The 65,377-nt window shown below is 34.6% G+C and overlaps 2 protein-coding genes across 2 annotated transcripts; one reads left to right on the top strand and one right to left on the bottom strand.

The window, feature by feature from the left end:
• Positions 1-21,475: 21,475 nt before the first annotated feature.
• Positions 21,476-27,142, bottom strand: LOC148271119 (NADH dehydrogenase [ubiquinone] 1 alpha subcomplex assembly factor 2-like). The gene is made up of 3 exons (XM_088241812.1): positions 27,003-27,142; positions 22,639-22,792; positions 21,476-21,816 (listed from the first exon to the last, which is right to left on the bottom strand). Exons 1-3 carry the CDS (start codon positions 27,094-27,096, stop codon positions 21,627-21,629), a joined length of 438 nt encoding a protein of 145 aa, XP_088097938.1. The 5' UTR covers positions 27,097-27,142; the 3' UTR covers positions 21,476-21,626.
• A 166-nt stretch (positions 27,143-27,308) lies between these two features.
• Positions 27,309-35,455, top strand: LOC148271118 (peroxynitrite isomerase THAP4-like). Its single transcript, XM_088241811.1, has 4 exons — positions 27,309-27,449; positions 28,403-28,541; positions 33,327-33,479; positions 35,197-35,455. Exons 2-4 carry the CDS (start codon positions 28,403-28,405, stop codon positions 35,394-35,396), a joined length of 492 nt encoding a protein of 163 aa, XP_088097937.1. The 5' UTR covers positions 27,309-27,449; the 3' UTR covers positions 35,397-35,455.
• The last annotated feature ends 29,922 nt before the right edge of the window (positions 35,456-65,377 follow it).

Here is a 65,377-nt window from a genome sequence, read left to right as displayed (position 1 = left end):
TATAGACATTTTGGAAAAAAACAATCAATGACGTCATACTCGTTGACGTCATTAATTGTTCGCCTTCTGCATTATTTAAACTAGATTTGAATCTTTTATATCTCCCTTTTTTCTAAACAATTTAAATAATAATTTACTTATTTAACTTTTTGTACATGATGTTAATTGTACATTGGCGGGCTTATTTCGAAATGGCGATTTCTTCCAACCAACCAATAAAAAAATAAAAAAAAATTTATAATTCAAGTTAAGACATTCAATAGAAAAAAAGCTTAAGATATTTAAAAATATAAATATATGTGTCTGTATATAAATTACCATAAATCAACACCATTGCTCAGTGGAAAAAGGAATAAAGAGGAAATGAGGAGAGATTGAGGAAGAGAAAGGAGATGTTTCTTCAGACGTGATTTAAACAGAGATACTGTAGTTACATCTTTGATGGTGGATGGGAGATGATTCCATAGTCGAGCGGCATGGACACTATATGAATTAGAAAAGAAAGAGGAATTGTAGATGGGTATTAAGAGGGTGATTTGAGAATTGGAACGAAGAGGTAAACCATGAACTGATAAGCGTTGAAATTTTTCACGCAGGTATATAGGTGCGTTAGGACTACGAAGTACATTGAACAGAAGTAAGAGGGAGTGATAGTCTCTCCGCTGTCTAATTTTGAGCAATTTCAGTTGCCTACGATAATCAGAAATGTGGTCATATTTCCTACCTTATGCATGTATTCTGAAGTCGTTCAAGTTTATCGAGTCGCTCACAGCTTAAATCAGTCATGTAAATATCAGCTTAATCTAGAATGGGAAGTAGTGATGCTTGCACCAGAGTGCATTTAGTATTAATGGGAGTGAGTGTAGACTGAAAACTATTTTGCGGCTTAATTCGCTAGTACCGATGGTCGTGTGATTTTTATTAGTAATGTATTGGGCTAATAAAAAAGAACCACGAGAATTGTTCATAAAAATATTAATCGAATAGGAACGTTTTCTGAAGCGTGTAACACGGGTTTTAAATTGTTAGATCATCGTTAATTTGAAAAGAGGAAACGCTGAGAGAAGGACAGAGGGGATTATACAATATACAATGGCGTATAATTAAATGGACACGTTACGTGTGCGTAAAATATGGCATTTCAATTCGCGGGCACACTTGATTTTTCCATTTCACATCAACCGTTCATTTTCGCCATATACAGGGTGTTCTTTAAACCCTGTCACATCCGAAACCACGACGATCAGTGTGGACAAAAAGACATATTAGCATATTAAAAAAAATATTAAGATGAAAGATAATTTTGAAAATAAAATATTTAAAAAAACAAATGGTTGCTTACTTCTGCAGGGGAGAAGTGAGGGGAGCGCGGCGCAGTGCCAAACTCCCCCCTTCCCCCTATTCGTTTCACCCCTGCAGAAGTAAGCAACCGTTTGATTTTTTCGATATTTTATTTCTTTAAAATTTTATTTGTTCTAAAAAAATATTTTAATGTGCCAATGTGTCTTCTTGCTCATACTGATCATCGTGGTTTCGGATGTGACAGGGTCTAATGAAGACCCTGTATACTTGTTTCACCATTCTTTGGTCGTCCTTGTCTCACGTTACCGTTCAAATCCAAAGCAGACAGAACCGAAGGGCATGTATGAATGTGGAAGAAGCTAGGAATGTATGCCAGGATGGACGTGTGTGGCGGTCCATTCTCTCTGCCTACCCCTACGGGGGAATGGCGTGATGGTAGTAGTAGTAGCTATGGTAGGCGGCCTCCGTGGCGTAGTGGTCAAGACGCTTGACTCACACACAAAAGGTTCCGGGTTCTATTCCCGGTGAGAACACAAAAAAATTAAATGTGATTTTTCTCAAGCCTGGGTGTTCTGTGATGTAATTCACCACTGTAATTGGGCCTCCTGGCCTGTTGTGGTGCAAAAATAAATAAATACTTAATATACAGGTTGTTCTTTAAACCCTGTCACATCAGAAACCACGATGATCAGTATGAGCAAGAAGACATATTGGCACATTAAAATATTTTTTTAGAACGAATATTTTTTTTATTTTAAATAATTATATATATATATATATAAAAACCAATGGTTGATTACTTCTGCAGGGGTGAAACGAGGGGGAAGGGGGGAGTCTGATACTGCGCCGCGCTCCCCTCACTTCTCCCCTGCAGAAGTAAGCAACCATTTGTTTTTTTTAATATTTTATTTTTTAAATTTTTCTTTGTTCTAAATATTTTTTTAAATATGCTTATATGTCTTCTTGCCTATACTGATCATCGTGGTTTTGGATGTGAAAGGGTTTAAAGAACACTATGCATATATTTTTTAAAATATGATATTGCCATCGATATACTTTTTAATTATAATGTACGAGTAAATTACGCGCTAGCAAGGTGTTCTCTACTCCCTGGAGAGCGTTCAGAATCGAACCGCTGGTCTCGAAATTTCGAATGGAAGCGGCGCCCTAGTGGGCAGTCGGCGCCGGAACTTATCCACAGAAATTAATCAACTCTTAAAAGATTGTGGTAAATAATATCTTTGCGCGCGGTGATGTAACGCAGTGTAACCACTAGTAAAAGACGGAATATTCTAAAGTTCGAAAATTTTAAGGAAATAAAAACATGAAGACATGCTGTTTATTTATTCGTTTTCCATAATTTATGCGAATAAAAATATAATTTACCCCTGTTATAGCAAAAAAAAAAAAAACTAAAAATCTATAATAAATTCTTTATGCCAATGTCAAACTCGGCTCTTCTCACCAACAGGGGAGCACTTTATTCACGAATGCGAATTTAAAATTTTAAAAATGTAAGGAAAGAATCTGATTGTGATACATAAAAAGCGAATGCTGTTTGTAAACATTCAAAAACATTTTTTTATTTTAAACACAAAAAATCAACATCCTTCATTTTTTTTTATTGTGCATTCTCGTCGAATGCACCCCTGGTAGGTTGATAAAAAAAAAAAACGATTTATGCTTTTTTTTTTTTTTGCAGATTCGATTAAAACACGCGCGGCGCAAAAATGACAAATACGCCGATCATGTTACGCGCGTGCGTCCCCCATCACTGTCATTAACCGACTGAATAGACTAAAGACTGAATCTGTTTAGGACAACACCCGCAGCAGAACAACGTCTGTCTTCCTTGTTATGAGTTATATCTTCGTGCTCTCTCTTATACAGATGCGTTGCTGAATTAGCGGACATTCATTCTTCGCGTAGCAAGGATAAATATTTTTGTTATCAACATTTAGCATAGTTATACAAATCTGATGTGAAAATGTCCATTTGAAGATTACAAAAAATACGAATTCATAATTTTTTTAAATAAGAGATATATATTCAGTCTTGTGTCCTATGTCGACTGGTGTGACATCAAAGCCACACAAGAGTTAAGGTCTAAAACGGCTCGAGAAATCAGCACTCCCATTTCTGAACGTACATCGTAACATTATCTATGAGATATGATTTCGTGTGCATCAAGTGTTCAGATTGTATGAGATAACGCGAGTATCAATATTATTATAAGTTTAATAGATAAATAAAGATAAACCGCAGTGAGTCCTGCTAACAGATAAAAGCGAAGAACCGTTTGCACTTGTAGAATCTTATCTTGATAAACAAGTGAAAATAATCGAATAAATAACCCCCCTCGCCGCTAACTCCGTAGCTCCGCAAACACATAAAACTGCGACAGTTGTCGGCAAAAGTGACGACATAACTTTGTAGTAACGTCTGTCTAAGGAGTAATTTTTATATTGACACACGAAAAATCATTCGTATCTGGCATGTTAATTATTTTTTTCAATACAATGCTTGACATGTAAATCAACATAAGTAATTGTTTACCATATTGATGTGCCATATATATGTTTTTTTAAATATTTTTTATGTTTCTGATCCTATATTTGTGGTGATATACTCATGTGTCTGTGTCATATCGTCCCATCTCAACACAGGCCTTTTAGTCCCATGGAGTTGGGACTTATTGTCTCAAATAATGTTCAATAACCTTATGTATGTAAATAAATAAATAAATTGCCTACCGTGGGTACCAATATGTTCCCGGCCCCGGATTAACAACTCGGCTGATCGTGAGTGCATGTGCATTTACATTCTCATCACGATCGCGAGTAAGATATTTGCGATCAATAACTATTTGTGCCAAGTGCCCCTTTTCCTGACCACAAGTTAGAATCTGATCCTGACTGCCGCAACAGAAGTTCAGACAGTAAAGCTAGGGTTTCCTAGGACAGCGGTGCCCGTATTTTAACGGCCGTAGTGAACAGTGACTCGGTTGACAACCGTCGTAACGGTGACTAGAAAGTGGTTTCCTATAAAAATGGTGTTGATAACATCGTTAAAAAATAAAACCACTCTCTAGTCACCGTTACGACGGCTGTCCACCGCATTACCGTTCACTACGGCCGTTAAGATACCGGCACCGCTGTCCTAGGAAACCCTAGCTTTACGGTGCTAGAACCCAGAATAAGGTGGGTAATTGCATTCATTGTATTAAGGGTTCCGTGGTAGAGCAAATAAAGGATAACGCATTCCGCGAACCGGCATTTCGAGCATTCATCTGCCAACAAGCAAGTGGCGCGATCTGCTTCTATTTCACGCACAGACCTGTATTTGTCATCCGTCCGGACACCGTTCAAAGTAGTTTCATTACAATCGGGGTCCCCGTAACTTGATATACGAAACTACAAAGGCTTCGTTAAGCTCACCGCGATCGGGTGAATGAATTGATTTTTTAACTGCTGTGAGTTTAACAAAATAATATTTTTTACAAAAAAAATTAAATAAGCGGTTTATCCTTAGACGTTTAAATCAAAGTTCTACCAGTGGCGAGCCGTGATTTATTTTATAGGTAATCTATTAAAAATGTTCATTAATTTGTACTACATATAAGAGCGTCCATGCGCTTTGTAGCTGCACGGTGATTGGTTATCTAGCTTTCATATACCAACTTAAAAATACCTACATTTTATAAATGGGGTCTAGAATTCCAATCGTCTATGCGCTTAGTAGCTGCAAGACGTGTTGTAATCTTACTCCTTTTTATTATTCATATTGTTTTTATTTTTTTTTTAGTATCATTAATACACTAAATTTATTTGTCAATTTTTAAAATGTGTAAATGGGGGCTAAATTTCTAACTGTCTATGCGCTCTGTAGCTGCAAGACGTCCTGTAATCTAGCTCCTATCTGTTATAATTTTTATTGATCTTAATTGAAAACGAGGAACTAGAATCCCAACCGTCCATGCGCTCTGTAGCTGCAAGACGTACTGGGATATTTATTAATTGTACAGCGCCCTTGAGGTGATTTTCACAAAAATGGCGCTATATAAATTATCCAACTATATATATATTACATAACATGTAAGTAATGTTATTATAAAAAACTACTTTTTCTGTGGTTCTGTGGAAATCAACTAAAACAACAATTATTACTAACCACGCGATATACGTAGCTTTTATCAACACTATTTTATTAGAATACTAAACTTGTACAAAAGTTTATTAACACATACCACAATGACATTCAACAGATATTTTCATTATGATCTGTCATTGACAGTATTGTCAAGACTTGAGCACTGGCCGATTTCTTTTAAAATGAATAATGCCTAAAACGGCCACTGCGAACGCCACCTGTCCTATGTGATACATAATATGTCAACGGTATCCCATCAAAGAAAAATAGTCCTTCGGAACTAAATTTGGAAATACTAGTTTCCAAATGGAGAATCTTCTAAAAATATTTATAATCTGCAAGTTTGTTTTAGTACTAAAAAAGCCGACTTGGGTTAAAGACGAAAAATACAGTGTACTTTTTTGTATGGAAGAATAAGCTGAGGTAATCGGCTAGTTTTATCGTTCAGTGAGAATGGACTGGGCGCACTTCATAGATATTTTTTTGTAGAAAGATATAAACGGTGATTTATAATAAATATCAATTACTTTATATATTTTCCCATAAACATGGTTACTATAAATTATTTTAATTTAAAGTCAAATATAATGGTAAGCTGTGCATAATCGCTTACTTTGACGATTCGCCCCTGAGTTCTACAGCCTACAATTTTAATACAATTTCAATGAAATAATTTTCACAAAAACAACTGTCTTAAGAGGAAACGCGGTCTGATTTTTCTTTACACAAACGTATTCTCGTATTTTCTCCCAGGATTATGGCACTAAACAATGATTTTTATTACACACTTCAGATAGATTGAGTTTTTCTACTGACATTTCTTGGTGGAACTGCATTTTAATTATGGTAATAAAAGTACGTGGGCGGCCTCCGTGGTGTAGTGGTCAAGACGCTTGACTCACGCACGGAAGGTTCCGGGTTCGATTCCCGGTGAGAACACAAAAATTAAAAATGTGATTTTTCGTAAGCCTGGTTGTTCTGTAGTGTAATTCACCACTGTAATTGGGCCTCCTGGCCTGTTGTGGTGCAAAAAAAATAAATTAAATGATATATACTTTTATTCTACTTTCATTTATAATGCAAGATGCAAAATTAGCAGTCCACAATGGAGTCCCGGCCCCGACCCTCATGTATGGGAGCGAAGTATGGGCTTGGAAAAACAGGAACGAAAGTAGGCCGAATGCTGTCGAAATGCGATAGCTCAGGCGAATGTGCGGTAAAACTATGTACGACACATGCACAAATGTTGAGATGCGTGAGGCTGAAACGCGCACTATCGACAAAATCGAGAAAGGAGCTCCGCGTCGGTTTGGACATGTGGAGCGAATGGATTGCGAAAGAACGACTACAAATATTTGCGATGCGAATGTTGATGGATGCAGAAATAGAGGAAGAATCCAACAAATACTCGAACATGGACATGTTAAAATTCGGAATAATCGGCGCGCGTTCATGAGAAAAAGTAGAGGAAGCGAGATCTGTATTTATTTATTTATTTATTTATTTATTAACGGACATTGTCCATGTATACAATTTATAAGGTTTAAATATTACAAATAAAAGAGTAGTTTAAAACATTTAAAGAAAAAAGAAAGAAGCATTGACAAACATAAGGGACATCGAGACAAGATCTGGACTATTTATTTAGTGCTCGTTTAAATCGTTGTAAACTTAAACCAAAAAAGTCCAGATCCTGTCTTGAGTTAACAATACGACAAAGGCGGGTCATTGGAGAATTTAGGCCATAGTTTGTTCTATGCTGATCGATGAACAGTACTTCATTGTTTCTCAATCTACGAGTCGGAATATTGAATTTTACTTGTCCCAGTAATGATGGAACATCGATTATACCATTTAGTATGCCGAACATATATATGGAGTCAATATTAGTTCTACGTTTTTGTAGACTAGAAATATTTAACATTGACTCTATTTCGGCATAAGAATAATTATCTCTCTCTAGTCCAAGCATCCACGCTATTTTTCGAAGCAAGCGATGTTGGACTGATTCAATGTGATTTATGCGATTGACATAGAATGGAGACCAGACCACTGAGGCATATTCAAGAAGAGGGCGAACAGTTGAGCAATAAAGAGTTTTGATTGTACGGACATTAGTAAAATCAGAGGATATTCTGTTAATGAAGCCAAGTAATTTCAGTGATTTATTTACTGTATTATCTATATGCTCGTTGTATGTCAGTTTATAGTCCAAAACAACTCCTAAATCTCTGATGGACTTGACTACATCAATTTTGGAGTTTTCTAATAGGTACTCGAAGGAAATTGGTTGTTTTGTTCTATGAAATGACATTATTTTGCATTTTTTAATATTTAGTTCTAATTTATTGACTTTACACCATCGGTTAAAAGAGTTAATGTCTGATTGAAGAAGAAAGCAGTCTTGTAAAGTTTGAATTATTTTGAGAATTTTGTTGTCGTCCGCGAAGAGCCAAAAACGAGAGTAAGAGAATGATTTAGCAACATCATTAATAAACAAATTGAAAAGCAGGGGTGCCAAATGAGCACCCTGAGGTACACCCGATGTAACATCAATACTGGTTGATAAATAGTTATTTATCCGAACATTTTGTGTCCTACTAGTTAGATACGATTTAATAAATGATAGTAATGGATCTCTGTATGCAAAGATAGAGTGATGTGGCGTTCTATCCTCTCTGCCTACCCTTACGGGGAAACGGCGTGATGGTGTGTTTGCTTGTCCATTTGTAATTTTTACCGGTGACCGACATCGTCAGACTGGCGATGGTGTATAGTGGGATTTTAATGTTAGTATAATTAGTGTCCTGACGAAACCAGTGTACATAGTATAGTCGGTATACATAATATGTACATTTATTAACATTTAATACAGTTCTACTCTTTCACAACACGGACTATCTCTTCGTTCTAGTAACGAGAGAAACCTTTTAATACCCTGTCATCGCTCTAATTGTCTTGCCTCCTCTTTCACAGTAGTAGCCGCTCGATTGAGGAATAATCTACCCACTAATGTTAGAGACGCCCCTTCTTCAAATAGGTGCGAAGGTTTTCACGGTCACTGTTATCAATATTATGTATCTTTTTTGGGTGATACCGTGTATGTTGGAATTGATCTGACGTTTCGGCTACCATTGCAGGAGCCATCTTCAGGGAAAACTGTGTGTTTTATAGAGAAATGTATGTGTTTATGTACTAGTAATTTGTACCGTGTCACAGTCAGCAGTAGGCACATTTCTAGTTTTGTAGGAAAGAATAATTATGTTTATGTACTAGTAATTTGTACCGTGTCGCAGTCGGCAGTAGGCACATTTCTATTCGTTTTTGTCATATGTAGTGCTGGGAACCATGTTGAATTTAATTAAATATAAAAAATAAACACATACATTTCTCTATAAAACACACAGTTTTCCCTGAAGATGGCTCCTGCAATGGTAGCCGAAACGTCGGATCAAATCCAACATACACGGTATCACGCCCCTTCTTTATTTACATTTAAGTCAAGATTGAAATGTCACTATCTAAATATTTAAATTGTTCCTTTATCCTTCTTCTGTCCTTCCCATCCTCTCTCCTCTCTTCATAGTATAGTGTTATTTTTTTATGTATATATATTTGTTTTTGTTAATCTTTGCTTTTAATTTTTGTATAAAATTGTAAGATTCAATATGTCCATGTATTTATAATTTTCTCAAACTGCACGGTTTGGGTAGGTAGAAAGAAATTGCCTTAAGGCAATATGCCCGCCCTTATATGTATATATATTGTATATGTATATAAAGTGTCAAAATAAATAAATAAGTTCAGTGTGAAATATAATCGCGTGTTTTCTATTCGATGGCTTCTCTCAGGTAAAAATCCCGAATAAGGAAATCAAGTGGAGATTAGTCGCCGTCGTTTTGTAGCGGTTGGCGCGCTCGCCTACCATTTTTGAGATCCCGGGCTCGATTCCCGGCAGGGTGCACGTGAAACATTGATTTTGAAGGTCGTTCAAACGGCAATAATTTCGAACCCTCGCGATATATGATTCCGGAATTTTTATCGTCAGTTGTCGATAAATTTCTTATCGTCTCTTAGTGATGGAGACATTGATGCGGCGTTAATTTAGAATGATAAGAGAACCATTATTAATTAAACTTATTTGTTTTAATTATCGAAAAACGTGTCTCGGAAGAGATAATTAATCACACTTTGCAAAGAAACGCAAACAGAACAAATTCCAATACAATAGAGTTCTCAGAGGAGATGGAAAACCTCTTTTAATAGGGACAGAACTGTGGGCATTTAGATTGCCTAAGTTAATTGATGACGATTAACCGTTCTTAAGATAAAGGAAAAACAAACAAACAAACCATCACGCCGTTTCCCCCGTAGGGGTGTAGGCAGAGAGGATAGAATGCCATATCACTCAATCTTTGCATACATACCTCGCTTCCTCTACATTCATACATCTTCTCATGCACGCACGCCGATTATTCCTACTTTTGACATGTCCATCTTCAAGTATTTGATGGACTCGATCGCGCCATGTCTTTCTCGGTCTTCCTCGTTTTCTGCATCCATCAACATTTGCATCGTAGATCCTTTTAGCCGTTCTTTCGCTGTCCATTCGCTCTACGTGTCCAAACCAACGCAGCGCCCCTTTCTTGATTTTGTCGATAATGCGTGTCTCGGCCTTACACACTTCACGGATCTCGACATTTGTGCACCTATCATTTTTTTATTTATTTACAATTTTAAAAAACCCGTTAGGGTTACATTAGAAATTTAATATTGTCTAGTCATTTTATGTCTCGTCTAGTCTAGTTAGTTCAGTCATCATGTGCTTTTTTAGATTGATTTTTAATTTGTCTCCAGTAAAAGTTTTCAAGTAGTAAGGTAAGTCGTTGTAGTGTTTGAGTTATACATCGTTTTACCACACATTCGCCTGAGGGATCGCATTTCGACAGCATTCAACGTAATTTCATCATCATTTTTCCAATTCCATACTTCGCTCCCATGCATTAGAGTTGGCACTGGAACTCCGTTGTGAACTGCTAGTTTAGCCTCCTGCGATAAATATATCAAAATGGTTCAAAGTGAATAAATTAAAATTAAATAACAATGTTTGATTATGTCCAAATGCTTGCAGACTGGCTGGATTTCCTCCCTAGGGAGTTGTTCGTATTTAAATGTGATTTGGTTCAGCCGGATTTGGTGATTTGGTTCAGCCGGATGAATCTCACCCACGTGATAAAGGTTTCAGCTCTTTTACTTCACAAAAGTCAACAGATGGAAGAGTTGAGTAAATGTGGATGTTCAAACATGGGCAGAATGGTGAATGTTACACAGTGTGTAAAGTGGCCACTTAAACCAGCCAATGACAGGTCATAAGCCCTGTAAATGCCTAGACTTCCATATTTCCTTCTCGAAAACTTTTTCCCTCTCTGTTGAAATAAATTTAAGTAAAATTAAATATCTCAAAAACAAAATATATGGACAAAAACGCGAAAAAATATACCCCAGGGATAAAATATTAATATTGATAATTTAAAAATAAATTCTGTGGATGAAATAAAGTATCTCAGAGTTTACTTGGATAGATATTTCAATTTCTAAACACATTCTCGATATGTAACAAAAATAAAATCATTAATGGGAAGTTTACGAAATTTAATAGACATGAAGAGTAGTTTTCTTATTTATAAAACAATTATATGTCCACACATAAATTACTTTTCTTCATTCTTTTGTTATGTAATGAAGGAGAAATTAAAAATATACAAATTCTTCAAAATAAGGCGATGAGTATTATACTCAAAAGAAATATCTATTCTAATGTAGAAAAAATGCACAAAGAAGCTGTCTCGCTCGCGGTAAAGCGGCAAATTAAATATTATGTGGCTATTTTTATGCGTAAAATAATTAAGGGTATGAATAAAATAAAAACAATAATAAAATTTTCATCAGAGATTTAGGAGTTGTTTTGGACTATAAACTGACATACAACGAGCAAATAGATAATACAGTAAATAAATCACTGAAATTACTTGGCTTCATTAACAGAATATCCTCTGATTTTACTAATGTCCGTACAATCAAAACTCTTTATTGCTCGACTGTTCGCCCTCTTCTAGAATATGCCTCCTAGAATAGTGGTCTGGTCTCCATTCTATGTCAATCGCATAAATCACATTGAATCAGTCCAACATCGCTTGCTTCGAAAAATAGCGTGGATGCTCGCACTAGAGAGAGATAATTATTCTTACGCTGAAATAGAGTCAATGTTAAATATTTCTAGTCTACAAAAACGTAGAACTAATATTGACTCCATATATATGTTCGGCATACTAAATGGTATAATCGATGTTCCATCGTTACTGGGACAAGTCAAATTCAATATTCCGACTCGTAGATTGAGAAACAACGAAGTACTGTTCATCGACCAGCATAGAACAAACTATGACCTAAATTCTCCAATGACCCGCCTTTGTCGTATTGTTAACTCGAGACAAGATCTGGACTTTTTTGGTTTAAGTTTACAAGGATTTAAACGAGCACTAAATAAATAGTCCAGATCTTGTCTCGATGTCCCTTATGTTTGTCAATGCTTCTTTCTTTTTTATTTAATGTTTTAAACTATTATTTTATTGTAATATTTAAACCTTATAAATTGTATACATGGACAATGTCCGTTAATAAATAAATAAATAAATTTAACCAACAATGTCATACATATGAAACAAGGGGTAAAAAAAGATAAGATTAGCAATGAGGAGAAAAAAAGAATCTCAAAACTCATTGTACAAGGGATTGAAGCTGTACAATGAGTAACCTGAAGAAATAAGAGATATAAAAGATCGAAATAATATTTCAAATTAATTTGTAAAAATATGTTATTGAGAAATTTTTATAAAAAAATTGTAATGTTTTTGAAAGTTTATATTAGTTCTTAAGATGTTATGAATTAACTTAATAAAGCATGTATAAATAAATAAAGATTTTTTTATATTTTTCATTATTATTGCAAAACAAAACAACCGATTTTGTTAAAGTACCTAATTGAAAACTCAAAAATTGATGTGGTCAAGTCCATCGGAGATTTAGGAGTTGTTTTGGACTATAAACTGTCATACAACGAGCATATAGATAATACAGTAAATAAATCACTGAAATTACTCGGCTTCATTAACAGAATATCCTCTGATTTTACTATTTAGAGTGACGGCGGACTTTAAAAATATTAATACCATCAAAACTCTTCATTGCTCACTAGTTCGACCCCATCTAGAATACGCTTCTCCTATTTGGTCTCCATTCTACAGGACTCATATTGACGACATCGAGTCTGTCCAACACCGTTTTCTAAGAAAAGTGGCATGGTTGCTCGGATTACAAAGGGGTAATTATTCTTATTTTGAAATAGAGCAATCTCCTAATCTGTCGACGTAGAACTGAGATCTTATATGCATTTTCAAATAATAATAAATAATATTTAAACCCTATAGATTGAATACATGGACAATGTCCGTTATTAAAAAAAAATAATTGCGATGATAACTAGGTTAATTAGATTGATTCCGTTTTTATTTAACTATGTTAAAACACTAATTTAAGACATGATTCATTATTCTTACTGTAAAATGTTTCCCTCGGTACGGGACAACACACACGCACATTATTCTGTATAAAAAAATATATACAAAATTGTAAAAGTATAAATAAATCAATTTCTAAGAGTCGTAAGTAAATAACTTTATGTATAAGTCAGTGCACAACTCTGCTCCGGAATATCTAAGGGAACTATGCATTCCAGATGAACTAGCTGACAGGCGTCTCACGCTTAGATCAGCTACGTCTACTGCGAGAGGAAAAGTTATTATACCTCTACGCAAGCAGCGCACTAAATTTAGTGAACGCGCATTTGCGGTCGCAGGCCCTATGGCATGGAATGCTCTCCCAGCAGAGGTGCGAGGCTGTGAAAGTGCAGTGATGTTTCGGAAAAAACTTAAAACCCACTTGTTCTCTAAATCATTTGAATAAATCCGTAGCACGTGACAACAAAATAAATTGTTTTAATTAAATTACAAATTTAAAAGCTTCAATTAAATTAATTTAACAATATAATCACTATGTAAAGCGCCCCTGAGGTATTTTATTACGAAAATGGCGCTATATAAGTTATCCATAATAATAACTTGTGTCGGAAAAATGGAAATCAAATTGTGGTAGAGTGGGATTTGAACCTCGGACCATTGGCTCGTCAGTCCACAGTCCTAAGTTAAAATTAATGAATTTCAAAGTAAGAATGCTGTTGCAATCAAAATAATTAAATAAAAGCTGCATAACTATTACGATTTTTTACTAAAAACATTAAATTTGTTAAAACTTAACGATAGAAGGAAAATTATAGACCTTTTAAATTTATTCAAAATTGTAAATTCAATATGGGATTGCCCTGAACTGTTGTTATCTCTCATCAACTTCAGGGTGCCTGGAAGAATGACTAGACAGATGCCACCGTTTTGTAGCAACAATTCACGGACAGTGTATACTTGTAATGCCGTATTAAATAGACATCATGAACTCGGCAATAGTTATTCCCATATATCTGATATATTTAGTGTAGGCTATTGTCCCTATAGAACAAACCTTTTGAACTTTTTCAAAGATGGTGAATGGTAATTATATTTATTTATTCATGCATTTCATATACAGTTTTTTGTTCACTTTGCCTGGCTGTGTGAAACAGTACTTTTACTGTAGAATGTTTTATTATTTAAACTTTCTACTGAATATGCTGTATAATTTTTAGGTTATTTTTTTAAATATAAATCTTGATAATTTTTGGTTTGATTTTTTTTTTTTATAAATCTTGTTTTTAAAAGTCATGTTTTTGAAAAAAGAGGAAAAAAATATTAAGCCAAATATGTTAATATTATAAATGTTTGTAAAAGGCAGATTTGCCGTTTATGTTAATAAAATAAAATAAAATAAAAATAAAAATAACTAGCAGAATGTTTAATAACTGTCGCTCAATCAGATACTATGAGACTTTACAATTTCACATACACATTTCTTCAAATTGCCCTCAAAAATCCTTATTTTAATCAGAATTTTAACAATGGCAAATTATCAAAAAGTGTATTTTATTATTCAACAATATTTTGAGTTTGTCCAAAATTTTTAAAGACAAGGCCTGGATTCAATTCCGTAGGGAGCTGTTTATAATAACATATAACAACAGAGATGAAGAACATTTTAGAGAAGGTAATATATAAGGCTTATGACCTGTCTTCTTTATTTTTTTTACAGTATGCATAAGACGTAAAACAGAGTATTTTTAATGTACAGAATACTGATTTTTAAAATCTTGACGTGTTATATTGTTGTATTAAATGTTTTTAAAAATCTCTTTTGGATTAGAGCGAAAAAAAACAATAACTTAAGAAAATGTCATATATTTACGAGTATTTATTTTTAAACAAGCGTTTTTTATTAAATTTTATTTTTTATTTTATTTTATTTTATTTTATTTAGAAAACATACAGTCATACAAAATAAGTACTAAGAACAACAATTTTTTAACATAAAAAGACCAATTAAGTGTTCATAAATTAAAAAGATATAAACATTAAATGTGACAAAAAAATAAAAAAGAATTTTAAGTGAGAAAAGGATAATTGTTGACATTTGCGTTTTCCATGGAGGTAATAAATAAAAATACCGAATGTACACTCCGAGCCATCCACGCACACACATGAACGCACATATAAAACATACACAAACATATACATTACATGTGGCACATATACATAGCATAAACCACTCAAGATGCACATTCAGCAACTATCCCAAATAATCGACCCCATGAAGAAATTTTCTGTACAAATGCAACGTGCAGTTAAAAATGTCTACATCAATACTGAGTCCGTTATAATTTCTACAGGTACGTCTAATGAATGAATTCGAGGTATAATTGTTTTTACAAGTTGGTACATAAAAAAGGGAATTTAATCTAGTATAGCGAAGAGGACAACGGAAACCAATATTTTGTAAAAGTATGTTTTATGTTTTTTATAATAATAATTAATTGAGTGTAATTAACATGCACAGTACAAATTATATCGGAAAAAATATGCATATACACTTATTGATCAATATTTTTATTAGTAAATTAATATCACATTTTCCTAACCATTGTATTTTTTTTTTCACAAACACAACCCTCTAATCCAACACCAAATTAAAAAGAAGACATCACATATGATTAAAATTTAATTGTAGATTTTAAATGCGCTAGTGTGAGTTTTCTGAACGCGCCAGCTTAAATTAAACCACCAGTATCTATCTCATTTAGGATTTTAACCTGAGCAGCCACCGAGTCAAAAACACTCGCTCTGGGTCTATTTTACACACATAACTGTATTCTTTATTGGCATGGACGGCCCGAAGCCAGTATTAACGCCCAAGTAAGAGGGATTCTCGCTTACATTTTTATTTCTGACTTAGCGAACAATTTTGTGACTCATTTTCACAGAATTAAGTTTTATTGTAACCTTATTTTGGGTTTTACGCAGATAATTAATAATTAAATGAGAAAAATATATTTACAGTACGTAGATTCAATTTCGTTAGTCATTCCCGGGTTACATTGGAATTCAATATAACATTGGACAAAAACCTGACTCATATATAACTGATTACTTTCTAAGAGAATAAAAAAAGCTTTATCAAAACATTTTTATTTATTTGTTTGGTACCACCGCTCGAGCCCAAGAGTATGTTTGGGGTAATGGACACAAATTCATGTTTTTTTTTAATGCTTTGGATCAGAAGAGTATTTTATATCAAAAAAATATAGTTCAATGTCACCCGGAGAGATATTTTAGTAAAAAATCAAGAAATTCGTATCCAAATATGTATCAATATAACATTGGACCACCCATAAAAACGTTATGTTGTATCATGTAATTTTATAAATTTTGTGGTCAAATTTAGTTATATGGAGCATTCATAACACCAAATAATTCATAAATTTGCAGCTGGCTCAATCCAATAAAAAAAATATTATAAAAAACTTGTTGAAGTGGTCCAATGTTACCCGAAATGACTGTTATGTTTTTTTATGTGTCTTTTAATGGAAACCGTTGCCATGAGTATTCAAACATTCGGCCCAGTCAAGGGTCAAAAGATAAAGATATTTTTAGTGTCCAACAACGCCCATTCATCAACTTTATTAACAGCGATGCAATAGCCGGCCGCATATTTAACTCGATAATAAATTGACCACATCCGATTGCTCTACACGCGAAAATCACCGATAACGGAGCGAATGGAACTCAAAATCCGCCAATAAAACTCGACACAGCGATGCATCGGAGAGCCACTGAAGAAAACAACGATTCTGTCATGTCTAAAAATGGGATTTTAGGATTTAAAATAATCAGCCCGCGATTGACAGACACACCCCTGTCACGGTTGAGCACGGGAAAACACTCGTAAACACTGCTTTACTGATACAAAAAACTAATTTTAATGCAATACAGGCGCGCTGGGGCGCAAATCACAAGATAATTATTGACAAAACTCACCGATATTAAAATCCAAAATTCGTTTTTCACTGCACTTTAGTCGCGGTCTCGCGATATCTCCAGCAAATGGCGTCGTACTTTGCCGAAATCACACAGCACTTCACAAAACGCGGCGGCACTTGTTTATTTCAATAATTGCAGGTTTTCGGACTCGTTCGAATCAATTCACCGCCCGTTCGACAATCGATGTGGGACCTGTTATAAAGCGTCTAAGATGGATCCTTCCACATCCGCTGTCGTGTGTGCGTGCGCAGCTCTGCGGAACGCACACGCGCGAATCCGACCCGACAAAAGTTTAAACGCACAAAATCGCCAAAAATATACAATGACATGCGAAAAAAAAACATTAAAAATCATTCATTTATATTGTTTAATAAAAAAAAATAGCTAAACCGTAACATGAACGCTGTTTTGATGGAATAAACATTAAAATACTCCGCACGTGTATGGCGCTTTTCACGCATATCCCAAAACGCGAAAAATGGTCGTATTCAAAATAAATTACCACTTCACTTTCGTTGACCGAAATTCTGTTATATTTACACTTTCTTTTTTGATTATTCTGATTGCGTTGGATCTTTCTGTGATTGATCGGTATTTTTTTATGGATAAATGTAGTTGGAGGCGTACAATTTTGAAATAGATATTAGATATTATATACTTGAAATTTTGGAACGGGGCCCGAAATACAACTAGCGGTGAAAATTGTAAGCACTCTGTAGGTGTTGCCACCATATCATTTACATTTCCGCTAAAACTTACACAAAATCCGTCGAATTCCCGTCAAAACTTACTTCGATTTTCGCGAGATGTTCCGCTGATGATTTGATTTTTTTTAATGAAAAAAAACAACAACACGATACTAAAATGTTGTGTTAAATTTTCATTTGCACTCTTAAAAATCATCATTCCCATTCCCCATCTAATGGTGCATAGGGCTCTGTATTAGTATGCAAAACGCAACGTATCTTGATTTTTTTGCTTCATGAAGGTAAGATAAGATGATCAGTCTTACGTTTCTGGTGCCAGTCCAGGGACTATGAAATTTAGTGTAAAAACATATTTTTAAATAAATCTTTCATGTCTACCGTGCCGGAAATCAAACCCGAGACCTCTTGCATGGTAGATTAGGGAGGTTTATTTGATTTTTTAATAAAATACTTAAACTCATTAAAATAGCATTATATAAACTCAATTAGTTAACCCAAAAAAATTCTGATAATGATCCTTAAGATAAAAATAATTTTGTTTAATTTACGTTCATATAATTTTGAATTATCTATACTTACCTCTGTTTTGTATAAATACATTGAACTCCTTAATAAAGATACCAGTCTCGAAGATGTCGCGAAAGCGATGAAACCGGTTACTGGATATTCCAAATTTGTGGATTAAAGTATCACTCATCTTTTATTAACAATACGACAAAGGCGGGTCGTTGGAGAATTTAGGCCATAGTTTGTTCTATGCTGATCGATGAACAGTACTTCATTGTTTCTTAATCTACGAGTCGGAATATTGAATTTTACTTGTCCCAGTAATGATGAAACATCGATTATATCATTTAGTATGCCGAACACATATATGGAGTCAATATTAGTTCTACGTTTTTGTAGACTAGAAATATTTAACATTGACTCTATTTCAGCATAAGAATAATTATCTCTCTCTAGTCCAAGCGTCCACGCTATTTTTCGAAGCAAGCGATGTTGGACTGATTCAATGTGATTTATGCGATTGGCATAGAATGGAGACCAGACCACGGAGGCATATTCTAGAAGAGGGCGAACAGTTGAGCAATAAAGCAATAAAGCCAAGTAATTTCAGTGATTTATTGACTGTATTATCTATATGCTCGTTGTATGTCAGTTTATAGTCCAAAACAACTCCTAAATCTCTGATGGACTTGACTACATCAATTTTGGAGTTTTCTATATGGTACTCGAAGGAAATTGGTTGTTTTGCTCTATGAAATGACATTATTTGGCATTTTTTAATATTTAGATCTAATTTATTGACTTTACACCATCGGTTAAAAGAGTTAATGTCTGATTGAAGAAGAAAGGAGTCTTGTAAAGTTTGAATTATTTTGAGAATTTTGTTGTCGTCCGCGAAGAGCCAAAAACGAGAGTAAGAGAATGATTTAGCAACATCATCAATAAACAAATTGAAAAGCAGGGGTGCCAAATGAGCACCCTGAGGTACACCCGATGTAACATCAATACTGGTTGATAAATAGTTATTTATCCGAACATTTTGTGACTTACCAGTTAGATACGATTTAATAAATGAGAGTAATGGATCTCTTATTCCCAAGGCATGTAATTTATACATGAGAATCTACTTTGTCAAATGCCTTAGAAAAATCTGTATAAAGAACGTTAATCTGCTGACCATTTTCGAGTGCTTTGACAATAACCTGGGTATAATCTACCAGGTTAGAGGTGGTTGATCTGGCAGATCTAAATCCATGCTGTTCATCGATCAGTATATTCTTAAACATGGGCGTGATTTTGCTAGCAATAATAGCTTCAAACATTTTAGGGATACAAGATAATTTTGAAATAGGCCTATAATTGCTAACATCAGATTTATCGCCTGATTTAAAAATAGGCCTTATATAACTTATCTGCCTTAAAACATGTTGTACCTAGTTAGGTAGACTAGACATAATCCAGAGAAATCTATTACCTAAGCATGTACGTAGCAGATATAGAAATTGTAATTTTTTGTTAATTAACCATTATTATTATATTATTATATATTATATTATTATTATTAAAAAGCTTTCTCGTAATCAAGATATATGACATCTGTAGGATGACATTTGTTCCACTCTCCAGTTCAAGTATATAATGCCTAAATTAGTTGATCAGTTAACAAAATAAGGTTATTGCAGCAGCTAGATAAAGGCACTGCTCTCTCTAAGTCGACGTCTCTGGTTACATGATAGTCTTGTTACATCATGGCGGCTAGATAACGGCACCGCTTTCTCATGAAACCATAACTTAACACAGATCTTCAAATGGTCGTTGATATGCAGCGATCGGAGTTCTGATGCAGTGCTCGATGCACTGTTGGATCCAGATAAGAGTGATGTTGAAGACGAATTAAAAAATTAAAAAAATATCATTATTGAAATAATTTATTTACATCCTAGGATTAAGTACCTACAACATAATATTATATCCAAGATACAGATGTCCAAGTTCATTGGTGGATGGTCTTCGTGATAGGGAAATATCACAAACTACGAATACCAATAAAAATATATAATTAATATATTACAATAGAGATGAAAAACATTTCAGAGAAGGTAATATAGAAGTCTAGGCATCTATAGAGCTTATGACCTGTCATTGGCTGATTTAAGTGGCCACTTTATACACTTGTAACATTCACCATTCTGCCCATATTTGAACATCTATATCCCTTCACTTTATGTAAAAGCTTTGTTACTATACGCACGTAAACATTATTCTCTACCTTCCGTTACGAATACAAGAGTTACTGGATACTCCACCCTGATGCTGCAAAAAAATAAATACAACCTTCGGTCAAAGAGGATTGGCCTACTACTCGGTTAAAGTGTACAATCTACTTCCATTATCCATAAGGGCAATTAGTGAGTTCTCACAATATAAAATTGCTATTAAGAAATGGATAGTGGAAGTGGGTTGCGCGCGGATCGATGAGTGGATCAAGCCAAATAGGTAGAATGTGTGTACTGTGTATGAAATTTGTTCTATTGGTCTGTATAAATTGGTTATGTTTTTTATGATTATTTTAGTTTTTTATTGTTTATTATGTTAAAGATAATTAGGTTAATTGGATTAATTACGTTTTTTTATTGTCATTATTATGTTAACATAGTTAAATAGCTAATCTCAGGCATGTTTCACATTTTGTAAAATGTTTCTCTCGGCACGGGACACCCCAGTGAGGGAAAATTATTCTGTATAAATAAATAAATTATTTCATCTGTTGATGTTTGTGAAGTTAAAGAGCTGGTGAAATAATTCAATTACACGAATCTCACCCGCATAAATAAAGGTTTCAGCCCTTTAACTACACATATTCACTGAAGTCTAAATATATATGAATTTACTGTGTACTAGAACGAGCCACAGTTGATTAATTTGTGATCCACTGTACCCGACCTAGAGTAAACGAAAATACGATAATTGAGCTACAGTAATACTTAATTTCAGTTTTTGTATTTAGACCATTACAAAATTACAGCCCTCCAAAAAAGGGTGATTCACGTCAGCACCCTGCCTCATACGTATTTTTATTATTATATCTGCAGTTTGTGAAAAAATCCCCACTCGAGGGCCATAATCCTGGAAAGAAACACGGAATACGTTTGTATAAAGAAAAGTCAGACTGCATTTCCTCGTAATAACTCCCTAGGGAGAAAAGCCTGTCTACAAATATCTACGCACACTCAAAACCCATCATTCATTATTTACTTTATTATTTACAACAAAACAACAAGAAATTTAACAATAATAAATAAATAATATTAGTAATTTTATTAATTAAAACTAATTTGAAATCTTTCTCTTCAGACAGTCAGCGGCCGTCCCATACGTTTTTCTTTTACTTGTCCTTTTGCTCGTAGTCTGTGTACTTGGGGTAAGAGTAGAGGCCCTTGTCGTCCGTCTTCAGCTGAACTCCTCGCTCGAGCCTTTCGCTGGAGGCCTTGGCCTCCAGCAGCGCCGAGTTCTGCTGTTTCAGCTTTATGATAGCCAGGTTGTGCTCGATCTCTTCCAGCGCTGGCGGCTCCGACCTGGAACGCAGAAACAGTTCAGGTAGATAGGAGAAAACAAACTCAAACATAGTCGTAGTGGTTTAGCCGGACAATCGAATTTCTCTCATAGTTAAAAGCAAAACATTTAATGGGCATGAAATAAAAAGGGTGTTAAATATATGCCAGTAAAGACAAAGCGGTTTGCTTTCGAGCCTGCCTTTGGAATACCGGGGGCAAAATAGCCAATAAACACCTTTATTCATATTTCATGCCAAAGTGCGCCATATTATTTGAAGGTTGGAAGATAAAATGTTGTGTACGATCTCAATCGCCGACTGGGGACACTCAGGGTTATATTCTCTAAACAAAATGTAGAATCAACATTACAATAAATTATTTTATCATGGGGGTGAGATTCATCCGGCTGAACCAATTCACATACTGGGCAACGCCTGAAAACAAAAAATGTTTTCCCTCTCTGTTGCAACAAATTTAAATATGAATAACTACTTTGGGCGGAAATCCAGCCAGTCTGCAAGCATTTGGACATACTCAAAACATTGTAGAAATAAAAATGCTCAGTTTCATATTGACGATTTAGCCTGTTTACCGTCTGTTGGATGTTAACTTAAGTTGGGTCTGTTTTTTCCAAATTGAAAAATAAGCACCAAAACCTCAACAAATTGGTAAAGGGTATACGTCGTTCGAAATAAAATTTTCTGCTCTAAAAGATCTTATTTTTGCTTTTATGTTGGATATATTATTTTATTTGATTACAAGCCTTCAAAATGGAATGTCAAGGAGACGAAAGTGAGCATTTTATTTTTATTTCTTTATAGCATTTCGCTCAAAATCTTTTACCTTCGGAACCTCAGCCATGATTCCCATTCAGCCGGCATCTCCTGGTCGAAACCCGCTTCTCCGGACGTAGGAGTGAACCATCGAGACGGCTTCCTCTTCCCGACTGAAGGATCGGCGGGGATCTCGAAATATCTGTTCCCCAAATAGTCTTCGCCTGTAAATAAAACAAGATCGGATAAATCCATCGACCGAACATTACGTAACGGCAAAATAGGGACCGTCGACGTATTAATACATCAATGCCTGCCCGTCTTAAATCCACACGATTACGAAACCAAAAACAAGAAAAGGCGGACTGATCCCAAATAAACGACCTCGGTTAGAGGAGATAGCGACAAATGTTGAAGGAGCCCGAGGCCCATAACAGGCTGTAGAACCACCGATGATGATGAAAAGCTAACGCAATATCTTGTAGACCGAATAATTATCTTTCGAATGACGAATAGCCTTTACCATTTTGTTTTACTTTTGTGTTCATTTATAAATTTTGAGAAAAACAGACACAATATAAACAAAATTAACAAAAATATATAAATAAATCCAGTGGCGGCTTTCCCTTATGTCCTTTGGATCAATGATCCCCCAAAATTTGCCAACAATTAAAATAATTGACTTAAAATACATTCTAAAGAACGACAACAAACCATCACGCCGGTTTCCGTAGGCAAAAGTTAAGCACTATAAATCTTTTCAACGAAAGAAAATACGGTTTTAAAAAAACATCAAAATTGCGATAGACAAGAGAAAAAATTTTAGTTACAATTTTTTTATCGTTTTATTTATTAGTTTTTATTATTTTATTATTAATAATACACATATTTATTTATTTATTTACGATTCCATGAACCTTTTACATAATTACAAAAAACCGGTGAAAAAATACAACAAAAAAAAGCATAATATTAAAAAAAGTACAACAACAACAACAAACCATCACGCCGTTTCCCCGTAAGGATAGGCAGAGAGGATAGAATGCCATATCACTCAATTTTTGCATACAGACCTCGCTTCCTCTACATTCATACATCCTCTCATGCACGCACGCTGATTATTCCTACTTTTGACTTTTTGATTTGATGGACTTGATCGTGCCATGTCTTTCTCGGTCTTCCTCGTTTTCTGCATCCATCAACATTCGCATCGTAGATCCTTTTAGCCGTTCTTTCGCTCCACATGTCCAAACCAACGCAGCACCCCTTTCTTGATTCTGTCGATAATGCATGCCTCAGCCTTGCACAGTTCACGGATCTCGACATTTGTGCACCTATCATACATCGTTTTACCACACATCCGCCTGAGGGATCGCATTTCGACAGCATTTAACCTACTTTCATCATCATTTTTCCAATTGCATAATTCGCTCCCATACATTAGAGTTGGCTCTAGAACTCCATTGTGAACTGCTAGTTTAGCCTCCTGCGATAAACAATCTTCATGTTTTTATAGATGTTATCTAGAATACTATTAAGCACATGCGCTGTCAAATATTTATGTTACCGTCCCAAAGCTGATGTTTTATCTCGAGATTTTCTCATCAGAAAGTAAGAGATGAGCGTACATGAACATCGGAACATTTCGCTCAAAATTAGTTGGATCGCGGGCATTGTCCCGGTAGAGATAACAATATTTATTTATTTATTAAGGAAATCATACAGTCTTTGTATAAATACAAGGTACAAATGAACAATTAAAAAAGGTAAGACCAATTACAGATTTCACACTAATTTATTATGAATGCAGGAGGAGAGGGGAAAAAAATTCTAAAAAAGTAAAAATATAAATATTAAATAAAAAGTACATAAAAGGGAGAAGACATTGTATGGCTCCAAGTCTACTTCCCCTCCTCTCTCTCTGCTTCCATGAACATTTATATTTATTAGTAAAAATTCACAACTAACAATAATTAATTAGATGTACATATGAATAAGTATAAATTAAGAATTGAAATTAAAAGGTAAAATTAAAATCAAAAGTAAAAGTTAAAATTAAAGTTGAAAATTAAAATTAAAATTTAATTAAATATAAAACAAGGAAGATAAGAATACTATTTTATTTTATTTATTTTTGCACCACAACAGGCCAGAAGGCCCAATTACAGTGGTGAATTACATCACAGAACACCCAGGCTTGAGAAAATACACATTTTATTTTTTTTTGTGTTCTCACCGGGAATCGAACCCGGAACCTTTCATGTGTGAGTCAAGCGTCTTGACCACTACACCACGGAGGCCGCCAAATAATAATATAACATTGGCATTGGTCTAGACTGGAAGAGATACAATGATTAATTAATGAATTTCTATGTATTTTACATACCTGTACTTAAAAAGGACGAATTCTTAATGGAAACGATTAACACAAGTTTATATTTTCTGGTCCCTTTTTACAAGATTGAAATGTGCATTGTGAATTAATATTATTATAATATATTTTATTTATTTATTTATTCATATTTTTTCGCTTACAAACTATAATTAATAATAAAAATAATGTGACCTCACTGGGGTTTCCCGTGCCGAGGACACTTAACAATTTAGTTTTTTTTTATTACATTTGAGAATAAACAAAGAAGACTCACTTAAAAAATAAACATAATTAACAAATATTCAGACAGTTTTAAAAACAAGGTATTTATATATATCTATATTATTTATATTAAAAAACACACAATGAAAACAACAAAAACCTAACATAAGCCATACAGTTGTGGAGCAGTTGATTCAGCATTGGTATGGGCGAATGAGACAATCCATTTTACTTCTACCTAGCTCCACTATCCATTTTTTTATAGCCTTTTTAAACATTTTCTCATTACTAATTGCTTTAATAGATAGTGGAAGTAGGTTATAGATTTTAATTGAATAATACTCAAAATCCCTTTGTCTGAAAGTGGTATTAGTTTGTATTTGTTTAAGTTGTTTATGTGTTGAGGATCTAGTGATTATATTATTTGTATGTGATGTATTGTGGGGGTTATGTCTTTCATTTGAGTAAGAGTAGTTTTTGAATATTATTATATATTGTTTGTTTGTTTATATATTGTTATTATATTTCCTGTTTCGTATGCACTAAACTCAAATTGACTATTAAAATTTAAATCCTGTAAGTTTTTAGTAATTTGCTGTGTTTTAAACGTTTAATTTACTAGTAATTTTTATTTGTGGAATTACGAAGACGACAGTTGAGTGAAAGATGTTTTTTGACACTGAATTTGAATTAAGTTAAGTGAAGTTTTAAGTATACAGTTGTAAAGCTTCCTTGAGGTGATTTTTCACTGAAATTGCGCTATATAAATCAGCCAAATAATATTATTATAAATACATAGAATTAAGAATAGTCCAGAAGGAGAGTAGAATCATATTTGAATACATCAGACTGTGTCCAAAAATTCCCCCACTATGCCCACTTTCACTGCGTGCATTCGTCATGTCACCGCGTAATGTTGCACGGTGGGAAAAAATAAAATCATAACACAAATGTAAGGTAATTTTTCTATTAATATGTATTTCATTGATATGTAATTATGCTTTATTTTTTTAATACTCCGTTTTATTATTATGTTTATTGTTAAAAAACAAAAAATAAAAAATAAAAAAAATATAAAAAAAGGTAAAAAAAAGCAATCTGTTAATTTATCTAAAATTTTATTGTGCACGCGGAAATATTAATTTACACAACAGAGTAGAAAAGTAAAGGGTCATTTAATAAGAGTAATTGAATTAATGAGCTTTGAACTAAAAATATTTAAAAAATATATTTTACATAAAACGGATATTTTTATATAATATTAAATAATATTTGTTGTTTTAAAGATAATGACGGTCAAATGTCCACGATAGAGTCCGACATCCAATTTTCATTAGATGAGCAAAGCAGGGTAAAAAAAATTAGTACCCTGGCAAAACTAACGAAATTTCAATTTTGGTTCTTCGACAATCTGACAGATGGAAAAATAATTCACTTTTTAAGTAATGCATTTGCTACTTATACATTCATTTGCTAATTACACATGAAATGTGATGCATCCTGTTTCTTTAAGATCCTAGCAGTATTTCTACACTTTAAAAGGACACAGCACGGCGGCATAGTTTAATTCGAAAGAATTGCGTACTGAGCGACGTCTACAAAGAAACTAATGGGTCAAAACGTAAACATACTCATTTATGAGTAGTTTAGTCGCCTTCTGTTTGATGTGCGTATGCGGTTTCTGGACTATTCTAAATTATATGTATAAATATACAAAAACAGTGGCAAACACAGAAATAAAATTAAAGAAACACATCAAAAACCCATAACTTCAGCATACAAGACAAAATATCAAAAGATAATATCCAAAATAAAAGTATTATAATTGAAAAACATACCGACAAGTTTCCCATTCGGCTTCGTTACGCCTTTAAAAGAATTAATAAAGTTCGTAAAGACATTTCTCCACAAATGCGGCGTCCTTTTCGCCATACTACTCAGTCAAATACTGGAATAAAACAATAGTGAATTCTTTTACAAAAGGCTCTGCGTATTTTATATTTTCGTAGAGAATTGTAAAAATTTCAAAATCCTAACCTAACTTACAAATAAAACGTCAAAATGAATCATAGACAAAGTACAAATCGATTCGTTAAGCAGAGACATAATATTTATTGTTTGTGTTCGTAAATATTTGATAACTGGTTATGTATATCAAAACTTATTGTCGCGAATTGCAGAGGTTATCAAAGATTTTAAACGACTGTGCAACTTTTCTATTGTAAAAGTGTCGTTTTATGATAAATCGGAATATTGTGATTGTGACAGCTATAAAATAATCAAAGGTATTTCACACAGATTTTTATTGACCCAACGATGTTTTGAGAAAGTCCAAATGTCTGCAGACAGACTAGATTTCATTCACTAAATTATTCATCATCATCATTTCCCTTTCCGCACCTAATGTTGCATACGGCACTGCATTGGTTCACCAATCGCAGCGTATCTTGATCATTTTTGTTACATGAAGGTAAAATGATCAGTCTTACGCTTCAGGTACCAGTCCAGGGACTATGAAATATTCTGGTGTGAAAACACCATTTTAATCCATATTTCATATCAACCATTTCGGGAATCGATATTGCTAGGATCTTAAAGAAACAGGATGCATCACATTTCATGTGTAATTATCAAATGAATGTGTATGTAACAAATGCATTACTTAAAAATTGAATTATTTTTCCATCTGTCAGATTTTCGAAGAACCAAAATGAACATTTCGTTAGTGTTGCCCAGGGTAGTATTTTTTTTACCCTACTTTGCTCATCTAATGAGAGAACTAATGAAAATTGGATCTCGGATTAAACAACTCTATCGTGGACATTTCACCGTGACCCTTTACTTATCTACTCTGTGTTTGCAATCAATATTTCCGCGTGCACAATAAAATTTTAGAGAAATTAACAGATTGCTCTTTTTTTTACCTTACATTTGTGTTATAATTATATTTCTTCCCATCATGCAACATTACGCGGCGGCATCACGAATGCGCGCGGCGAAAGTAAGGTATAGTGGGGGAATTATTGGACACAGTCCGATATATTCAAATATGATTCTACGCTACTTCTGGACTATTCTTAATTCTATGTATGTACATATACAGGGTGTTCATCAAACCCTGTCTCATACGAAACCACGATGATCCTGGACACGCTCGAGTGAATCAGAAAGTGTACACAATAATGGGGCGACCAGACCGGAGAAATACATTCTATTATATTTTTTTACCATTTAATAGATGTCTTCGAATTCATTGCATCCGATGCTAACTCCCATATCTTGGATCGAAGGCACTTGGAAAACTGATAATGGAAATGGTTCCTATCCGACTATCGACCCATTTAGCTATGGGGAAACTTTGACTTTTGAATGCGCAGGTAATTTTTTTGACTAATTTTCAATATTTTTTATTTGCACCACAACAGGCCAGGGCCCAATGAGGAAATTCAGCGGTCTTTTTATTTGTTAATAGACTATTCAACTAAGCCAAAAAGATTTTTTAAACATTTTTATGTATTGTGTTATCAGCGCTATGATTTTTTAAAGTTTTGTATTTCTGAAATTACTCCGCGTGTGACGTCTCAAGTTCTCTCTGCTTCTTCTCGGTCAGTTTTGCCAATCGGTCCATCGACGGTAAGTAAACCGGGTGGTTGCGCGAGTGGTTGGTGGGATTGAGTGGTTTGTAGCTAGATGGACCGCCAGTGGATGATGGTCCACCTATCCTACCCATCCTGTGATCTCCCAACTTTCAATGTTTGTTTATTCTTCTCCTCTCTATGGCCATGGGTAGCTACGGTTCCTGTGAGAACAATTTTCCAGATCCATAGCCACCAACATTAACAATCACTTTTTTCTCTTTTGATAATTTGTATTATCAGCAACCGCATGTTAATTTTTTATCTGCTCTCACCCGCTCGTCTTTTAATCATCTGCCCGCATCCGCACACTTTTACATTTTCTGACCGCTGCGCCGCCACATTCATCTATATATTTCCCGAATAACTGTAGTGAAAGTGCAGTGTTCATCGAAAAAGGGAAACACTATCCAGAAGCCAGGACTTGGAGATTTATTATCCGGATTCCTGTCCCTGATCCCCTTTTCTTACTTCCCGAAGGTAGGATTTTTGTCTGCTATAGTTTGTTTGGCCGCATACCGTTCTTGTCTGCATCTGACATCATCGCGCAAACACATCTTTTCTCACCCCGCAAAAATTAACACAGATCAACGATTCCAGCTGCAAAAAGACGATTTTGCTTAAGTTTGATTGGTTTTGGTCTACTGGTTTTGTTGATCTTCGCAAAAACAATGATCATGGACAGCGGTGGTTTTGCTTTTAACCCCCTCAATTACAGAGGTGAATTACCGCACAGAACATCCCTCATCGGGAATCGAACCCGGAACCTTCCGTGCATGAGTTATGTGCCTTAGCCATTACACCACGGAGGCCGCGTTGTTGGAATAAAACAGCGGACGCCACATCATATCTCAATAATCTGTTACATGAAGGTAATGTGATCAGTCTTACTCTTCAGGCGCCAACCCAGTGACAATGAAATATTGCAGTGTAAAATATTTAGTTTATTCAGCTCAGTGGTTTTAAAAAAAAACAAGATTATCTAACAAAGACTAATTTAAAAAATAAAAAAAATGATGTATCAAATTAGCGGCACTATGATTTTTCAAAGTTTTATTTATTTATTTATACTTTTACATTGTTTGTATTCTTTTTTATACAGAATAATGTTCCCGTTCCGTGCCGAGGGAAACATTTAAGAAAATGTGAAACATGCCTAAGATTAGCTATTTAACAAAGTTAACATAACAATAACAATAAAAAAAACATAATTAATCTAATTTACCTAATTATCATTAACATAATAAGCAATATAAACTAAAATAATCATAAAAAACATAAACAATTTATATAGACCAATAGACCAAATTTCACAAACAGTACACACATTTTACCTATTTGGCTTGATCCACTCGTCGATCCGTGCGCAACCCACCTCCACTTTCCATTTCTTAATAGCAATTTTATATTGTGAGTACTTACTAATTGTCCTAATGGATAATGGAAGTAGATTGTACACTTTAACCGAGTAGTAGGCCAATCCTCTTTGACCGAAGGTTGTATTTATTTTTTAATTTTTTTGCAGCATCAGGGTGGAGTATCTAGTAACTCTTGTATTTGTGAAAGAAGTTATGGAAGGTAGAGAATAATGTTTAAAAATTACTCCGTCCGTGATGTCACAAGCAGGCTTCCCCGAAACTATCATTGGTTGATTTTGTGAAATTTAGTTCATTCTTCAACAATTCCAATACATCTTGGCATAAAATAGATTAGAATTATTTATTTATGACAAAATACATCGTTTTTAACTTTATATATTACATATTTTATTTGTGCAGAGTTAATGGTGCCTTAAAGTCTGTCGTAGCAAATAAGTGTCTATCGCAAGAGGCTAAATTAGCAGTTCATAATGGAGTTCTGGTACCAACCCTAATGTATGGAAGCGAAGCATGGAGTTGGAAAAAAAGGGACGAAAGTAGACTGAATGCTGTTGAAATGCGATCCCTCAGACGAATGTGCGGAAAAACAATGTATGATAGGTGCCCTAATGTCGAAATTAGAGCAGAATGCAAGGCTGAGTTGAGCATTATCGTCAAAATTAAGAAAGGTCTTTTGCGATGGTTCGGTCATGTGGAGCGAATGAATGATGAAAGAACGGCTAAAAAGATTTATGATGCGAATGTGTCCGGTTGTAGAAGTCGAGGAAGGCCGAGAAAGACATGGCATGATCAAGTACAACAAATTCTTGAAAGTGGTCATGTGAAAAGTCGGAATAATCGACGTGCGTGCATGAGAAGATGTATGAATGCGAAGGAAGCAAAGGAAGTGTGCCAGGACAGAGTGGTGTGGCGTTCTATCCTCTCTGCCTACCCCTCCGGGGAAATGGCGTGATGGTTAGTTAGTTAGTTAGTTATTTTATTTGTACGAAATATTCCCAATCAGCAAAAGTGCTGGTATGAGGGGATATTATATATTATGACACAATAGTTTTCACATGTCACTCGTCACACGGGCTGTATGAACTATTTTATATTTACAAGACATTAGAAAGTGTATTGTAGAACTTTGTGGCTGTGTACACAAAACTGTTTCTTTTTCTGTTAATCTTAGGTTATTCGCAAGTTAGATTATTTGATTATGTTTTGTTATTATTTATTTTGAATTTAAAAATGATAGGTGATGAATGATAAGAGAATTATTACAGATTAACTAAATTTAAATAAAATAATTCATTCCACGTTTGACACCCTTGCGATTTTATGTTTTGATGAGTGATGAGAGTGAATTGTAGAAATTGATTGCCGTATACAAAAAACTGTTTCTTTTGTTGGTCCTAGGTTGTTCTCAAGTTAAATTATTTGATCCTCTTGTATTATAGCCAAATTCAAATGAAATATTTGTCTTTATTTTATTATTTTTCATCTTTACCTTTTCTGTGTAAATTAATTCATCTAATTATTATTTATATCACTACAGAGATGGGTAGAATTTTTGTTTCAAGATTATGGATATTCGAGCGTTTACAGGGCTTATGACCTGTCATAGGTTGGGTTCAAGTGGCCACTTTTATGTAGAATTCTACAACATTCCCCATTCCGCTTATTAGCGAATATCCATATCGGTGACATTTTTTGGTTTTTGTATATATGTCATGAAACAAGGAAAGCTTTCGCTAGCGCGTTTGGAGCGCCATCTATGTATTTGATATTGAGGTTAAATGTCACCGATATGGATATTCGCTAATAAGCGGAATGGGGAATGTTGTAGAATTCTACATAAAAGTGGCCACTTGAACCCAACCTATGACAGGTCATAAGCCCTGTAAACGCTCGAATATCCATAATCTTGAAACAAAAATTCTACCCATCTCTGTAGTGATATAAATAATAATATACCTACTCCCTCTTGGGATAAAACCCAGAATTGTGTGTGTATAAATATGTAAATATATATACACATACCAAAAATAATATTGTGTAATTCATCTAAATTGAGCATTTTTGTTATTCTTTATAAATCTGTGGTTCTAGTATATTTATTAAAATTAAATGTTACTTTAAGTGCTTTATTCATCGTGCTTTGTATTGATTCTTGCATCTGTTTACTAGGTACATTGCGACCATATTATTAATCCATATACAAAGTGTGGAAGTATGAAAGCATTTTATATGGTCTTAGGAAATATGACCACATTTCTAATTATCGTAGGCTGAATTGGCTCAAAATTAGACAGCGGAGAGACTATCACTCTCTCTTACTTCTGTTCAATGTACTTCATAGTCCTAACGCTCCCGCTTATCAGTTTATGGTTAACCTCTTCGTTCTATTTCTCAAGGCACTCTCTTAATACCCATCCACAATTCCTCTTTCTTCTCTAACTCTCCACTGTGGAATCATCTCGCATCCACCATCAGAGATGTTACTACATTATCTCTGTTTAAATCACGTCTGAAGAAACATCTCCTTTCTCTTCCTTAATCTCTCCACCTTTTTTCTTTCCTCTTTTTTCCTTTTTCCCATTGAGTAATAGTTTTTATTTAAGCTAATTTATAAACAAATATGTTTATATATCTTTAACTTTTTGATCTTTATTTTCTATTGAATACTTTCTGTAACTTGAAATATAAAAATAAAACTATTATTTAATTGGTTGGTTGGAAGAAATTGCCATCTGGCAATAAGCCCGCCAATGTACAAATAACATTATGTCCAAAAAGTTAAATATATCATTAATTTTGTACTTTTGTCAAAGACTTCTGTTCTTCTCATTATTCCAATAATTGGACCCAGTTTTTTTATAACTGTTAAATAAATATTGTTTTTCTCAATCCTAATGAACACCGTTGTGTATTCATTTTGGCAGCTTTTGCGAATCTTCGTATTGTCCCAGCGTTCTGTCCTATGCGGTCGAGGCTGTTCACTGAGCTCGGACATGACAATATTGTCATGTTTATTGGGTTGTCCAGGATACTTAAAACAGTGTGTGAAGTGCCCGCATAAATCAGACAGTGGCAGCTCATAAACCCTGTAAATACCTTGAAAATGTTTTCCCTCAAACAAATTTTTAATCATGTAAATGAATTGTAGGCCAGCCGATGTTCGTGTATTCAGCCGACTCTTGGAATTTAGACACAAAAGCTCCCATGCATAAGGAGAGAGGATTTTTAAGGATACGACCGGACACCAAAGGAATCTCGCTTCTCCTTTCTCACAATTTCGGTGTCAATACTATAGAAGAAGGTAAGCCATGCATCTAAAATAATACTGTACAAAACTCTGATTAAACCAATCCTGACATGCCTCCGAAACCTGAATATTGAGGGAACCATTGCAGCTTTCGAAAGAAGAATCCTCAGCGTTATCTATGGGCCTGTGAGAGGAAACAACCATTGGCCTAGTCACTACAATAGAGAGCTATACGATATCTACCGAGCGCCTGATGTAATCATCTCCATCAAAGTAGGACGCTCGGGGTGGGCTGGCCATATAATTGGAATGCACGACTAAAACTCCCAACTCTCTCTGTGCCACAAGGACGACAAAGACCGGGAAGGCCCAAAATGCGATGGATGGACTGCATCAGCGCAGATATGACAATGTTGGAAGTGAGGCACTGGAGAGGAAGGGCAGCAGACCGGCAAGAGCGGAGGAGACTTCTGGATTCAGCCGAGGTCCACCCAGGGCTGTCGAGCTTATGATGAAGATGAAGCCATGCATCTATCGTATAAACTTAATGTAATGTTCACAGAAAAACCGAAATTTCCTGTAGCTAACGCGCTACTGGAGTGTGGAGTACACGGCCGCGTCCACCAGTTGTAATGTGGCTGAGGCCAGGCCACCCAGTTGCGTCTCGCCAAGGCCGGAGATGTCCTCGAAAGGAGCTCTTACTTCAGGTTGAAGTGTTCAATTCATCGTGGAAGACGAAAACTGCCTCCACAAACTAGTGATTATCATACTTGGTATTATCCTTGGCTCTACCCGACCGAGCATCAGGTTCTCGACGCCCTGGACGTCTGCTGCTCACTGTTGTCGGCACTTCATGTTAGAACTACGGGATGCGAACCTGTAATGTATGTTTGTAATATATATGTTATATTTAAATAAATGAATTGAATTGAGCGAGTGAAATTGTCCAACTGGCACTTTGCACCTTTTGTACTTTATAACATATGGTACAGAGGCACTGCCATTTGTTGACAGACTCAAAATGTTTTTTTATGCTTTGTAGCTCACAGCCTTTTTTAAATTTGTTGCAACAGAGAGGGAAAACATTTTTAAGCAGGGAACCTACCTGGTAAAAGAAGAAGTATACAAAAACGGAAAATTGTTTTCAGGCGTTGCCTAGTAGGTGAATTGGTTCAACCGGATGAATCTCACCCGCATGATAAAGGTTTCAGCTCTTTTACTTCACAAAAGTCAACAGATGGAAGAGTTGAGGAAATGTGGATGTTCAAACATGGGCTGAATGGTGCATGTTACACAGTGTGTAAAGTGGCCACTCAAACCAGCCAATGACAGGTCATAATTAAGGAATGATGACTATTGTCCATGCGATAATATTTCTTCACGGAGTATCGACCATCTGTTATTTCAGTGCATTTACAACGCCATAATCTTGAAGCAGAATGCAGGAAAGATGGAATATCCTCAACAGATATCCACACTGTAGTTAAAAGTAGTTATCGCGCGCCATTGTTCTTGGACTTTGCAACAATGGTGATTGGACTCATAAAGGCAATAAACCAAAATCAGTGATCGAATGTCCCATTTCCAAGACAAACAAAAATGATTTTTTCCGAGTACCTTAGCCTTGTACATGACACGTAAGGCTACTAAATACAGGGGTCCAAATATGTACTATTTAAAAAAAATTAAAATCTCTCCTAGGGAGGAAATCTGGCCTGTCTTCAAACATGCTCGAAACATTGTTGAAATTTCCTATCGATTTATTTTTCAGGTACCTACGGCGATGATAGACAAATAGCTTTAAAGTCTGTTCAAATCTCCCGGATTACCGGAGCCAAAGATCCTCCGGTCGTCAGCATAGAGAGATGCATGAAACTCCTTTCTGCGGATACCTTGGAGATCACCACAGCGATGGAAACTGGCCGAACGCCGCTTACTCGGCATTTACAAGCTGTATACAAGAAGATGTAAATACTCGTATGCTGAGATGTCCAAATCAAAGATTTTAAATACATGTTTTTCTAAGGCAATTATTGTTTTCTCATTTACCTAACTAATTTTATTTTCATATAAAACTGAAATTTGAGATTTTGTGATGACTGAAAATTTTGCTTTTGATGAGAACTAGAGTATACTGCGAAATATCTTAAAAACATACAAAAAATATTTTGAACGCCGTCACTAATTCTTCGGAGTGTTCTCATCGAAGAGAACTTGTGACGTCTCATGCGGGGTAATTTCAAAATAATGTAAAATATACAGGGTGTTCTTTAAACCCTGGCACATCCGAAACCACGATGATCAGTATGGGCAAAAAGACATATTAGCATATTAAAAAAAATATTAAGAACAAACAAATATTTTAAAAAGAAAATATTTAAAAAAACAAATGGTTGCGTACTCCTGCAGGATAGAAGCGAGGGGGCGCCGCCGCGCGGTTGGCGGTATATTAGACTCTTCCCTCCTCGTTTCTCCCCTGCAGAAGTAAGCAACAATTTGTTTTTTTTAATATTTTATTTTTGTAAATTTCATTCGCTCTAATAAATTATTTTAATGTGCCAATATGTCTTCTTGCTCATACTGATCATCGTGGTTTCGGATGTGACAGGGTTTAATGAACACCCTGTATACACAAATATATTTCTGCGAAATTAGAAAAATTATACTGCGAAATATCTTGAAAATATATAAAAAATATTTTGAACGCCGTCACTAATTCTTCGGAGTGTTCGGGCAGATTTATGGTTTACAAGAAGCCAAGTCTTCAATGAGCAGAACTCATCGAAGAGAACTTGTGACGTCACATGCGGGGTAATTTCAAAATAATGTTTAGTATATACACAAAAATATTTTTGTAAATCGGCTTATTTTAATGGCTTATTAAAATCAAATTTTCAAAGCCACTGATTTTATTCATTTTATTGCTTCAAAAACAACAAAAAAAAATTGTGAGGCCCAACGGAGCGATAATTCTAGGCCTGAAGGGCCGATCGTCTTAGGCATGTCGGGCCGATGAAACGAGTTTCATAGCATGTAACAGTCTGTGATGGCCGATTGTTTTCTCTACGTTTAATATAAATACAATTCTAGCTAAAGAAGGTCTTCTTCTTCCTTGGCCTTTTTCTCTCCACTGCCGGATGGCGGCGTCTTCCAAACGTCTCCATTCCTTCCCATCACCCGCCTTCGTCATCGACCCATATTTTCTGTGGCCTTCTGACACTTCTTTCGTTTGCCCATGGTCTCCACTTTATTATTCTCGGTGTCCACCTGCCATGTCCTGCCCGCTGCCTTTTATTTTGCTGCATGATCTACAATGTCCACGCCTTAAGAAGGTCAAAAACCCATAATTATACATTAAGTGATTTATTTCAATAAAATAATTTATGGTGTAGATAAGTTCCTTATCTTTTAAAATAACCTGTCAATTATATAATAGACATATTTTGTCCACAGTGGTGGAATAAAAGATTTTTAAAATCAATAATTAATTATTTATATCATTTATTTTATTTATTTGAGACTTTATATACATATACAATATATACACGTACAAGGGCGGGCATATTGCCTTAAGGCAATTTCTTCCTACGTACCCAAACCATTCAGTTTGAGAAAATTACAAGTACATGGACATATTGAATCTTACAATTTTATACAAAAATAAAAACAAAGATTAACAAAATAAAAATGTATAAAAAAATTAACACTATACTATGAAGAGAGGAGAAGGGATGGGAAGGAAAGAAGAAGGAAAGAAGAAGGATAAAGGAACAATTTAAATATTTAGATAGTGACATTTCAACCTTGCCTTAAATGTAAATAACGAAGGGGCGTCTCTAAAATTAGTGGGTAGATTATTCCACAATCGAGCGGCTACTACTGCGAAAGAGGAGGCAAGAAAATTAGAGCGATGACAGGGTATTAAAAGGGTTCTCTCGTTACTAGAACGAAGAGATAGTCCGTGTTGTGAAAAAGGTTGGATGAGCTCTCTCAGATAAACAGGCGAAGTGGGATTATTTAAAATATTGTGAAGAAGTGATAGAATGTGAATGTTTCTTCTATGCCTGATGCTGAGCCAGTGTAGTTGCGTGCGCTACTCGGTTATGTGGTCGAATTTGTGAAGATTAAAGATATAACGAATACAAATATTCTGCAATCGTTCTAACTTATCAAGCAATTCAGAGTTAGCATCTGGATAACATACATCCGCGTAGTCGAGGAGTGGAAGAAGTAAGCTCTGGACTAATGACTAATATCATCTCTACCTTTCTCCTTTCAGCACCCAGTGGTGCATAGGGAACTGTATTGTTAAACGAAATGCGGTGTAGTCCAACTGTCCGAACTGTCCGGACTATTCAAACAGATTAATGTCTGAACGAACTGATCTACTGAAGTAACGTTGAAATGCGGTCTAAATTTTCTTCGTACAAACGAATTCCCATGTTTTCTCCTCAGTTTATGGCACCAGGCTATGTATGTTGATAGGAAGTTAAAATTTACCTTAAATTTTATTTATAAAGTAAAATTAAGTTTTCTGTATTAAAATAAAATATGTTTACAACTCTAAAATGTTATTGTGCACGCGGAAATATTGATTGACACAACAGAGTAGATAAGTAAAGGGTCATTTAATAAGAGTAACTTAATTAATGAACTTTAAACTTAAAATATAAAACAAATTTTATTTGACATAAAATTGATATTTTTATATCATGTCAAATAATATTTGATGCTTTAAAGATAATATCGGTCAAATGTCCACCACAGAGTTGTTTAATCCGAGGTCCAATTTTCATTAGTTTTCTCATTAGATGAGCAAAGTAGGGTAAAAAAAAATACTACCCTGGCAACACTAACGAAATGTTCATTTTGTTTCTTTGACAATCTGACAAAGTAATGTATTTGTTGCATACACATTCATTTGCTAATTACACATGAAATGTGATTGCATCCTGTTTCTTTAAGATTCTAGCAGTATTTCTACAATTTAAAAAGACACAACACGGCATAGTTAAATTCAAATCAGGAGTTTCGTACTGAGCGACGTCTACAAAGGAACTAATGGGTCAAAACGTAAACCTACTCATTTGTGAGTAGTTGAGTCGCCTTCTGTTTGATGTGCGTATGCAGTTTCTGCATTCTATGGTTGCAAGGTTGCGTGAAATTAAATTAAAGATTTACTTACATTTTTCTGAGATTTGATAGATAATATGATGAATACAAGAAATACAAAGATGTGATTAAATTAAGTACAACACTGAATGAATTAACTGTGACACGAATTTACATGATGTGGGTATTTGCTTTTAGAAAGAGAGAGCAAAAGCTAACTGAACCGAAGCCGGCCGGGCACACGCATATTCTGGCGAGCTCCGATCGCGTCGACGTCGGGCAGTTCCGGTGTGTCTTGCGCGGTGTTGATAGTTGTAAAAATGCCGTGAGAGTGCGTGCCCATAGATGTACGGTTTACAAATATGACAAACTGTACTACTGACACAAAAAAATTTATTCTGATAAAATAAAAAACGAAATCGGTTAAGTTTTGGGGTGCGGAAAACGGGACAGCGAAACGTCTATTTTATTCAGGCGTAATAAGTCCGAAATGCAGAGGTCTTTTTCGCTCAAAATCGGAGAGGCGTCTGCCCGAGAGTGACAGAAAAACTATGTTAAAATACCAATTCTTCAAATTCCTACCACCGCATTTACGTCATCATTCCATTAGCTCAATCACAAATAACTATCGACGTGCTAATAAGCGACGTGATAACAATTTCTCACCATGGTTGCTTATCGTATTCGCGATCACAATGCACTTAATATTAAATGTCAAAATATTTACGTTTCGCGACGTATAATCCTGCTGCGCAATCACATATTTGAATTTCACCGGTGTAAATTTGGAAAATATTCCAAAATTGCTATTTTTATTTATTTATTTATTATTTATCACGCTATTTATTGCATTTAGCCGGCGGTTGGCGAGCCAAATGACAAGAAAAGCAGTCGTCATTGTAATTGTTATTAAATTTTCACTTTTTTGTATGAGATACTCCTTACTACTTTGCAAATGCAATATATTGTATTATTTTTTAAAGTAAACGCTGATTTTTCGACAGTGAACTGTATTTATTTACGGGGAAAACAAAAAACAAACCGACACGAGCGTTGACTTAGAGATTACACACGCGTTGACTTATGACTGCGATAACTTAAGGATGTTCATTGTGATCGCTCAAATGTTTAGAATGTTTTTAACATGTCGATAGTTATTTGTGATTGAGCTACATGTCCGCTCTCTAGTTAGAGCACACGGTGTTCACAAAGAGCCTTATATGTCCTCCAAGTCAGGTCCGCGTCCCGAGATTCTGACATAAGCTGCTGACGGACTGTCAGCAGCGGGCGTCCAGGACGTCAAGAACCTGATGCCTTGTGAAGTAGGCGAGCGTGGTTAAGGCTCTCAGGAGGCATCCGCAGTATATGGCCTAGCCGACCGTATCGCCTTCGCTTGACGACAGTTGTCACTGGAGTTTGCTGCGTCCGTTCTCTTATTACTTCATTCCTCACAAAGTCAAACCGCCGCGCCGCTCACCCAAGATTCTTCTGTGACACATATTCTAAAAAAACTCCGCATTTACTATTAAGGGTAAAATATTAAAATTATTTTTAAATACTACACTGCTCTTTTCCGATTTAAAATACAACCGTGATCAATTAGTTATGGAAAATAATTATTGCTATTTATAATTAATTTTATTAGCATGCTGAATTAATTTAACAAAAACACGAAATTTATCCATAAATTAGCCACGGATGTAATTGTAGAGGAAGAACTAAAACTTGTAAAAAATTGTAGTCAACATGGACACAATACGAAAATATCAGAAAAATATCACACACAACTTTCTAAAACAAGACAAGGACAGTCGAGACTAGAAAACCGGGGACTGAAATTATACAATAAACTACCAGACAAAACTAAACAAAAGACTCAGACAAACTTTTCAAAAGATGTAAAAATATTATTTTGAGCAACAGAGTATGAATAAAAAATGCATATACTATTTTTGTAAAATGAATGCAATAATCCAAAAGGGTTAATAAATTAATTTCCAAATTTAAAAAAAAAAGTAGATTTGTATTAGAATAAAAAAACGTGTACCATTTGTACAGAATATGACTAAGGTGCGAGCGAAAATTAGATGACACTCAGTTTGGGTTCAGAAATGGCGTTGGTACCCGGGAAGCGCTTACAACAATAAATATATTGCTGCAAACTGTTTCGACCAAAGGAAAGACATCTACGCTTGTTTTATCGAATACGAAGAAGCATTTGACAGAGTAAAACACTCAGATTTGATAAAAATGCTACTAAGCTGCGGTGTAGACGAAAAGGATGTGAGAATAACAAAAACCCTGTATTGGGATAAGAGCGCTATTATTAAATTGGAAAAAAGAAATACTTTACAGGGTAGTCCCATTCAGCGAGGGGTCCCACGGGGTTGAGTTCTCTCGCCTACTTTGTTTAACCTGTACTCTGACTCGGTCTTCAAAGAAGCTCTGATTGGTACAAATCTCGGTGTGAAGGTAAACGGTGTAGCTATCAATAATATTAGATATGCAGATGACACCGTCCTAATTGCAGATAATATACAAGACCTTCAAGAACTGCTTGAGAAGATTAACTCCGTCGGTGAACGTTTTGGTTTAAATATGAATGGAAACAAAACTAAACTTACGGTTGTTAGCCGAGAGAGTCGTCTAAATGTAAATCTCCAACTCAAAGGTATCAATATTGAGAGAGTGAAACAGTTTAGGTACTTAGGCAGTATCATCACAGAACATCTAGACCCCGACATTGAGATAAAATGCAGAATAGAAGCAGCCCGAACAGGATTGAACAAAATGAAAAATCTTCTTTGTGACGATAATATAAACCTTAAGCTAAGACAACGAATGGTCAAATGTTATATATGGTCTGTCTTACTGCACGGCGTAGAGGCGTGGACTCTAAAAGTTAATGTAATAAACCGTCTTGAAGCATTTGAAATGTGGATCCACCGTAGAATGTTAAGAATATCTTGGACCAACAATGAAGTATTACGTAGAGCCAATACTAATAGAGAACTATTCACCGCTGTTAAGCTCCGTAAGATTTCATATTCTGGCCATGTGTTGAGAGGTGATCAATATGCCGTACTTCAGCTCGTCACGAAGATGAAGGTCGAGGGACGTAGAGGGGTCGGAAGAAAACAGCTTTCCTGGCTTCGAAACATCCGAGCATGGACCAGGATTATAACTGTGGAGGAGCTGTTTCGCGCTGCTCAGGATAGGGAAGCTTTCTCCCAAGTGATCGTCGACGTCGGGGGGACCCGACATGACACGTGAAGAAGAAGAAGAAGAAGAAGTACCATTTATGAAAATATATTAATTAATAACCCTAATGTATGGAAGCGAAGCATGGAGTTGGAAAAAAAGGGACGAAAGTAGACTGAATGCTGTTGAAATGCGATCCCTCAGGCGAATGTGCGGAAAAACAATGTATGATAGGTGCCCTAATGTCGAAATTAGAGCAGAATGCAAGGCTGAGTTGAGCATTATCGACAAAATTAAGAAAGGTCTTTTGCGATGGTTCGGTCATGTGGAGCGAATGAATGATGAAAGAACGGCTAAAAAGATTTATGATGCGAATGTGTCCGGTTGTAGAAGTCGAGGAAGGCCGAGAAAGACATGGCATGATCAAGTACAACAAATTCTTGAAAGTGGTCATGTGAAAAGTCGGAATAATCGACGTGCGTGCATGAGAAGATGTATGAATGTGAAGGAAGCAAAGGAAGTGTGCCAGGACAGAGTGGTGTGGCGTTCTATCCTCTCTGCCTACCCCTCCGAGGAAATGGCGTGATGGTTAGTTAGTTAGTTAGTTAGTTAGTTAGTTATTAATTAATAAAAAAAACATATAATTAGCGTCTGCTAACGCTATTGCAAATTTGTTAATTATTAACGGTGCGAACGCTAAATACTCTACTTTTTTTGCATATATATAACAAATGCCTTCTGCTGTCAGATAACATTGAAATTAACTCTAAAATGGTGACTATTGTTAAGCAAATTTGTAGTTTAATCGTTTTTGCCACCATCACCCCCGTCTTCTCCAACATGGCAGCAAACGTAAGAGACTTTACAACAATATTTTGAGTTTACCCAAATGTTTGCAGACCAAATGCTGGATTTCTTCCCGCGGCCTCACTTTTTTCATACAAACGATTCCCGCATTTCTCCCTCAATTGGCCCTTTTCACACACGCCACGTAAATCCACCCGACCCGGTAACTCCACCGCGTTCATCCGACAAACGCGTTCACAACGCGTCACCTTTTGCACGGTGAAACTGTAGCTTAATCACAAATAACAATCGACGTGCTTAAAAACATGCTAAGCTATTATTTTTAGAATATGTGTCGCAGAAGAATCTTGGGTGAGCGGCGCGGCGGTTTGACTTTGTGAGGAATGTAGTAATAAGAGAACGGACGCAGCAAACTCCAGTGACAACTGTCGTCAAGCGAAGGCGATACGGTTGGCTAGGCCATATACTGCGGATGCCTCCTGAGAGCCTTAACCACGCTCGCCTACTTCACAAGGCATCAGGTTCTTGACGTCCTGGACGCCTGCTGCTGACAGTCCGTCAGCAGCTTATGTCAGAACCTCGGGACGCGGACCTGACTTGGAGGACATATAGAGATGCATGGAGGCTCCTTGTGAACACCGTGTGCTCTAACTAGAGAGCGGACATGTAGCTCAATCACAAATAACTATCGTCATGTTAAAAACATTCTAAACATTTGAGCGATCACAATGAACAATGAACATGCTTGAGTTATCGCAGTCACAAGTCAACGCGTGTGTAATCTCTAAGTCAACGCTCGTGTCGGTTTGTTTTTTGTTTTCCTCGTAAATAAACACAGTCCACTGGCAAAAAATCGGCGTTTACTATAAAAAATAAAACGATATATTACATTTGCAAAAAAGTAAGGAGTATCTAATACAAAAAAGTGAAAATTTAATTATAATTACTATGGCGACGCTTTTCTTGACATTTGGCTCACCAACCGCCGGCTAAATGCAATGAATATCGTGATAAATAATAAATAAATAAATAAAAATAGCAGTTTTGGAATATTTTTGAAATTCAAATATTTGATTGCGCAGCAGGATTATACGTCGAGAAACGTAAATATTTTCTCATTTAATATTAAGTGTTCACGTGATTGAGCTACTGACTATCTGTATCTACCTCGGTATGTTCACTGTGTATTCACTGTGTGCTACGGTATTCGATCCACTGTACCCTATGCGGCCATTTTGTTACTTTTTTTAAAAATTAGAAATTTATTTATGAACCCTTACGGATTACATTCATTAAAAAAAATATTTAAAAAAATAAATTATACTCGATAAATTATACTGACATCTTTTTTAAAGGTTTATTATTCATATTTTTATGTATTTCATTACTTTACATTTGTTTTTTTATCATATACTATACTATATTATTTATATTTATTTCAACAGAGAGGGAAAAAAATATTTTGAGAAGGGAATATGGAAGTCTAGGCATTTACAGGGCTTATGACCTGTCATTGGCTGGTTTGAGTGGCCACTTTACACACTGTGTAACATTCACCATTCTGCCCTCTCTGTTGAAATACATTTAAATATGAACAACTCCCTAGGGAGGAAATCCAGCCAGTCTGCAAGCATTTGGACATAATCAAACATTGTTGTTATATTATTTATGTTTAAGTAACACGTATTCTTGGCACATACATATATATGTATACTTTATATTTGTATAATAAATATTATTAATTTCTTACATTTGCTAGGCATTTATAATTAAGTAGTTTTAGTTTTTTTTGTCATGATATAAAAGATAAAAAATCTCCATCTTAGAACAGGCTGAGCCATGTAAGATGGACACTGTCCTAAACAGAGAACACTCCACAACAGAGATGAAGAACATTCAAGAGAAGGTAATATAGAAGTCCAGGCATCTACAGGGCTTATGACCTGTCAATGGCTGGTTTAAGTGGCCACTTTACACACTTTAGAGAACACTCCGTTTTCATTTTCTATTCACTAGTTTTATATAGATTCCTTGTCTTTGTAGTCTGTTAATGTCATTTTGATTTCCTGTTCCCCATAGTTGTTGCATATAACATATTAAAGTTTTTACATAGGCATCATACATTCGATTTCATTCCGTTTTTGAAATAAAGTTTTTGATTTTGAAAAAAGACTCGATAATAAGACTCTTTGCAGACGATGCCTTAATATATATATCGGGAGAAAATTATAAAACAATTATGGACAGACTAAATCATGATCTCAATAATGTATCACTGTGGCTAAAAATTAATAAATTAAAATTAAATGTTAACAAAACTAAATATATGAATATAGGAAACAAAAGAATGGAAATTACACCATCAATTGTAATAGAAAATGAAAAACTTAATTAAATATTTAGGTGCAATGTTGGATTCAAAACTTACATTTCACCAAAACGCTAAGATGGTAATAAATAAGATTGCAAAAAAAAATATCAATTTTGGGAAGGATCAGAAGATTTATTGATAAGGACTCTTGCAAAACTATTTACAGAGCAATTATCGAACCACACGTTAACTACTGTAGTAGCATTTTATTTTTATCAAACAAAGAAAACATATTATTTATTGACTCGGCGTTAACATTGTGGAATAACATATTGAATTGTATAAATAAAACACTTTGTTTTAAGTCCACTGAGTTTATATATTTAACACGACATGTTTCGGACACGCAATACTGTCAGTACCTAAACTTTCTCTTTGTATTTTTATGTTTAGTTTTTAAATACACCTGTAGATGGACAGTACTGCGTGTCCGAAACATGTCGTGTTAAATATATAAACTCAGTGGACTTAAAACAAAGTGTTTTATTTATACAAAGAAAACATAGATAAACTAACTGTATTATAAAATAAAGCCTTTATAATCATTTTGAAAAAAACAGATACACGAGGGTAAAGTCGATGGTAAATGAAATGAAATTATTAACATATAAACAAAGAATATTTTACAATACAATGATATTTGTTCATAAAATTATAAACTCTAATGAAAAAACAGAATTTTGGAAAAAAATTGATCGGAACCAGCATGAACACGATCACAATACTAGAGAAAAGAACAAAATTAGACTTCCATTTAGGAAAAAGGCAAAGTCACAAAATTCAATTTTATTTAAAGCAATTAAAAAGTATTACGAAATGGAAAAAAATATTTATGAAGAAAAAAACATATCAAAATTTAAAATAATGGTCAAGACATATGTGATAAACAATTTATAAATTAAATATATTTTCAATGTTATTATTAGAACACACATAACAATATGTATGATATGTGTGCCCTACTTTAAGATTTAAATAAAAAATAAAATAAATAAAATAATGCTCTGATCCATTGTGCCCGCCTAAGCCACCATCGGCACTTTGATCCTAACCCTAAAAGTATTTTTTGTTGTAAATATTCACGATTTTTTTTATTTTTTAATTGTTTTTTTCAGAAATCCACGCTTACAACTGAAGCAAACAAAGCTGACTCCATCAGAAGCGAGCTCTTGGAAAAGCTGTCACAAATAGCCAATTTAAAAAACTCGAATATCTACAGCCAGACGAACTCAACAACCCGGTCGGACACAGCCGGAGCTGAAGCAGATTATTATTTGAGGAAATTTGGCAAAATTGAGACATTTTTGAAAAGGATTTTGACTCTGAGAGACTCTGAGATTAATTTGAACAAGAACGAGAGTTTTTCGTACAGAAAACGAAGAAACTACGAAGAAAATAGTTCGTGGAATATTATAGATGATCTTTTGAATATAATTCGTAAGATCGTTAATTTTATTGGCTTGGGAAATGGCTGTAATATGTGTTCTAATAATGTCAAAAATACGTCGAAACTTTCATAAATATACCCTGTTTTTATTTACCAGTGCGGTGTATCTATATTATCATTACTCTAGAATTGTGATGGCGTCTGTCACTTGACTCGCGCACAGGAATTTGACCCTTTTTATCGTGGTATCAACGATAAATCAGGGTCGTTTTCGTCTGTTAAAATTTAGCGAATTGCTATCCCAGGAATTTAATCCTCTTAAGCTGAAACTGTGAGCCGCGTGAGGTAAAGTTAACTGTAAGAACGGATAGTCAAATAAAACTTAAAAATCTAATAAGTTTGAGACATCAATTAAATAGTTTGAAAACTGTGTTGACCCTTTTTACTTATTACCTTGTGTTACGTACAGTACAGTAGCTCAATCACAAATAACTATCGACGTGTTTAAAAATATGCTAAGAATTTGAGCGATCATAATGAACAATAACGAACATGCTTAAGTTATCGCAGACATAAGTCATCGCGTGTGTAATCTCTAAGTCAACGCTCGTGTCGGTTTGATTTTTGTTTTCCTCGTAAATAAATACAGTTCACTGGCAAAAAATCGGCGTTTACTATAAACAATAATACAATATATTGCATTTGCAAAATGGTAAGGAGTATCTAATACAAAAGAAGTGAAGATTTAATAACAATTATTATGGCGACTGCTTTTCTTGACATTTGGCTCGCCAGCCGCCGGCTAAATGCAATAAATAGCGTGATAAATAATAAATAAATGAATAAAAACAGCAGTTTTGGAATATTTTCCATATTTACAGCGGTGAAATTCAAATATGTGATTGCGCAGCAGGATTATACGTCGCGAAACGTAAATATTGTGAAATTTAATATTAGGTGTTCACGGATGTCGCATTGTGATCGCGAATACGATAAACAACCATGGTGAGTAATTGTTATCACGTCGCTTATTAGCACGTTAATTTGTGATTGAGCTACGGTTGACTTCCCCGCAAACCGAGTGATAAGAACGCGCGCGGGCTTCTGTCCCGCGCCGCCGCACCGCGCCGCAAAACGCTCGCCGCTTTGGCCACGCACTAAGATCGCAATAATGTTCTGAATTAAAATCATCGTGTTTGGTTTCGCGTTTTCGTATTTATTTTACGCAATTTGAAGTTTAATCATCAGTGTGGCCGTATATGAAGCAAAGTGTACGCATGCAAAAAATAAAAATCCGGAATCTTCTTTCTTCTCTACCCCGCGAGAAGATTCATAATAGCATCCCTGGGCGTCTATTATGATGAGAAGATAGTGACGTCACACCTTCACCTTGACGGTATAGTTGAAGATACATTGTCTCTAGCGATTACTAAGATACACTACCGACCCCCCACCTTCAAGTTTTGGGTAGGTACATCGGTATGAAACAAGGGGAAGTGTACGTCACAGTACACATTTCTACGCACTGAAATGACATATCTTGTATGACCTCATAGTTGAAGATGAAATTCTCCCGACCGATTACAAAGATACACTACCGATCGTTCCACCATCAAGTTTTAATGTAATTACATCGGCTTGTACCGACGGGTCTAGAACCCTTCGATACGTTTATCGTGTGGTAAAACAAACACCTAGATGCAAAAAATAACGTTGCTAGATTCTGCCCAATTAACATATAAGAGTATCTAGGCGTTAGAAAGTTGCCACTGTAAAAAATAAAGTTATTATATTTTTTCCATCTGTTTTACTATCTTTCTGAGTATCGAGATGTTGAAGGAGCCGGCTTTGTAGTCAATCGGTATATAAATACAGACGATCGTTAAGCGTACCGTCTAGGTGATATCCAAAAGTAATTTAAAACTCATGTTCAAGCGAGCATTTTTTGCTTGGATTGGGATTTTTTGGAGTTTATAATCGCTTAGTATCAATCAGAAGCTTATCTTTATATATATAATTCCTCTGTACGTGGGATGTCACCGAACTCCTCCTAAACGGGTTAACCGATTTACGTGCGGTTTTCAGAGAATTATAGATCTTTGCGCTGTGCGTGTTCGTAGATATTAAAATCTTCAAGCCAATATGTAAAAGAGAAGTAAGGAGCATAAATATGTTATTCGTAGATCTACGAGGGTTGCATTCGAGGAGAATGCATTTACAAAAAAAAAAACCTCAAAAACATTCAATACGGAAAGTCCATATAAAATATTTAAGGTTCATACAGTAGACACTCTTTATAAAATAAATTATATTATTAAAATAATAAAAAATAAAAGAATTTAAAATGAATAAGTCACTCAGATACCAACATAATATTAAAATTCCTAAATTCCACACAAGTCATGGTCAAAATAGCTTTGTATTCAAAGGTGTAAAAAAGTATAATAATCTTCCTAATGAACTAAAAACTATTAAAAATAATATATCAATAAATAAATTCGAAGTTAATCTAAATAAATTTTTTGAAGTCGTGTAAAAACAACATTAAATTTTAATTAGTATGAATGTATTATTGTTTTATGTTTTTTCTTTATATATCCTATGTTTTTCTTTTTCTTTTCATGGACTCGTATTTAAAATTATATAAACTCTTATAAATAATCAACATATTACAACAGAGATGAAGAACATTTCAGAGAAGGTAATATAGAAGTCCAGGCATCTACAGGGCTTATGACCTGTCAATGGCTGGTTTAAGTGGCCACTTTACACACTGTGTAACATTCACCATTCTGCCTATATTTGAACATCTATATTCCTTCGATTCTTTCATCTGTTGATGTTTGTGAAGTTAAAGAGTTGAAACCTTTATTTATGCAGGTGAGATTCAACTAATTGAATTATTTCACCTACATACTAGGCAACGCCTAAAAATATTATTTTTTCAATTTCTATACTTCTTCATGGACCAGGTAATTTATCAACACTTAAACCAGCCATTGACAGGTCATAAGCCCTGTAGATGCCTGGACTTCTATATTACCTTCTTTTAAATGATCTTCATCTCTGTTGTAATATGTTAATATAAACAGCTCCCCAGGGAGTTGAATCCAGTCCTTGTCTACTTAAATTTAGACAAACACAAAATATTGTCTTATAAATAAACAACTAAAACAGTGTAAGTCACTCTCCAAGCACAAGGGTTAGTCTCTTTTTTTGGAGAGTTACAGTGATAACATTTACTAGATGTGTAAAAGTAGATGTGTTTAGAATTTTACAAAAACATGTACTTTTTGTGAAATTAATAAATATTATAAAAAAAATATTTTTTAAATGTACATATGGGATAGCGTTCATAATCGAGGCACTGGTAGCTAGTATACAACAGAGTATTCTGTGTCGACATTTGATCAATTTTAGTGTCCTTCGTTTTATAATGAGATTCTAAGAATATAAATAATGTCGCATCGATAAAAGAGCTTTCTAGTACCAGGCGCCATCCCACTTTGATGGCCATAGATCTCTTTACTGAAGCCTATTTTATATACACGCTTTTTCAAAGCCAGACCGCGAAACTTAAGAGGAACATTTCTCATGGTACGAGGGCGGATCGAAAATGAAGCCACCGAAGTAGGACAAAAACATTTTTCTTTTCAAAAACCATTTATTTCTCTCCTTTTAGTTCGACACACTTAGTAAGACGATATTCCAACTTGTTTATACCATCTGAATGATACGATTTCGGGAACCTCTCAAAATCGGTAATCACTTCTTCGTTTGAGCTGAATCCTTTTCCTGCGAGCCATTTTTTCAAGTTTGGAAACAGGAAAAAGTCACTAGGAGCTAAATCTGGAGAATAAGGTGGATAATCAACCAATGTTATTTCACGTAATTTTAGCAACGTATCTAATGCTGTGTGAACCGGTGCGTTGTTTTTAAGAAAGAGCACTTTTTTCTTCTTTAAATGTGGTCGTTTTTCCTTGATTGCATCATTTCATTGATCCGACAATGCACGATAATACTTTCCTGTGATTGTGGATCCTTTTTCAAGATAATCGATGAGCAATATTCCGAATGCATCCAAAAATACAGTGGCCATAACCTTGCCAGCCGATTTCACTGCCTTTGTCTTCTTCGGAGCACTTCCACCGGCTTCCACCCATTGTTTCGATTGATTTTTGGTTTCAGGTGAATAGTGGTGCACCCACGTTTCATCGACGCCAAAAATCAACAGGATTACGCTTTATCATGTCCAAACACCGCTGTGAAGTGGTCTCTCGAACTCGTTTTTGTTCGACACTGAGCAAACGCGGCACCCATCTTGCCGATAGCTTTTTCATATGCAAATATTCGTGCAAAATGTTGAACACACGTTCACATGAGATGTTTACCATTTCAACAATCTCACGCAACTTCACTCGGCGATCATTCATAACTATATCGAGGATTTTCTTGATATTTTCTTCAGTAACCACCTCTTTTGGCCTTCCTGTTGATGGTATTGTTGCAGCGCTCGTTCGGGCGCGTTTGAATTCAGCAATCCAATATTTGAGCATGTAATCTGACGGAGCAGACTCACCGTAATGTCTATCGAGCTTTTCCCTTCAAATAATAGTGTTTAATCACTGCACGAAATTCGCTTTTTTCCATTTTTCAAGAAACCAAAAAGTTGTTTACTTCAAACGACTACAACAAATCGATGAATTTGGGTGACATTTTAACAGCTGCCGTTTGACAGATCGCAATTTGGAAAAAATAAATCTTTTTTGTGTTTGTGCTGCCATCTAGAGCTAGGTAGTTTTATTATCAATCCGCCTAAGCTTCGTAAGCTTTAAAAAAAAATTTAAAAGGCATAAAAAAAAATGTTATTCTCAAAATGTAGTAAATTCTTAATTTCTCGGACAAGCAGTCCATCCACAAACCCCTACCCCTCTCCTACCCAGCCGCTTCCCTTGTCCGCGTCTATAGCTCAATCACAAATAACTATTAACGTGCTTATTTGCTGTTTATAACGTGCTGTTTATAACAGTCTAAGCATTTGAGCGATCACAATGAACAATAATGAAGATGCTTAAGTTATCGAAGTCATAAGTCAACGCGTGTGTAATCTCTAAGTCAACGCTCGTGTCGGTTTGATTTTTGTTTTCCTCGTAAATAAATACAGTTCACTGACGAAAAATCGGCGTTTACTATAGAAAATAATACAATATATTGCATTCGCTAAATAGTAAGGAGTAGGTATCTAATTCAAATTCATATTCATATTTATGGCGAACTTTTAATAATTTTAATGTAATAAATAAATCATTTAACATAGATTTATTTGCTAATAATCTTAATGACGTACGGCGTTTGCTTTCGAAATAATTCCTAATATTTTTTCTTTTCTTTGGAATTTACATTTAATTACTATTCATTTTATGTTCGAGAATCTTTTTTAACTCACTGTGATGCTACTTGTGAAAACCTGAAATTGGCTTATTTGTCATTTGTTTTGTAATATATATAAAAGATAATCATAGCTGTTGGTTATCCAAATAAATAAAATAAATAAAATAAATAAAAAAAATTAAATAAATAAAATAAATAAAATAAATAAAATGAATAAAATGAATAAAATGAAAAAAATGAATAAAATGAATAAACACAAAAAAGTGAAAATTAAATTACAATTTATAAGTATAATACCTTGAAAAATCAGCGTTTACTATAAAAAATAATACAATATATTGCATTTGCAAAATAGTTTGGAGTATCTAATACAAAAAAGTAAAAATTAAATTACAATTACTATGGCGACTGCTTTTTTGATATTTGGCTCGCCAACCACCGGCTAAATGCAATAAATAGCGTAATAAATAATAAATACTTTTTTTAATTTTCCATATTTACACCGGTGAAATTCAATTATGTGATTGCGCAGCAGGATTATACGTCGCGAAACGTAAATATTTTGACATTGAATATTAGGTTTATTTATTTGTCGCCACAGTTATTGTAATTTAATTGTCACTTTTTTGTATTAGATACTCCTAACTATTTTGCAAATGCAATATATTGTATTATTTTTTATAGTAAACGCTGATTTTTCAACGTATTATACTTATAAAATATTTTGTGTTGTATGATTTATAAATAAAATAAAATAAAAAGATTCATTATTGTTCATTGTGATCGCTCAAATGTTTAGCATATTTTTAAGCACTGAACAACTGTGGGTGGCTTCAGCCAGACGACAGAATTTGATCTAGGATACGGCTCTACCTAATGTAGGGAGTACCGCTTTACCTACCGTTAAACTACTGGGAGTTTTACTCAATTCTGACCTTTCTCTTGACGCTCAAATTAGTAGAACGATAAGTTCATGCTTCTACCAGCTGAGACAAATTAAATGCATACGCAAAAATTTGCCGGTTGATGCCGCCCGTCAATTAATAAATGCGTTTGTAGTGTCTAGAGTCGATTATTGTAATGGTATCTACGCAGATCTACCAATGAACAAAATGACTCGCCTACAATCTGTATTGAATGCCGCAGCGAGACTTATTTTCGGAATCTCTAAGTTCAGTCATATCACTCCACTACTTCGGGAACTACACTGGCTACGTTTTCCACAGAGGGTCGAATACAAACTCTGTTGGCTTATGTATAAGTCACTGCACAACTCGGCTCCGGAATATCTAAGGGAACTATGCATTCCAGATGAACTAGCTGACAGGCGTCTCACGCTTAGATCAGCTACGTCTACGGCGAGAGGAAAAGTTATTATACCTCTACGCAAACAGCGCACTAAATTTGGTGAACGCGCATTTGCGGTCGCAGGCCCTATGGCATGGAATGCTCTCCCAGCAGAGGTGCGAGGCTGTGAAAGTGAAGTGATGTTTCGGAAAAAACTTAAAACCCACTTGTTCTCTAAATCATTTGAATAAATCCGTAGCACGTGACCACAAAATAAATTATTTTAATTTAATTACAAATTTAAAAGCTTCAATTAAATTAACTTAACAATAGAACCACCACGTAAAGCGCCCTTGAGGTATTTAATTACGAAAATGGCGCTATATACGTTATCCATAATAAATAAATAAAATAAATAAGCACGTCGATAGTTATTTGTGATTGAGCTACTGAAGTTTCGCGGTCTGGCCTTGAAAAACCGTGTATCACGGATTGAATGAATAGGTTAAATGAACGTTATTGTGTTCAGTTAAAATTAGATACGCAAATATACATTATTCTTTTTGTGTTTCGGATTACATAAATTGTGAGAACAAGCGGTGACGGGGAATTTCGATAAATAGGTATTTGAACATTGTTTTGCTGTCACTGTCTCGCAGGTGCCTCCCCAATACCGTGATTTATTTTGTTAGAATAGACCCGTTTTCCACACCTCAAAACCTAACCGATTTTTTTAGACAGAGTATCAGAATAACATTTTCAGTAACGGTACGTCTTAAGTTTACTTAAGAAATAGTTGTCATATTTGTAATCCGTGCGCCCGAAGACAGCGTATAAAACTGGTCATTTTTACGGGTTCTAATTCCCATAATAAAAAAATTCATTAAAAAAAACAAAGCAATAGAAACACGCTTTTTGTAAATATCTATGGTGTGTAAAAAAATATTTTCTAGTGCCATAATCCAGGGAGAAAATACGTAAATACAACTATTAAATGTTATTAAATATTTGTATATAACCACTTACCGACTTTTCTATGTCTATCGGTTTCGAGACGTACCCGTCTCTTCGTCATTACAAACTTGTTTTTTTTTTTTTTTTTGTTTTAAATTAAATGTCAAGGTCACGTCAAAACCTGGCTGGCGGTTAAAGAATAACTAAATTCGCGTTGGTCATGAGTTGAGTGTCACAATTTTAGAAGGCTCAGGGTAAAAGTGGTATAAAGAAAAGTCAGATTACGTTTCCAAACTGCGGTTATTAAGTGTACTTACAAAATATTATTTTAACCACTTACCGACTTTTTTATGTCTACCGGTTTCGAGACGTACCCGTCTCTTCGTCATTACAAAACTTTACTTTGTGGTGCTTTAACGCAACCATAGAAATTGGTTCGGTGTTCTTAAATAAAATCATTGACCTATTAATACGCATAGACGCACTCAACTCATGCCCAAACGCTCAGTCATGCCCAATTCGTATTTAGTCGTTCTTGAATTGCCAGTCGGGTTTTGACGTGATCTTGGACATTATATTCGAAAGCAAAATAAATGAAAAGAAAAATGCCTGATTGTGTCGTTAAAGCGTGCAAAAAAATATTTTTCATTGATAAGTAAGTAGGTACCCAGGTACTTGTCTATGATTGATTTCCAAAACTAAAAATTTCAGATTAAAGATTTAAAGATCTACAAACATGCGCAGCGCAAAGCTCATTATTATGCGAAAAACCTCACGTAAATCGGTTAAACCATTTAGTAGGAGTTCAATGACATCACACGTACAGAAAAATTATACATATAAAGAGTATATATAAATGGATATGCGATGGCTGAGAATTTTGATGAGTGGGTATTTGAACATAGTTTTTCCGTCTTTCTCTCTCGCAAATACCGTGCGAAAAAGACAACTATACGTCTTATTATGCCTAACTAAAATCAGCTAAATGGACTTTTCGTTGTCTCGTTTTCCGCACCTCAAAACCGAACCGATTAGGCTGTTTTTTTAAAAGAAAGAGTATCATAATTAAATTTTCTGTCCCGTCATTTTGTGTTTTAAAAAATAGTTGTCATATTTGTAAACCGCACGCCCGAAGACGGCAGATAAAACTGGGCTTTTAGGGTTTTTGGGTGGTCCTACCTCCCATAAGAAACTATTTATCAAAAAAGTAAAACGTATTTATTATAAGAAATTGTATTTACCATTGTTAGAATGGACTGCATAAGTCCGTCAAATAAATAAATAAATAAAGTGGAAACAGCAGATTGAAAATATTATAAATAAACTTAAAAGACTAACGTACCTATATATTCAAAACAATTCGAAATATAATTAATGTATAGGAACCTTAAAATATTTATTTTGCATTGTGCCAATCAATTATGGAGTACGGTATAATCGGATGGGGTGGTGCGAGTGACACAGTTTTAAATAGTGTATTTGTTGCACAAAAATCCATAAGTAAAATAATACTCAGAGTCCCGATACAGACATCTACTGAAGAAATATTCTACAAATCACAACTTATGACACCAAAGCAATTATACGCTAAAACAATACTCACTTACAGATTCAAAAACTACTCTTACTCAAATGAAAGCCATAACCCCTACAATACATCACATACAAATAATATAATCACTAGATCCTCAACACATAGACAACTTAAACAAATACAAACTAATACCACTTTTGGACAAAGGGATTTTGAGTATTATTCAATTAAAATCTATAACCTACTTCCACTATTTATTAAAACAATTAGTAACGAGAAAATGTTCAAAAAGGCTATAAAAAACTGGATAGTAGAGCTGGGTAGAAGTGAAATGGATTGTCTCATTCGCCCAAACCAATATTGAATCAACTGCTCCACAAATGAATAGCTTATGTGAGGTTTTTGTTATTTCATTGTGCGTTTTGACATATAAATAATATAGATGTACGTAAATTAATTATAAACATAAATACGTGGTGTTTAAAACAATCTGAATATTTTGTTAATTATCTCTGTTTATTAAGTTAGTCTTCTTTGTTTATTCTCAAATGTAAAAATATTTTTTAAAAGTATTTTGTTAAGTGTCCTCGGCACCCCAGTGATGTCACAATATTTTTATTATTAATATAGTTTGTAAGATAAAAAATAAAAATAAATAAAAAATAAATATGACAAAACAAAGCTTTAAGAATCATTTTGAAAGAAAAACAGATACACAAGTGTAAATTTCTAGTGTAAGACATTTAGAAAATAGGCAACGTTAAAAAATTCAATTTTAAATAAGGCTGTTAAAAAATATTATGAAATGGAAAAAAACATCTATGAAGAAAAAAAAACATCAAAATCCAAGCAGAAGGTTGATAATAAATATGTGTTAAATAACTTGTAAATGAAATATATGTAAATTTATTTCAACAGAGGGAAAACATTTTTGAGAAGGGAATATTGAAGTCTAGGCGTTTACAGGGCTTATGACCTGTCATTGGCTGGTTTAAGTGGCCACTTTACACACTGTGTAACATTCACCATTCTGCCCATGTTTGAACATCCACATTTCCTCAACTCTTCCATCTGTTGACTTTTGTAAAGTAAAAGAGCTGAAACCTTTATCACGCGGGTGAGAATCACCCGGCTGAACCAAATCACCTACTAGGCAACGCCTGAAAACAATTTTCCAATTTTTTATACTTCTTCTTTTACCAGGTAGTAATTCAACAATGTTTGATTATGTCCAAATGCTTGCAGACAGGCTGGATTTCGTCCCTATCTCACCTCCCTGAATCTCACCGCGTGATAAGAGTTGAGGAAATGTGGATGTTCAAACATGGGCAGAATGGTAAATGTTACACAGTGAGTAAAGTGGCCACTTAAACCAGCCAATGACAGGTCATTTGCCTGTCTAGACCCAGCCTAGACTTCCATATTCCCTTCTCAAAAATGTTTTCCCTCACTCTTGCAACAAATTTACATATGAACAACTCCCTAGGGAGAAAATCCAGCCAGTCTGCAAGCATTTGAACATAATCAAAACATTGTTGAAATATATGTATACGTTATTATTAGAGCACACAAAAGGCCGATGACGCAGTCCTCCTAGCTGACAGCGAAGAGGAACTGCAATCCTCGGTTACAAAGGTTTACGAAGTGTGCAAGGAGAGTGATTTGCTAATGAATGTGCAAAAGTCGAACGTCGTGGTCTTTGAAAGAAATGTAACTATGACTGAATGTAAGATTGTAGTAAATGGAGATAGTTTGAAACAGGTCGAAGAATTTGTATATCTGGGTAGTATGTTTACTAGAGATGGAAATATGGACGAGGATATTGAAAGGAGGGTTAGTGCCGGTAACAGAGTTAATGGTGCCTTAAAGTCTGTCGTAGCAAATAAGTGTCTATCGCAAGAGGCTAAATTAGCAGTTCATAATGGAGTTCTGGTACCGACCCTAATGTATGGAAGCGAAGCATGGAGTTGGAAAAAAAGGGACGAAAGTAGACTGAATGCTGTTGAAATGCGATCCCTCAGGCGAATGTGCGGAAAAACAATGTATGATAGGTGCCCTAATGTCGAAATTAGAGCAGAATGCAAGGCTGAGTTAAGCATTATCGACAAAATTAAGAAAGGTCTTTTGCGATGGTTCGGTCATGTGGAGCGAATGAATGATGAAAGAACGGCTAAAAAGATTTATGATGCGAATGTGTCCGGTTGTAGAAGTCGAGGAAGGCCGAGAAAGACATGGCATGATCAAGTACAACAAATTCTTGAAAGTGGTCATGTGAAAAGTCGGAATAATCGACGTGCGTGCATGAGAAGATGTATGAATGTGAAGGAAGCAAAGGAAGTGTGCCAGGACAGAGTGGTGTGGCGTTCTATCCTCTCTGCCTACCCCTCCGGGGAAATGGCGTGATGGTTAGTTAGTTAGTTAGTTAGTATATAAAAAAAACAGGGAGAAAATGTGGGAATACGTTTGTATGAAGAAAAGTCAGCCTGCGTTTCCTCTTAACCAATATTAAATAAATAAATAATTTTACGTTGTATTATTTACTACCCCTATCAACAACCGTAGCCACTTCCGTGACTGTTTGCAACGTCCCCGATTGGGTATCGGCATATTTTTTATCCTCCCTTAAAACGCGACGTGCGCGGCGCTCGTTCCGAATCAATAATTCTATCACAATATTTCATTTGTCCAAGTTTTTGTAGACATAGGGCTGGAATCCACCCCCTGGGAATCATTTGTATTTATTGATTGATTTTTAAAACCAACACAGTCATAGTTATAAACAATACGTAAAGAATAACAACAAATATTTTTTAAATATTTAAAAAACAAAACGTACAGTTCGCTAGGGGTGAAAGGAAGTGGGGTGGGAGAATAGGAAAGGAAGAAAAGAAGAAAAAATAGTAAAGAAATATAAAACACAATGAAAAAATGTATATAAATGTAAACATACAACATACATACATACATACACATACATACAAAAACACACACAAACATGCATATATATTTATATATATCAGTGGCGTGCGGTGACTTTTGAAACATTTGAGGCATTCCGGTCACGGGAAGGAAAAGTACACCATTTTTATATTTTTGAAATCTGTATTATTTTTTTATTTTTTTATAAAGAAATATTTGCGTTCTTATGATTTATCCAAATATTTTATTTTGAGGGCCATTTTAACGAGTTGTAAATAACTCACTATTAGAAAATGGGAATCAAGTTGGGGTATAGTGGGGTCTGAACTACGGACCTTTGATCCGTGAGTCCGAGACACTAGCCACAGGACCACAACTCGATTATTTGATACATATAATATCGATGCTTTAGAACAGCAGTTTCCATTTTTTGTCTATGTAACCTTAATTCGTCACTTTTTTATGAAATAGTAAAAAAAGTTCTCGATAGGGCACATATAAACATATTCTTTTGTGATTTCTTCAGTATTAAAGGCATGCGCCACATTTATTGCATTTATGGACGATACGCTACTGATATATATGTATATATACACATACATACACACATGAACATATACGCATATACTAATGCACATACATATTTATGTTTACATAACAAAAAAATCTAATTCAATTATCTACTTGATAAAAAAAGCCTTCTCATAAATAACACCCAATATGCTTTATTCATTTTATTTATTATATTTACGGCCTAAGCCAATTACAACAGTTACATGAAGAAACATAAATGCAAGAAACTGAACAAAAAGAACATAAAACTATTTAGCAAACACAAACAAGGGCAAAACAATAATAGTATACAATATATTCATAAAAACTAAGGCTTCGAGCTAAACCGTGCCAATCCAACTTTATCCCACACTGTTTAGTCGCGAAGAGATCTACGAAAAGCCGGAAGATCTATCCCAAAAAATTCCAAGTCGTGCGATGAATTGACTAATCTACATATTCTGGACATTGGGGCATAAAAACCAAAGTTGCTCTTAGAAGATTTTATAACTAGCAGATTTTGACTTCTGGTGACACGGTTGGGAACATGAAAAGAAATTGATTGCAACAGAGATGGGACATCACTTATAGCTTCAAGTATTTTGAAAATGCATATAAGGTCCATTTCAGTTCTACGTCTCTCCAATGAAGAAAGATTAAGAGATTGCTCTATTTCAAAATAAGAATAATTACCCCTTTGTAATCCGAGCAACCATGCCACTTTTCTTAGAAAACGGTGTTGGACAGACTCGATGTGGTCAATATGAGTCCTGTAGAATGGAGACCAAATAGGAGAAGCGTATTCTAGATGGAAAGGGGCTAGTGAGCAATAAAGAGTTTTGATGGTATTAATATTTTTGAAGTCCGCCGTCACTCTATTGATAAAACCGAGAAGTTTGAGAGATTTGTTTGCAATATTATCAATGTGTTCACGATAGGAGAGTTTACTATTTGTTTACTATGTTATTGAAAATATACAAAACTTCTATCAGGCTAACTCTCGAATGCGGGTTTCAGATATGGAATCCCTATTTTGTTAAGGATATTAACTTCTTGGAAAGAGTCCAAAGACGAGCTGCAAAATTGTCGCCGAGCCTAAAACGGCTTCCATATGTGGAAAGCATAGAATTAAGAATAGTCTAGAAGGAGCGTAGAATCATATTTGAATACATCAGACTATGCCTCACTTTCGCCGCGCGGATATGTGATTCCGCCGCGTAATGTTGCGCGATGGAAAAACATATAATTTTAACACAAATGTAAGGTAAAAAAAAACCTATCTGTTAATTTCTCTTATTTTTTTTGTGCACGCGGAAACATCGATTGACACAACAGAGTAGATAAGTAAAGGGTCATTTAACAAGAATAATTGAATTAATAAACTTTAAACTTAAAATATAAAACGAGTTTGATTTTACATAAAACGGATATTTTTATATCATGTTAAATAATATTTGATGTTTTAAAGATAATGTCCCCGTAAGGGTAGGCGTTTCCCCGTAAGGTTAGGCGTTTCCCCGTAAGGGTAGGCAGAGAGGATAGAACTCCACAACACTCTATATTTGCGTACAGATCTCGCTTCCTCTACATTCATACATCTTCTCATGCACGCGCGCCGATTATTCCGACTTTTGACATGTCCATCTTAAGGTATTTATTGGATTTGGTCATGCCATGTCTTTCTCGGTCTTCCTCTATTTCTGCATCCATCAACATTCGCATTGTGAAGATTCTTAGCCGCTCTGTCGCTGTCCATTCGTCCTGCACGTCCAAACCAGCGCGGAGCTCCTTTCTTGATTTTGTCGATAATGCTCGTCTCAGCCTTGCATGATGTACGGATCTCGACATTTGCGCGTCTATCGTACATAGTTTTACCACACATTCGCCTGAGAGATGGAATTTCGACAGCATTCAGCCTACTTTCATCCCTGTTTTTCCAAGTCCATACTTCGCTCCCATACATCAGGGACGGGACCGGGACTCCGTTGTGAACTGCCAATTTTGCCTCTTGCGACAAACATTTATTCGCCAAGGTCGATTTAAGTGCGTCGTTTACTCTGTTCCCGGCACTCACCCTCCTTTCAATATCTTTCTCAGTCATTCCATCCCTAGTGAACATACTTCCCAGATACACAAATTCCTCTACTTGTTTTAGTATAACTCCATTTAGTCATACTTTCATTTCTTTCAAAAACCATCACATTCGATTTATCGACATTCATCAGCAAATCGCTTCTCTTGCATACATCGTAGTATAATAATATATATATATATAATTAATAATAAAATATATAAAACGATAAAAAAATAGTGATTTAAAATTTTGCTCTTGTGATGACATCTATCGCAATTTTGATATATATTTTTAAAACAGTATTTTCTTTCATTGAAAAGATCCATCACGCTAATTTATTTTATCGTATGACGAGCACAATCGAAAGATGTATTCATTTTTACCCAGATTCAACTGTTGAAGAGATGTTGAAAAAAGATGACTAAGTCTACTATTAAACCTGAGCTCAATCACAAATAACTATCGACGTGCTTAACTCTTGAAAGACTGTGATAAATAATCCTTTGCGCGCGGTGATGTAACATCGTGTTACCACTAGTAAAAGACAGAATAATTTAAAGTTCAAAAATTGAAAAAAAAAACAAACATGGAAACATACTGTTTAATAATCCCTTTTCCAATATGTGTGCAAATAAACATATAATTTAGCCCTGTTATAGTAAAATAAATTAATAATCATAAATACGCCGCTCAGATTACGCGCGTGCGTTTCCCATCACTGTTATCAACCGGCTGAAATCTGAATCTATTTTATACTTTACTTACTTCTGTTTTAGTCTCTTTCACACTAACACCTGCCATAGAACAGCGTTCCTGTCTTCCTTGTGATGAGTTCTATCTTCGTGCTCTTTCTTATACGTATGTGTTGCTGAATTAGCGGACACTCTTTTTTCGCGTAGCGAGGATAAATATTTTTTTGTATTAACATCCAGCATAGTTGTACAAAATTCACTTTCCAAATCCGGTGTGAAAATGTCCATTTGAAGATTACAAAAAATACGAATTCATCATTTTAAAAAATAAGAGAGATATATCAAGTCTTGTGTCCTACGTCGACTAGTGTGACATCACGGCCACACAAGAGTTAAAAACATGCGAAGCATTTAAGCGATCACAATGAACAATGAAAACGCTCGTGTCGGCTTGTTTTTTGTTTCAAAATCGGCGTTTACTAAAAAAAATAATACAAAAATGAAAATTAAATTACAATTATTATGGCGACTGCTTTTCTTGACATTTGGCTCGCCAACCGCCGGCTAAATGCAATGCAATAAATAGCACGATAAATAATTAATAAATAAATAAAAAAAGCAGTTTTGGAATATTTTTCATGTTTACACCGGTGAAATTCAAATATGTGATTGCGCAGCAGGATTATACGCCGCGAAACGTAAATATTTTGACAGTTAATATTGGGTGTTCACGGATGTTGCATTGTGATCACGAATACGATAAACAACCATGGTGAAAAATTGTTATCATGTCGATAGTTTTTTTTTTTTTTTTTTAGTATCATTAATACACTAAATTTATTTGTCAATTTTTAAAATGTGTAAATGGGGGCTAAATTTCTAACTGTCCATGCGCTCTGTAGCTGCAAGACGTCCTGTAATCTAGCTCCTATCTGTTATAATTTTTTATTGATCTTAATTGAAAACGAGGAACTAGAATCCCAACCGTCCATGCGCTCTGGTAGCTGCAAGACGTACTGGGATATTTATTAATTGTACAGCGCCCTTGAGGTGATTTTAACAAAAATGGCGCTATATAAATTATCCAACTATATATATATTGTGATTGCGCTACATACTCGTAATTATATGGCATAATAGGATGGGGTGGCTGTGTTCAGACAATCTACAGACCGCTCGTGATAACCCAAAAAACCATACTTAAAATAATATTTAAATATCCTTCTACCTTTTCATCGGATTTATTGTTTAAAGAGGCCAAAGTCCTTTCAATTAGACAAATCTATTATAAGTCGTGTCTGATCAACTTTTGGACCACAAGTAGTGAACAAAGAACACAACAGGAAATAATAACAAGATATTCCTCTAAAGTAAATTACTACGTACCAAAAAGTAAAATAACTTTGGCCAAGAGATATTTCTCTGTGGTAGGTCCAAGAATTTTTAATTTACTAGATCGGGTAACAAAGGAATCTGAGTCATTTTCGAAATTCTAATCTGGTTTAAGTAACTGGTTTGCTCGAACGGGGGTGGATTTCTGCGATCAAATGTGGACTAACTGGTAAATGATTAATATGTATTTATAAATGTAAAATGTAATAATGTATAAAGTATCAATGATGTGTATAAACTTAATGTATATGTATAAATATGTATGTGCGAATATATATGTATATATGTGTGTGAATGTATGGTTATGAATGCATTACAAGTGCCCCGACTCAACACGGATTTTCTAGCGAGTCGGAGCAAGTTCACAGACATGGGTCGTTCCTGATTGTGTCGCTATAAACTGTGTCTCTGTCCTTAATAAATGTATGTATAATGTAATTAATTAATAAAAATAATTCAAACTTTGGTAAATGATACACAGTCGAATATTTGTTTTTTTTCGGTATATTATTTGATGATAACCGACTGCGCCCTATCAACAATATTCAACCTTCGTGACACAAAAGCGGAGCCAAGGGTAACTTTCAAATAAAATTATTGTATTACATAAATTCCCTCAGACATTATCGAAGCCTTTTTGTATATCTACAAGATGTTTCAGAAAACTTAATTTACTTTAAAATGTTTGTGTCCTAAGTGGCTAAATTAGCAGTACAAAATGGAGTCCCGGGTAGATTTGTAAAAATACCGTATTCTACCGAATCGCTCAGTAATATACCGGTAGTCTACCTTTTTTTACCGTAGTTTTGATAGTTTATTTTTTAGGTAAAAAATACTAAATATTTTGAAAAAATAAATACTTTTTTGCCATGATTTGTTAAAAAATATATTTTTTTAAAAATTTAATTGAAAACATATTTTTTTATAATATTCCCAAGGAGTTTAAAAAAAACTCATTTAGGAACAAACAGATAACAATATTTATTGAAAGACGTTTTTATATTTTAAACTATAACATTATTTACAAAAGCAGAATAAAAATTATGATATACTACAAATTAAAAGGATATGAAAATTATTTAAAAATAATAAAATAAACATAATACTAGGCATGGAAATAAATTCAAAATGATGATGAAAAATACTTAAATACCTAGGACTAACAATAAACATGGACAATTCATTTCAACAATTTAATTAGCAAAGTGGCGACATTATCGAGTCTTCTTTTAAAAATCAAAAATTTTATTCCAAAAACGGAAAAAATTCTAATGTATGAAGCCTATGTAAAAACTAAAATATGTTATACGCAACTACTGTGGGGAGCAGGATATCAAAATCACATAAACAGACTACAAAGACAACAAAATAAAATATTAAAGTTAGTATATGACCTTCCCTATTTAACTGCAACTAGAGAGCTTTTTAAATAAACTAAGCAATTAAATATAACTAAACTCTTTCAACTAGAATCATTAAAATTTATCCATAAATTAGCCACTAATGTAATTGTAGACGAAGAACTAAAACTCGTAAAAAATTGTAGTCAACGTGGACATAATACGAGAATATCAGACAAATACCATATACAACTATCTAAAACAAGACAAGGACAATCAAGACTAATGAACCAGGGACTGAAATTATACAATAAACTACCAGACAAAACTAAACAAAAGACTCAGACAAACTTTTCAAAAGATATATAAAATATTATTTTGAACAACAGAGTATAAATGAAAAATGTATTTATTATTTTATGTAAAATAAATGTAATAATCCGTAAGGGTTTATAAATAAAATTTCAAATAAAAAAAATGAAAAAAAAAATGTATACATTATACAATCTGGGAAAGAAAAATAAAAAAATATAAAAAGTTTAAAAATAACATGTATGTAATACAAACTGAACTAGTACAAAATAAAAAATATTTTTTTAAAATTAACAAAATAAGCGCACACCCAATATAGGTCAAAAAATATCAAAAACGTATTAATATTACGTATACAAGCTAAAAAAGTATAAAAAAACACAAATTACATTTCAATAGTATTAAAAACTACATATACAAGCAAAAACGGTAAAATATTAAAAGTTATATGTTCAAGATGCGCATTCTCTGGATAACCTAACATTATTTATTCACAGTACTCCTGAAAAAAAAATAATTCTTCAATTCGCACGTCCTGTTTCTATATTTTGAAATTGGTACTTAAAATTTTTGGGGCAATTTATGAAATTCCTCGAAACCTATGTATTGTAAAGATCTAGTACCAAA

This window comes from Micrasema longulum, unplaced genomic scaffold (genome assembly GCF_059751315.1).
Source record: "Micrasema longulum isolate JH-2025_06_02 unplaced genomic scaffold, ASM5975131v1 h1tg003088l, whole genome shotgun sequence".
Classification (NCBI taxonomy): domain Eukaryota; kingdom Metazoa; phylum Arthropoda; class Insecta; order Trichoptera; family Brachycentridae; genus Micrasema; species Micrasema longulum.
The sequence above is the reverse complement of the archived record's forward strand: the minus strand, read 5'-3'. Positions and strand labels throughout refer to the sequence as shown.

Bases quoted from the DNA above. Each gene is read 5' to 3' on its own strand.
- LOC148271119 (XM_088241812.1), bottom strand. From the start codon at position 27,096: ATGGCGAAAAGGACGCCGCATTTGTGGAGAAATGTCTTTACGAACTTT. The intron at 22,793-27,002 runs GTATGTTTTTCA...TTTTATTTACAG, and splicing joins GCCGAATGGGAAACTTGTCG to GCGAAGACTATTTGGGGAAC. The intron at 21,817-22,638 runs GTAAAAGATTTT...TCTGCGTTCCAG, and splicing joins TCATGGCTGAGGTTCCGAAG to GTCGGAGCCGCCAGCGCTGG.
- LOC148271118 (XM_088241811.1), top strand. From the start codon at position 28,403: ATGTCTTCGAATTCATTGCATCCGATGCTAACTCCCATATCTTGGATC. The intron at 28,542-33,326 runs GTAATTTTTTTG...AATGAATTGTAG, and splicing joins TTTGACTTTTGAATGCGCAG to GCCAGCCGATGTTCGTGTAT. The intron at 33,480-35,196 runs GTAAGCCATGCA...TTTATTTTTCAG, and splicing joins TGTCAATACTATAGAAGAAG to GTACCTACGGCGATGATAGA.